This window comes from Calliphora vicina, chromosome 3, assembly GCF_958450345.1.
Source record: "Calliphora vicina chromosome 3, idCalVici1.1, whole genome shotgun sequence".
Taxonomy (NCBI): domain Eukaryota; kingdom Metazoa; phylum Arthropoda; class Insecta; order Diptera; family Calliphoridae; genus Calliphora; species Calliphora vicina.
Genome location: NC_088782.1, coordinates 100,728,973 through 100,801,061, shown reverse-complemented (window position 1 = coordinate 100,801,061; position 72,089 = coordinate 100,728,973). Strand labels below are relative to the sequence as shown.

The 72,089-nt window shown below is 31.2% G+C and overlaps 3 protein-coding genes across 3 annotated transcripts in view; 2 read left to right on the top strand and 1 right to left on the bottom strand.

Annotated features, from left to right (window-relative positions):
- The first annotated feature begins 30,034 nt into the window (after window positions 1–30,034).
- On the top strand, window positions 30,035–40,926 carry LOC135955224 (putative odorant receptor 69a). The gene is made up of 5 exons (XM_065505552.1): window positions 30,035–30,458; window positions 34,463–34,895; window positions 35,031–35,229; window positions 40,526–40,681; window positions 40,876–40,926. The coding sequence occupies exons 1-5, from the start codon at window positions 30,035–30,037 to the stop codon at window positions 40,924–40,926; spliced, it is 1,263 nt and encodes a 420-aa protein (XP_065361624.1).
- An 11,865-nt stretch (window positions 40,927–52,791) lies between these two features.
- Window positions 52,792–53,481, bottom strand: LOC135955647 (uncharacterized). Its single transcript, XM_065506006.1, has one exon. It carries the CDS (start codon window positions 53,479–53,481, stop codon window positions 52,792–52,794), a length of 690 nt encoding a protein of 229 aa, XP_065362078.1.
- Window positions 53,482–68,419: 14,938 nt separating this feature from the next.
- The window catches only part of LOC135955646 (uncharacterized), a 14,617-nt gene continuing 10,947 nt past the window's right edge, over window positions 68,420–72,089 (top strand). The window contains exon 1 of the mRNA XM_065506005.1: window positions 68,420–70,951. Within this exon, the coding sequence (XP_065362077.1) occupies window positions 68,420–70,951 (2,532 nt within the window). The remainder of the gene's footprint in view (window positions 70,952–72,089) is intronic.

Here is a 72,089-nt window from a genome sequence, read left to right as displayed (position 1 = left end):
AATGTCAGTGACTATACGTCGTTGATAATTTCGGCTCTGTAACACTGTAACTGCCAAATCTCTCCGAAACCTAATACGCTTATTTTAAATTCAGATATTGAAAGAACAATACCCAGTTCGCTATTATTCCGGAAGATATTAATATATTTAATTAAAACAAATTAAACTTGAAAACCTAACCGGGATATGATTCCATCTATGATTAATGCGATCTTAAAACAAGGAGTTTATCCTTGTATTGTAGACCTAGTAGCTTACTTGCTTGTTTTACTAAGCTATTTGAGAAAATATTCCAAGAGAAGATCATATAATTTTTGAATGATGGAAACAATATCCCAGTTTAGCAATTTGGTTTCCGCGAACATCATGGTACTATTGAACAGGTCAATCGTTTAACTGGAGAGATTAGAAAATCTCATGAATTAAGGAACAATAGTTCAGCTGAATTTTTAGAAAAGATCTTGTATATAAAATCAAATGTTTACTGTCACCATATAGTCAATTATCACTGACGAGCCATTGTATCGATTATTCAGAGTTATGTACAACGACTATGTGTCGAGAACATTCATAATTATAACTGGCGATCCACAGGGAAGAGTAATAGCACATACATTATATTTAATTTACACCTGTGACTTGCCTACATGCGACAAATTAACAATTTCTACATTTGTAGATGATACCACCATTATTAGCTCACACGAAAACCCACTCATAGCTTCTAGTCAATTAGAAAATTACCTCATACGTGTGGAGACTTGGTTGAAAAACTGACGAATACGAGTTAAAAATGTTACGTTCGCTCTAAGAAGAGGAAATTGCCCAACTGTCACGCTCAACAATGTTAATATAAAGCAATCTGTTTACGTAACATACCTTGGAATTCATTTAGAGAAGATGGCAGCACTATGGTATATACGAAATGAAAACATCCACAGCTAATTGGATGAGCCATTGGTTAAGGAAGAGTTCAAGAAAGTCCGTGAGAAAAATATTGTAAAACTGATAAACCATCTCAAAAGTTTTTGGAAATGAATTTCTAAATGAATTTCTGGCATTTCTAAATGACTGGTCCGATATGCATAAAATTCGACGTGCGTGTAGTCAAGGAACATTCGAGTTTAAGTTATTAAAATGGGTTCAAAATGTGGACTCAAAGTAGGGTACCTTCGACATGTAAAATTTTATTTGTTGTTTTCCGTCCTTTTTCAAAGATTTTATTTTTTTGGAAATATTTTTGGAAAGCGCTCGGCTAGGTCTTTTAAAAACATGCTTGCGTGTGCTATTTATCTCTTGTAATTTCCGAGTTATAGGCATTTTAAATTTTAAAATTTTGCCATTCCTTGGTCCGTTTTTTTTAAAATATAGGGCTTACTTTTAGACCGAATGTACTCGAATATCTTTTGCAAGTTAGACAACTAAAATACCAATAATATACAAATGATTTCAGAGCAATAGCAATTATCGATTCAAAAATAAATGATTTTCAAATTAAAAATTCAAAAAATAGTAGAATTTTGCTGTTTTTTGGGCGAAAAAGTGACTTAACTCTTTTTTTATTAAAAAAAATATTTCTTTAAGAATATATAAAATTTTTTTGTTTTTATGTAAGATATCTTTAAGACCTTGTCGAGCGCTTTCCAAAAATATAAAAATCGTTGAAATCGGATGGGAAACAAAAAAATTACACGAGTTTAAAAATTGTACATATCGAAAGTACCTTACTTTGAGCTTCCATAGCTGGATAATTATTAGGGCCCATTTTAATAACTTAAACTCGAATAATCCTTGGCTACGCTCACGTCAAATTTTGTCTCGATCGAAACAGCCGTTTAAAAATGCAGGATTTATTTTCAAAAAATTTAGATTCTAAGAGGTATTTGAGGTTCGTCATAAAATTTGTGTGAATCAGGTATTTTGTTCAAAATATTTAACCTAAAATCATAATTCACAAATTTTTTATGTTCAAGGCAATAACATCAAGATAATTTTAAATTTATGGGTTATAAAACAAAAAATTTAATTAAAATTTTTATTTATTGTCAAACTTTTGTTTTGTGATTCACATTTTTAATATTTTTGTTTATTTTATGTGACAAATGAAAAAAAGTGGTTATTACTAATATAAAGTTTATTTGTTATGACTTTATTCAAATTTTAGGTAAACATTTTGTGTCTTGAACATATAACTATCATCAGATCGGGGGAAAAATATGTATGTTTCCTAAAAAATCAAATAAAATTCGAACTAGGGTGAATTCCGAAAAACGGTGATGTAGTAATTTAAAAACATAAAATTTTGGCAAGAAATTACCAAAGTTTCAATACTTTTGGACTTACACGTTTACTTTAGATATGACATTAAAACCACATTTTAAAGATCTATCACATGATATCAATATTTAATATGTTTCATAAAAACCTTAAAAAGGACATTTTTATCCTAGCGCACCAAACATTAACGACAGGACAAACATTTTTAGAAACGGTATCTTAGAACGAATTAAACTTTTATTTTAGATGGCAGCATCCAGAAAAATTATTTTGGGGCCATCCTAATGTACATAATTAAGTATGTTGTAAGTTTGTATTGTGTGAATCTACAATACAATAGTATTGTGTGGAATAGTGTAGTATTTACGAGAGAATGTGTACTAACAGGAATTGTAAAGTCACTGTGACAAACTACAGAGTGGTTAAAAGCAACTGCTTGTCCATGAAAACGCATTTAGTTAGATTGGATAAAGATCGCATCATATACATACGTATATGAATAAATCAAACAAGTCTTGGAAAATAACACAGTGCAACACGAAAAAAATAGCCATATCGGACAGCACCCAGTTTTCCCCAAAGTCTTGCTCTTTTTTTTATGGGCCCCCAAAGATTTGGGGCCTCGTTATAATTTTTGCAAAAAAGTGATAATTTTCTCAGGCTCATATCATGCAAACAGTTCTGAATTTTTAATTACTCTCTAAGGCAAAGTTACAAAATCAAGAAAACTTCATCTTCAACATCAAAATCGCAAAAAACCGTAAAAAATCGATTTTTTTAAATTTTTTCCCCTGTTCAGGTCCATCGGTAGCAAGGAAACAATCAACTACAGAAATATGCATTAAACACATTCAAGACAACAGGCTACACGACTACACGAACACAAATTCTGCTGGTTACAATTGTAGTCGTGTGGCAGCTACTGAATTATTTTAAAGACGACAGCTACAAAGTAAACAGCTGATTAATAATTCAGTGGTGCCACTTTAATAAAAAATAACCGTACAAAATTCCAAAGTAATTAAGACTGAAACAATTATTTTGAGTAAAAATATATATATGGTTATAATTAATTATGTACCTGTTATTAATTTATTTCAATATGGTTATCAGAAACTTCTCTTAATTAAGTAAAAAAAATATTTTTTTTTAAACACTAATTTGATTTACATTTTTATACCCTCCACCACCATAAGTGGTGAATGAGGGTATATATAAGTTTGTCATTCCGTGTGTAACATTAAGAAATATTCATCTGAGACCCAACAAAGTATATATATTATTGATCCTTATGAAATTCTAAGTCGATTGAGCCATGTCCGTCTGTCTGTCTGTCTGTCTATGTAAAACACGCTCACGTCCAAAATAGGCAAACAAAATTGGTAGACTTGCAAAAAAAATGTTTACTGTTCTCCTAAGCAGTTTGGTATTGAAAATCAGCAAAATCGGTTCAGTGGAACCAGAGTTATGAACCAAAATGTGAGACAACATAAAAAAAACTTGATAATTTTAACATAGTTTTCCTTATTTGTGCAAACATATTGCAGATAATACCATAAAATTGCACACACGTTATTTTTATGTTAAACGGACTAACTCTGGCGAAAATTATAAGAATCGGTCCATGATTTCTCCTAGCCCCCATACAAATTTCTTCCCGAAATATGGTTATTAGGTCTGTAAATGCCTACAAAATTGCAGTATCCACACAAAATTCAGGAGAATTAAGTTTCGTGCTTAAAAAAATTACAACCCCAAATTTTTTGTGGATCGGCCCATATTTGACCGTAGCCCCCATATAAAGTTCATTTCCGAAAATCACTTAAATATGCATAAATGTCTTATAGATATCGCTATTAAGATGAAATTCGTCATAAATAGTCCCCATATATACCAAAACCGCTGTACCTAATTCTATGAAGATCGGCTTATAATTGGTTATAGCTCCCATATAAGGACCACTTCCGAAAAACACAATAATCTACATAAATATCTAAAAAATAAAAATATCAAAACAAAATTTTACATAGATCCATAATTTATACTTAGAAATCATACTACAGGATTTTGTGAATATCGGTCCATATTTGACCATAGCTCCCATTTAAGGTCCACTTCCGAAAATCAGTTAAGTACTCATAAATCTCTTATAAATATCTTTATCATGCTAAAATTCGACAAAAATAATACTCATATACATAGAAATCACTTTACTAAATTGTATGCAGATTGGCCGATAATTGGTCATAGCTCCCCTATAAGGCCCATTTCCGAAAAAGATATTAAACTTAAAAAATATTTAAAACATATCGATATCAAAATGAAATAACGCACAGGTCAGTAATTTGTATCCAGTAATCATACTTCTGAATTTTTTGAATATCGGTCCATATTTAGCCATAGCTCCCATATAAGGTCCACTCCCGAAAATCTCTAAAATCCTCATAAATTTGTTACAAATATAGTTATCAGGTTGAAATTCAAAACAAATTTATTCAATATATACAAAAATCAATGTACCAAATTTTATGATGGTAAGCCCATTATTGGTCATAGCCTCCATATAAGAACTACTTCAGGAAAACACATTAACCTTCACAAATATAAAAAAAAATCTGTACTGAACCAAAACTTTACACCGATCAGTAATTTGTATCCAAGAATCGAGCTACAAGATTTTTTAAATATTGGTCCATAATTCGGCATAGCTCTCATATGAGGTCCACTTTTGTTAATAGCGTTGTTTATATGAAATTCTACAAAAATTGCCCTCAACTACTTAGGACCATAATAGGTTATAGCTTCCATATATTAAACCAAATTAGTACACAGAACAGTATTTGTATTCAAAAAACATAATACTGAATTTTGTGAATATCGGTACATAATTGGCCACAGCACCCATATAAGTCCATAAAAATCACGTTAAAATATTTTATGACAATCAAATCATAATAGGTCATAGCTCCTATATAAGTCCCACAACCAAATATTTTGAAATTTGTCTAAATATATTTGTATACCCTTTTTTATACTCTGTTTCTTCACTTGATGTTAAAAGGGAAAAATGTTGATCCAAACGTATTAACTGATTATTAAATATATAAATTATTAAATTTCATACGTTCTAATAGGAATTTCAGTTACAAATTGCTGAGTTAGATACATTTTTTTATACATTTGAAATAAAATATCTTCTGCGTAAACTAGTCTTTCTAACAATTGTTATATTATTTCAGTTTTTATTGTTATACCATCATATTTAGGTGGAGGGTATTTAAGATTCGGCATGGCCGAATATAGTACTTTTACTTGTTTTTATTATATTAGCAACACTATTTCTGTTTTGTAGTTGACAAAAATAGAAATTAGCCTAATTCGGCTACATCGGCATGAGTAGTCGTGTGGCCGTGTAGCTGTGCTGTCGTTAAAATAATCGTCTCCATATAAACGTGTGCATTTTATTTTTGACAGATTGAAGTTGGTAGTCTGCTGTCTTGAATGTGTTTAATGCAATATACCTAAGATCTCAATAAACAATTTTCTACAACATATGAACTTACTACACAGAGAAAACAGATTCGTGATAGCAACCGAATTTGTTGCCAATCGAATGATTCTATCTTAGTGACCGAATTTTACAGTTGTGGCTACAATATTTTGGAAGGGTTAACTAAAGTTTGGTTGCCTCAACTGAAATTCTTCTTTATCAACTGACTTTCTGTTGTTAGAACTGAAAAATTCTATGTGTGCAACCGAATCATTCGATTGGCAACAAATTCGGTTGCTATCACGAATCTGTTTTCTCTGTGTAGGAATGATTCTTAACACCGTTTAGGTAGGTCAATATAAGTTAGAAAAAACTAAAGGAAATATGTGTTTTGGGCCATAAAATATTAAATTACACTCTGCTACAAAATGACACTTTTTGTCTGCTACAAAATGACACTTTTTGTGAAAAGCCACCTAGTGAAGGTTGTAGGCCTATGTGAGGACATACTAAAACCGTTTTCATAGATTTTGAAACACCCTCAAAATTTTAAGATATTTTTAGGTCGTAGTACCTCTAATCACACATTTTTCGAACGATTTAAAATTTTTATCAATTATAGTTAGGTAAAGAATTAAGCTTTCATAAAATGTATGTATTAGATCTATATTCCTAGAAATTGTGTAAGTTTTTATAAATAGTTTGGAATTCTTTAATATTTTTTTCCTAATTTTACAAATTCAACAATAGTTATTTTAATTTTTGTCTATGAAACCCTATTTTTTTGTTTTTTTTTTATTCATATGGGCTGGGGGAGAAAATACTAAAAAAGGTGTTAATGAAAAGATGAATAACTTTTACACTTTTCATCCGATTTGAATAATTAAAACGATGGTTTGTTAACAACTAAATTTAATACATTGATATAAATTTTTATAAGCTTCCATATCAAAATAAGCAATGAAAAGCGATTAAAATCAAAAAAAGTTGATAAATTTTGGTTTTCTTTTAGATATTCTGAACAAAAACAACACTTATAACAGATGTATCAAAAAAAATGCACGCCATTTTAAAGCGTGATCAGTTTTCTTTTTAACTCCGTTTAAAATTTTAAAGTCGGACAGAGACTGACTGAGTTATAGATCGATAAGTTCGCGGACATAACTGAAAACGGTTTTTTCAGAATAACTTCTGAATTTCTAATGTACTCAGCAAGCCCTATAACCTACGCTAGGTCCTTTTCCAAGTTTCTTTTTCGATCGTAGCACCGTGTTATTATACACTAAAGCATACTTTTAGGCAGCTTTAAAACAATTTATTTCGATTTTTTGTAAAGAGCTACAACTTTGCCTCAGAGAGTAAATTAAAATTCCGAACTGTTTCCGAAAGTCTGAGAAAATTATACATTTTGAATAATTTTGGGCAAAACTGGGAGACACGGTTCTTTTGTTTTGGTCTTTTATCTCGTATATGTTTATATTTCCATGACTCAAAAAATTACACACAGTGTAATCAAATAATCTGCATCTTCACATTACAAAATGTCTATCTGACTTCACGTCTATCTGAAAGTTACACCGAAAACTTGTTTTTTTTTTAACATTTATTTATCGAATCTGCCTTATTTTGGCCTAACGATAAGTATTAAAATCGTATAACTAAAATTAAAACTAAATGCTCTATGATGGGAGCCTTGAATAATTTAACAAATCGCGTCTAAATGTTGGATCACATTATTAGACCAGAGACTGTTCGATCCATGTAACTACATATTATAATTTACATGTTTGTTTGGTTGTGTTTTGTGCGAGATAATAAATAAAACACAAACATAAAGAAGCTTACAACTTGTGATATTCTATTGTGTTGTGAACAGCAATAACAACATTTCTAACAACAACGATAACAACAAACATGAAAACAAAACAACAACACATACACAACACACACCATTTCAAACATGAACAAATAATTCATGATTTTATTACTTTGTATTTAAGAGCCATGTTAAAGTCAAATTAATTGGTTTTGATTTCAAAATTTAATAAGAAAAATTGTTTTCAAATTCTTCAAATTAATAATTCTTCCCCAAGCTAACTTATAGTAAGTACAACCATAGACAATTAGTATCAAATTATAAAGGGTCATCGATCTCATAACGATTTTAGATTATATATTTACATCTATGGGTAAATGAAATACAAAAAAAAATTTTAATTTATTTTTCAACATTAAATTTTCTTATTTCTTTTTTTTATTATTGCAATTTTGACCCAAAACTTGAAATTTCAAAGCTTTTGGATGACGCAGATGACGAAGCATCGCAAATAAGGCCTCAATCATCACTTTGGTGGTGGAGGGTAAAAAATGGAGTTTCTACACTGAAAAACTAAATTCGTAAAGTCAAGTGAATATTTTTATTGAAATGGGACCTATCACAAAATCAAACACTACAATTTGTAAAATTTTATTGAAAAAAAAATGTTTTTTCTTATTAAAATATTATAAGGTACTCATTTAAATGCTTAAGTTTCCCATTTGTGTAAATATGGAAATTTTGCGCGACGTGTTTCATGAACCCACCTTTTCAATTTTGTGCAAGTTTGGGCGTGTATGAAACAGTAGCAAAGTATGAGGGAAAGTAAATTTTTGATAGATATGAGGTGTATAAAATTTCATTAGATATTAATGATATTAGATATTAAAGAAATATTTGAAAAACATAAAATAAATAAAATATAAAAAACTAAAAAATATTTTTCTAATTTCATTTGTATTTAATTTTTAAATGTTCAATAAAGTGAAAATATATTAAAAAAGAGTGAAAAACAATTAATTTTTTCTTAAGCATTTTGAATTTTCTAGACAATTGTCAAAATTTATTTGAGTCAAAATATATTCCATTTGGCACAGCAAAATTATAAAATTTTTCCACCATAGGAAAATTGTAATTTACCATAGAACTTTGCTATCATTTCACACACGCCCTTTATAAAGAAAATTAATATTTGATAAAAATGTCAAATAAAAATAAATTCAACAAAAGCTTTTAAAAAAATTTGTTCAAATTGTATAAATTTTAATTTGAAAAAAGGTTGAATGAAAAATCAAAAACAGGGGTGAAAATAAATAAATACGTGAAATTTACTTTCAATAAGTACTCCATTCACTTTTATATTACCAATTATTCACTTTTCTACTATTTTATATTTTTTATTAAAAGAAACAAAAACGTTAATTTAAATTAATAAAGAAATGTAAACAAACTTTGACAGCTAGAAGTGAAAAAAACAAATCGAACAAAAAATAGTCAGCTGGCTTTTCGGCGTCACCTTATTAGATATACAAAGTTACACAATTTTCACATGCACAAAATTTTTATATTTTATTTCGTTTTTATTTCGATCGATTTTTTATATGAAAACTCAAAATATCTTAATTCGCAAATAACTTGGCCAATAAGCGTTTAATCAAGAAAAGGAGCTCGATCAGTGATCACTCATATTTCTGACCAAAATTCGATTTTTTATATAAAAACTCAACATATCTAAATTCGCTAATAACTTTGCCAATAAGCGTTTAATCAAGAAAAATATCTTGATCTGTAATCACTCATGTTTCTAACCAAAAATCGATTTTTAATATAAAAACTCAAAATATCTAAATTCTCTAATACCTTGGCCAATAAGCGTTTAATCAAGAAAAGCAGCTCGATCTGTGATCGCACATATTTCTGATCATAAATCGCTTTTTTATATAAAAACTCAAAATATCTAAATTCGCTAATAACTTGGCCAATAAGCGTTTAATCCAGATAAGGAGCTCGATCTGTGATCACTCATGTTTCTAACCAAAAATCGATTTTTTATATAAAAACTCAAAATATCTAAATTCTCTAATAACTTGGCCAATAAGCGTTTAATCAAGAAAAGCAGCTCGATCTGTGATCGCACATATTTCTGACCATAAATCGATTTTTTATATAAAAACTCAAAATATCTAAATTCGCTAATAACTTGACAAATAACCGTTTAATCAAGAAAAGCAGCTCGATCTGTTATCACTCATATTTCTATAGAAAATACTGATGTTATACACAATATTTTCTATAGAAAATACTGTTGTTAGAAAATACTGTTGTTAGAAAATACTGTTGTTATACACAATATTTTCTATAGAAAATACTGTTGTTATACACAATATTTTCTATAGAAAATACTGTTGTTATACACAATATTTTCTATAGAAAACAATGTTGTTATACACAATATTTTCTATAGAAAACAATGTTGTTATACACAATATTTTCTATAGAAAACAATGTTGTTATACACAATATTTTTTACAGAAAACACTGTTGTTATACTCAATATTTTCTATAGAAAAAACTGCTGTTATACACAATATTTTCTATAGAAAACACTGCTGTTATACACAATATTTTCTATAGAAAATACTGCTGTTATACACAATATTTGCTATAGAAAATACTGCTGTTATACACAATATTTTCTATAGAAAATACTGCTGTTATACACAATATTTTCTATAGAAAATACTGCTGTTATACACAATATTTTCTATAGAAAATACTGCTGTTATACACAATATTTTCTATAGAAAATACTGTTGTTATACACAATATTTTCTATAGAAAATACTGTTGTTATACACAATATTTTCTATAGAAAATACTGTTGTTATACACAATATTTTCTATAGAAAATACTGTTGTTATACACAATATTTTCTATAGAAAATACTGTTGTTATACACAATATTTTCTATAGAAAATACTGTTGTTATACACAATATTTTCTATAGAAAATACTGTTGTTATACACAATATTTTCTATAGAAAATACTGTTGTTATACACAATATTTTCTATAGAAAATACTGTTGTTATACACAATATTTTCTATAGAAAATACTGTTGTTATACACAATATTTTCTATAGAAAATACTGTTATACACAATACTGTTATACACAATACTGTTATATACAATATTTTCAATTGAAAATACTGTTGTAGACAATATTCCTGTAAAGTTTTACATTTTTGATAGCAAAGTTATATGTTGCGTATACTTATTATTTAATTACTTGGCTTGATATCATATTAAGTATACGCTTGAAGTCCTAACGTCTATTAGTTGAATATTTGTTTTTGAAATATTAAAGACAATTTTAAAAGAGATTTGTAACGTTATTGCTTTTGTCGTTTAGCAATGTATACTTATATCAATCAATAAAAATATAGTTAACATTATATAAAAACTATCTGATTGTAATCCTGTATAAGTATTTCATCAAATGTGAACATTTTATGTGCTCTTAAATTCCTTTAATTTATGCAATTTTATGTAAAACTCAGAACCCTAGAAAAAGTCTCAATGTAAGAACACGTCAAGGATTTTAACTTGAACTAATGCTTTCTTAGTAAAGAAGCAAAACTTGAAAAATATATAAAATTCCTTATACTTTACAACTTTATCATAGCATAGTCGTATTTATGCAGTAACATATAACTAATATATGTATTTATAGTGCAACATACATACATCAGCATATTATAACGTTAAGATGTTTTTTTTATGAACAAAATAAAAGACATGTCCTTGTTTACATAAAATGATTTTAGTGCAACATATACGTATGCGTGTACTCGACAGCATGGAAAAGATAAACTTAAGTTTGTATCTGAAAATTTTGTTATTCTTTGTAGTTACATATATAAGCGTGTAATACATATATGCGTCTATGCAAGCAGTGAGTGACAATACAATGGGATCTGTTTTGAAAACTATATTCTCACTACAATTTCAGTTTACAAAAAACGTTTACGAAATATATGTATTAGGGATATAACTATTGACAATTTTTGCAAATTGGCATAGCAACGAATAGAGCATTAAAAAATATAAAAAAACACGGTATTATTTTTTCGCGGTTGTTAAAAAAGTTTTTCATAAAATATTTTAAATTATTTTGAAATACAATGTATTTTATTTTAATAATAACTGCGGGCATACTTCAAAAGATAATTTTTAAATAAGGGAAGTATCCCTCACACTTGGAAAAAAAAATGATGAAATTATTTATATAATTTTTCAGAGAAAAAAATATTTGGTTTATTTTAGAAATTGGTGTTGGTCCGTGATGTTTTTGATTCCAAATGACCTAAAAAAATGATTTTCATTACTTATACAACATTGGCCATCACGTGGTGGTGTGCCAAAAAGTTCGCCAAAATTAGTTATATGCCTAATAAAAACACTACTTTGTTGGAATTTGAGAAGTTTTTATATTAAGATAAAACATAAATCTGCGTGCTAACTGACAAATCATTAATGTGAACATTATAATTGAGGCTATCAGCACAAAAGTGATGTAAACTACAATTTTTTTTGGTTGCTGTCCTTACATTACCAACTATCAATACAAAATCTTTTGGTATTGGAACTGAAAAAATCGTTTTTGCACAGACCATAATATAACAAAGTAATGTAGAAAAAGTGGTGTAAGTTCAATATACTATTTGATCGGCTTATTAAAAACTTTTCTATTATTTTTATGATTTCCGATGGAAAATAATTTAAATTAATCATTTTGTAAACCATCATGCCATACAGAGTCAAAAGCAGACTTGATATCCAACAGACTGACTGACAGACAGACATTGCTAAATCGTCTTAGGGCGGGTTTTTGACTTGAGATTGGAGATTAAATTAAGCTTAATCTATATACAAATGTTGTTAACGGGTCTAAGCGGCCAATATTGGCGTGCTAATCTTTGCAAAACATCTGAAAGTAGAAACGAGAATTTTTTTAATAACTTATATGTCAATTTGAAGTCTACATGTCTGTAATTTATTCTCACTTAGTTATTGAACATTATAGTGTAAGCAACAAGGTTTTTTTTGGCTTCAAAAATTTTGAATTTTGTACCACCAATGCGGGAAGTTTAGCTTTACTTCTGTTCAAATTATTGAACATGGTATATAAAAATATTTTATATTTGTTTATATATAATATTAATAATATGTTCTGAGTGTTAAAAGTATCACTTGTGTGTAGATGATAAATAAGACCCTTTTCATTTCACACATTTGATTTAGTTAAATATTCTTATCAATCGTGTGTGTATATTTACCACACGCATTGATAAGGATAATAAATAAACGTACGCATGTATACTAGTTTAGTTATTAGATTTTATTGTTTAGCTCTTAAGGTTTTAATTTTAATAAATAAATCAATGTCTTACAGACATTCAACCAGTAAAGACTTCTTTTACTCTGCCAGTTTTTACAACTTCTTTAATTTGAAAAAAAGTGCTGCTGAAGCATACCGGTTACTCATCAAAGCTTATGGTGAATGTGTTCCATCGGTTTCAACGTGTGAGAGCTGTTTTGTGTGGTTCAGAAGTTTTGATTTTAACACGGAAGACAAATGTCGCCCAGGCCAGCCAAAAAAGTTTGGAGACCAAGAATTGGAGGCATTACTCCATGAAGATTGTTGTAAAATTCAACAAAAGCTTGCAAAATTATTGGGAGCTTCTCAAGCAGCAATTTAAAAATGTTTGCAAGCATCAGGATTCATCCAGAAGCTGGGAAATTGGGTACCATACGAATTGAAGCCGAGAGACTTTGAAAGACGATTTTGCATGTACGAAATGATGCTTGAATGCTATAAAAGAAAATAAGATTTGCTCCGAATCACTACCTGCAATGCAAAGTGGATCATTTTCAATAACCCGAAGAGTAAGAAATCGTATGTGAATCTCGAATCGACACCAAAGCCAAATATGCGTAGCGCTAAGATAATTCTCTATATTTGGTGGGAGCAAAAGTTTCCTATATATTATGAGCTGTGGATATCTGTCCAGACCATTACAGGGAACCTGTACCGAATGCAACTGATTCGTTTGAAGCGAGCATTGGCCAAAAAAAGCTCACAATATGCGGCCAGACATGAAATCGTAATATTCCACCATGTCAACGTTCGGCCACATGTTACAATACCTGATAAAGATTATTTAGAATAAAGTGGTTTTTGAAGTTTAACCTCATCCGATTTATAGTCCATACTGTGAACTGTCCGACCAATATTTGCTTCGATAGATGCATAACTCTCCCTCTCTCTGGTGTATGCTTCACTTCAGAACAGAGTACCAGAAATTGGTTTGTGTGTTTTGAGCCTCAAACGATGAGTTCATATTCTGAGGAAAATATGCCTCAAGTTTGCAGATTTGAGCACGACAAACACTCTAAACACACCTTTAGGGTTGTAGCCGAGTGGCGAAGTTCCATTTGGACAGCACCATAATAATTCATTTATATTTTCAGAATTTAATTAATTATACAGTGATAAAATAGTAAACTATTAGCTGGGGTTGGAAAATAAGCCCCTAAGAATATCAATTGTTTACTGCATTTACTAATAAAAAACGTACTAAACGAAGTAATCGAGAATAACCGTTTATAATCCCATAATATAAATATAAATTCCTTAAGATTTTTTTGGATTGTTTAGTCAGCCACTGTATATGTAAGTAAAAATACGAAGTACATGTGATCATGTTTCTGATACAAACTAACAACAATGTTGTACTAAAACACCATGTTATAAGAAAGTTTTGTCAAGGTGCCCACAAAGGTGTTTACCACTTGTTGCCAATTGTAGATAAAATAAAGTATATTACAAGTTTTACTACAAATGCTGAAACATGTTTAGGTTTAATCTTAAAAAAATTTATCCAACGTACATATATGTAGGGATATAAAGAGAGCAAATTCTTTTGTCTTTTTATCGTTTGTATGAGGAAAATTATAATTCTGGAGAATCGTTGAAATTGAATTCACACGGCTTATATTTCCTTTGTGTTTTGAAATGAAAAAAATTAGACATATCAGTAGGTCAAACCAAGAAACAAGTGATTGCGATATTTTAGGTTATTAATCTTTCATCTCTTAAAATTATGATTATTTAAAAGTTAAAAAATTAAAAATATGCAAAATTTTATTCATTAATTTCGTCGATATGGATGAATTAAAAATGCGATATTTTTCAAATTGTTAGCTTTTATTTTAAAACAATTGTACATATGGATTCATAATCAAAAGAAATAGAGTAGCCAATTTCGAATACTCTATTCTGAAGAAAATCGTATCCCAAAGAGAGCGTTCTGCATCGATCGAAACAAATAGAATTCGGCCGGGGCAAGGTCTATAGGGAGAGTGGGGTAAAACTTCCCAACCACTTCATTCTAAATAGATTTTAACTGGTATTGAATAATGTGACCGAGCGTTATAATGATGGAGTATTACGGTTTCATGTCTGTTTGCATGTTCTGGGCGTTTTTTTTGCAAATGATCGCTTCAAACGAATCAGTTGCATTCGATACAGATTCCATAGAGTGCCCCGATAGACCAGTCGATAGTGTGCTGGACTATTAACCTGAGGGTTGCGGGTTCGATTCCCGTCAGAGACTCTGGGTGTATCTGCAGATAAGCAAAACGCTTCGCAGTTTGTGTTTGTTTTTTTTAAAAAAAAAACAAGTAAGAGTACTATATTCGGCCGTGCCGAATCTTAAATACCCTCCACCTAAATATGATGGTATAACAACTGAAATAAAATAACAATTGTTAGAAAGACTAGTTTACGCAGAAGATATTTTATTTCAAATGTACAAAAAATTCTATCTACTTCAGCAATTTATAACTGAAATTCCTATTAGAACGTATGAAATTTAACAATTTATATACTTAAAAATTAGTTAATACGTTTGGATCAATATTTTTCCTTTTTAACCTCAAGTGAAGAAACAGAGTATAGAAAAGGGTATACAAATATATTTAGACAAATTTCAAAATATTTGGTTGTGGGACTTATGTGGGAGCTATGACCTATTATGATTCGATTGTCATAAAATATTTTTACGTGATTTTTATGTATTTATATGAGAGCTGTGGCCAATTATGGACCAATATTCACAAAATTCAGTATTATGATTTTTGAATACAAATTACAGATCTGTGTACTATTTTGGTTAAATATATGGATGCTATGACCTATTATGTTCCTAAGTATTTAAGGGCTATTTTTGTAGAATTTTATATAAACAATGCTATTAACAAGAGTGGACCTTATATGGGAGCTATGCCAAATTATGGACCAATATTTAAAAAATCTTGTAGTACGATTCTTGGATACAAATTACTGATCGGTGTAAAATTTTGGTTCAGTATAGATTTTTATGGATATTTGTGCAGATTAATGTGTTTTTCTGAAGTGGTTCTTATATGGAGGTTATGACCAATTATGGGCCTATCATCATAAAATTTGGTACATCGATTTTTGTATATATTGAATAAATTTGTTTTGAATTTCAACCTGATAACTATATTTGTAAGAAATTTATGAGGATTTTAGTAATTTTTGGGAGTGGCACTTATATGGGAGCTATGGTTAAATATGGACCGATATTCACAAAATCCAGAAGTATGATTACTGGATTCAAATTACTGGATCTGTGCGTAATTTCATTTTGATATCGATATGTTTTTAATACTTTTTAAGGTTAATATCTTTTTTCGGAAATGGGTCTTATAGGGGAGCTATGACCAATTATCGGCCAATCTGCATAAAATTTGGTACAGTGATATCTATATATATCAGCATAATTTTTTTCGAATTTTAGCATGATAAATGTATTTATAAGAGTTTTATGAGTACTTAACTGATTTTTGGAAGTGAACCTTATATGGGAGCTATGGTCAAATATGGACCGATATTCACAAAATCCAGTAGTATGATTTCTAAATATAAACTACGGATGTGTGTGAAATTTTGTTTTAATATTGATATGTTTTAGATATTTATGTAGGTTATTGTGTTTTTCGGAAGTGGTACTTATATGGGAGCTATAACCAATTATCGGCCGATCTTCATAGAATTAGGTATAGCGATTTTGGTATATATGGGGATTATTCATGTCAACTTGATAGCGATATTTATAAGACATTTATGCTTATTTAAGAGATTTTCGGAAGTGTACTTTATATGGGGGCTATGGTCAAATATGGGCCGATCCGCGAAAAATTTTGTAATATAATTTCTTTAACCACGAAACTTATTTTTGCTGAATTTCATGTGGATATTCCTATTCTGCAGGCATTTATAGACCATAGAACCATATTTCGGGAAGAAATTTGTATGGGGGCTAGGAGAAACCATGGACCGATTCTTATAATTTTCACCAGAGTTACTCCTTTTATCATAAAAGTAACGAGTGCAAAATTTTATGATATTAGCTGCAATATATTTACAAAAAATGTCCAAAAATATGTGAAAATTATCAATTTTTTTTTGAGGTTGTCCCACATTTTAATTCATAACCTTTTTTGCACTGTACCGATTTCGCTGATTTTCAATACCAAACTGCTTAGGACAATAGTAAACATTTTTCTTGCAACTCTACTAAGTTTGTTTGCGTATTTTGGACGTGAGCGTGTTTTACAGAGACGGGCAGACGGACAGACAGACGGACATGGCTCAATCGACTTAGAATTTCATAAGGATCAATAATATATATACTTTGTTGGGTCTCAGATGAATATTTCTCAATGTTACACACGGAATGACAAACTTATATATACCCTCATTCACCACTTATGGTGGTGGAGGGTATAAAAAATCACACATATCAGTAGGTCAAACCAAGAAACAAGTGATTGCGATATTTTAGGTTATTAATCTTTCATCTCTTAAAATTATGATTATTTAAAAGTTAAAAAATTAAAAATATGCAAAATTTTATTCATTAATTTCGTCGATATGGATGAATTAAAAATGCGGTATTTTTCAAATTGTTAGCTTTTATTTTAAAACAATTGTACATATGGATTCATAATCAAAAGAACTGCTCATCTTTTGAGACCAAGAACGAATCGTATTCCAAAGAGAGCGTTCTGCATCGATCTAAGCAAAAAGTATTCGGAAGGGGCAAGGTCTGACCTATAAGGAGAGTGGGGCAAAACTTCCCAAGCACTTCATTCTAGTTTTTTACAGGTATTGCATAATGTGACCGAGCCTTATCATGATGGAGTATTACGGTTTCATGTCTGGCTGCATGTTCTGGGCGTGTTTCTGCAAATGCTCTCTTCAAACGATCCAGTTGCATTCGATACAGATTTCATGTGATGGTCTGGCCTGATGTCATTAACTCATAATAGCGGCATGAGTAGCTCCCAATGATTATGCAAGCTCTTGTTGAGTTTGACAACAATCATCATTGAGTAATGCCTCCAATTATTGGTCTTCAAACTTTGATTGTGTCTAAATCACTACTTCTGAACTGCACTAACCCTCGCACGTTGAAATCGATGGAAAAACATCCTCCATAAGCTTTGGTGAGGAAGACTTTCACAATAATAGTAGTACTCCCAGATTTGTCTAATAGGCTATTTCCGCCGAGACATTTCTTCAGGTTTGGAAGCAAGAAATAATCATTCGGAGCTAAATTAGGAGGATAGGGCAAAAGAGGGAGCATTTCAAATCCTAATTCATGGATTTTTGCCATAGAAACTGCACATGTGTGTACCAGCACGTGACATCATTCGTGCTTGTACGACCGTTTGTTTACCATTGAATTTTATAATACAGAGTTCCCATAGTATTTATCAAGCTTATCCTTTATTTGAATGATGCATTATTTTTTCGCAAAATATAATGCCTAATGAGCAGACGAAATTCGTTTTTTTTCTCCTCAAGTCACAAGGTAGTTTGCTATCAATGGCTGTCAAACCCAAACTAAATGACGAAGCTTGTTCAAATTTCGACAGGAGTCAACTGACAGATGTCGATTGTGAGAAAACGCGGCAGCCATATTTCGGAAAGCTTTCTCATACCCAAGTGATCATTGAAACCCAGAGAGAAGCCTATGGCTTCCACAATCTCTCGCACTTTCAATCTCCGATCGGCCAAAACCATATCGAGATTTTTTCAATTGTTTCGGGTGTAGAGACCTCAACTGGGCGTCCAGAACGTACGAAATTCGTTTTTTTCCAATTTCTCCTCAAGTCGCAAGGTAGTTTGCTATCAATGGCTCTCAAACCCAAACTAAATGACGAAGTTTGTTCAAAATTTTAACAGGAGTCAACTGACTGAATCATGTTGACAACAGCAGTGTTGCCCTTTCAGTTAAGAGCCGGGAAATTAAAAAAATCGCGGACATATGAATAAATAAATGTTATTTATTGGATTCGTTAACCATCGGTCATTATTGGTCATCTATCTCAGGGCATTTAGCACTATTTGTGGTTTATTTTAATAAAATGCTGCTGGCATTTTTCTCCAGTTAAGCTTATTTCCTTCGAAAAATTTGTGTGATTCCTGTTCTAATTAAATTTATATAAGCCAAAGAACATTTTCATCCAATTTAAACAATTTTGGTGAGCTTTTTGTGTATTTTCAACAACAAGAAGAAAATTAATTATATTTGTTGTCTTTATCTTGTTATTTTTCGCTTTTAGTTAATTTTTGTTTGTTATGACGCTATTTAAGTGAGTTTTTAATTTAGTTTTTTTACTATTGCGTAAAACTCTGTTATATATTTTGCACTAGGTAGATACCCTACTCTAAAAATATATATTATAAGTAAAATTATGATTTTAATACAATATTCAATAAGGAGAGTAAATTTTCATGTTGTGAAGAATTTTATAAATTGTTGGTTTTTGTACGAACTCTTTTAAGACAGTTATTGGATTTTATTTTTTGGTAAAGTAATTTAAAACCAATTGAAAGCATGTTATTTAAAAATTAATAGTTTTAGCCGATTCATATGTTTCAAAGGATTCAGTAATGTCGTATATTACTTATTTCTACATTACTCATAAATAAAGAATATATCTATTCTCTAGGAACTACTTTGGCTCTGATGAAAAAATTGGGCCAACATAAATACCACCAGTAGCAACTACAAACAAAATTTCATAAATTATTTTTTTCCCGCCTCAAACACCAAAAATAATGAAACACGAAAACAAACAACAGTTTGATACGGAAGTAGAAAAAAAAAACGAAATAAATTCACTGAAAAACGCTATAAAAACTGAAATTATGGAAAGTGTGTCATTTAACAAAAAAATAGGGTTAATGGAAAGAACAACAATTGTTTGAAAAAGTTTCTATGGTTGCTTCAATACAAGTTTACTTTTGATAAAAAATAAAAGAAATTCTGTAAAATTAATAAATGAAGTTATTCTTTGTAAAATTACTTTTTATTTCTGATTTATATAGATAATTAATTCCTGTTAAATGACAAAGTGGTTTACTTTACTTTATAAGAAAACAGAAATAAAATGAATTACACACTAACCCCCAGTAACACGAAGCCTGGTTATGTCTTAACTAATAGTTATACTGTCGGTTAAAAATATTTTTGTATGAAAAATGTCAGTTTAACTATTAGTTAATACATAACCAGACTTCGTGTTACTGGGGGTAAGAAAAAAAACTAAAATGTAAGTAATTTCACATAAAAATGTGAAACGTACCATTAGAAGTAATAAAATGTTCGATAAAGTCTCCCACTAAAAGTCTCCCACATGTTAATAAAAACAAATTTTTTTAAAAACCGGTTTCTCGGTCAACCGAAAATTGGTTCTTTTTAGAAATCCGGTTTTTCGGTTAACAATGTTCGATAAAACCGGTTAACCAACATTGAAAGGAATTATTTTACATTTTTGTATGTAGAAAATTTAAAAAAAACTGAAAACGTAAGTTACGTTGCTATATAATTCGTTTTTAGGATTGAACATATTTAATAAATATTAATTATACTGTCCAACAAATTGAGACTTTTTGATTGGAACAGAATAGCGACCCTATAATTCTGAAAGGGCATATAATTTTTGTAGAATAAACTTATAACAGCTGAACTGTAAGTTTATTCTACAAAAATGATCTGCATTTTTTGTACAGTGCATTATGTGCCCATTTCCAATTTTTGCGGCAAAAATTCAAATGTTCAACATTCGCTTTTTGAAAAAAAAAATTTACGGTTCAATTCCTAACACTTCGACGATATAAATGCCGAAAACTTATGCCAATTGCCCACTCAGTTTATATATAAACAGCTGTGAAAGTTTAAATTTTTTAAATAAAGTTTTCAAGCTGAAAAAAGTTAAAACTATTGCATTAAGGAAAAAGTATTTGTTTTTAAAAAAATTAGTTATAACTAAGATTATACCAAAATGGATTAAAATTCCGGAGTTGTGTACTTAAAAAAAACATAAAATATTTTACTAACTGTTTATATAATTTGTAAAATTTCGTGTTTTTGTTAGTAATGTTTTTTGTGAAGTTACGAAAAAGTTTTTTGTTTGCCCAAGGAATGATACATATGTGGTTATTTGTGGGAAGGTCAGAGTTCATGTCATACTAAAATTTTTTGCAACTACTTGCACCGAAGCAAATAATTTTCTTTTTTCTAGAAACATACTAAAATTTGTTGTAACTACTTTTACCGAGGAATGAGTGCTTAATGTATTAAGTTTTATAACCTTAGCGAATGTCAAAGACATACACAATTGCTTACCCAAAATTTACATATAGCGGAGCCCCAAGAAAACGCCAAACAAACGAAGAAATGATATTTTTAGAAAGTTCTATTAGAATATCCTCTCTTTAGGGGTCATTTTGACCCTTTTTTCGAGAAAATCAAAAAAGTGCTTTCACAAAGGACATTAAAGGATTAAAATATTCTAAGAAAATTTTTACCGGAAAATGTTAGTGGGGATCACCAAAAATACATAAGTTGTAAATGGAGCGCTTTACGCTTAATTAGCAAAATTACACGCAGCCTTTTTTTAAAAAAATCACCAAAAATCTATTTATGATCTGAATGAACTGATATTTAAAATAAAAATATTCCGAGAGATCTACAAAACATATTCATAAACAACTAGGTTATCACTTTTAGGTCAAGAGTTATTTAGGTTTATTTAATTATTTTTTTTTTAATTTTGCTCGATTTTTTTTTTAACGGGTGGTTCGAAATTTTTCTTTTAAATATCATCTATATTTGCGATACAATTTCACTATAAAAAGTTACACCCATCCAAAGTTGGAACATGTAAAAATGGCCGTATTTTTTACGTTTTTTTCAAAACACATTTTCCATGGAATATATAAAAAAACGTTAACATTTCTCAAAAGGGAACATGGTTTGTATAGCTCCTGATGAATAACTATGAGCTTATTGTATAAGTAGTTGGTATTGATGAAAACCTTAGGACTCATAGATTAACAATTTAGTGAAATTAAATAATTTTATGTATTTTTCGGACGTCATTTACCTTAGAAAAAAAATTTAATATAGGGATTTTCCATGAACAGAAATATAAAATTTGAATTAATGTACATTTTTAACGGTTAAAGATATTACAACAAAATTTGGAAATAATATAGATCCAAATGCTCTTAAATCAGTGACATAATAATTTTTGACAGTTTTTATTTTCAAATACCAAAATTCCTAAAAGGGGAAAATGTGTTCCAAAAACTGTGTTAAAGTGCATACTGTGACGTTATTTACCATGGAAAAGTAAAAAAACTCTTTGCGTATTTAAATAAGATATAGGGCTATACAAACGTGAAGCTTTTTCGTGGATCGGAGTTTTTCCTTTTTATAATTTTTTACTCAAACCCTTTTTTTTTTTTTTTTTTAATTGCCGAAGTTTGGATAGTTCTGGGGGCGACTGGGTCCACTTAATAAAGCCAAGTTTTACTTTATCATATACAAATTGTATATAGTCCCGAAGAAAATTTTTTTATAAACAAGAACAAATATGGGGACGTTTTGGGAAAAAACATAAAAAATACGGCCATTTTTATATGTTCCAATTTTGGATGCGTGTAACTTTTTATAGTGAAGAGACAGCTGCCAGCAAGTTGTTTTTACAGTATTCGAAATTTTATGGCAAATATAGATGATATTTAAAAAAAATAATTCAAAAACCTCTTGACCTAAAAGTGATAACCTACATGTTTATAAATGTTTTTTCAAGATCTTCTCTAGGACTATTTACTTAGCTCATACGGATCATAAATTGATTTTTTTAAAAAAATTGAGACCCAATGTGGCGTTTACAACTTTGGTATCTTTGGTGACCCCACTGGAATTTTCCGGCAAACATTTTCGTAAAATATTTTAATCCTTAAATATCCTTTTTTAAAGGACTTTTTTTGATTTTCTCAAAAAAGAGTAAAAATTACCCCTAAAGAGAGGAGCTAGAGGTTAAGATCTTCCACGGAAATGACCCCCATAAAATTCCACAATGTAACTTTGATAATAAGAATTCTCTTACACATTAATTTACAACATTTTTTTAGTTAGTATAAAGCTGTCTTCCATCAAAAAATTAAAACTTTGACACACTGTAAAATAAAATTCAGACCAGGTGGACTATAAGTTCATTCTACAAAAATGATCTATTTAACATACCCTTTCAGAATTATAGGTTTGCTATTCTGTTCCAAAAATGCTGTTTTACAGTGTTATTATAAACGATTAATGATTAATCAAATAAAATTTAAAGAACACAGTTTTGAATAAATCATTATTAAGATTTAGACCAAAATGTTTGAATTATACGGAATTCATCAGAGCCCGAATAGTTATTGATAGTACCATTATGTAATTGCTTCTGGAAAAGTTTGTAAACAAATTCGTCGTCCTCAGTTATTGTAATGGTTAAAAATGTAACGAAAAACCTCTTAATATCAGCCGCATTAGATGTTAAATCAGATTAAATGTTTGATATAGGCCGTGAATATAAAAAACATTGATTTTAAGTCAAAATGAGAGTATTTGGTGAAAATGATCTTACATCATGATTGGCGCGCAAATGCGTAGTCGCTATGGTGAAAATCCATAACTTGAACTATGAATTGTTACGCCATCCAGCATTGTAGTTATCTAAAATGAAACTATGTATGTTGAAAAATAGAACTCTTTTTGGCCGAAACAAGTTACTTCCATCTTCAGAAAGTTGATTTAAAAAGATTTACGAATGAACAGACATCGTTAAATCAGCTAAACTAATTTTTGAATATAGGAATAAGGTGTTGATGTTCTCAACTAAATGCTTATTTTATTTGAGGAGACCATTTCTCAAAATGTTTATCCTGGCGTCAGTATTTGGTGAGCTGAATCAAATGATAAATCGGTTATTTTTAAAGGTTTTTATGATTTTTTTCATATTTATCGCAAAGGAAACATATGGAATATGTAATGCCGTATTTGAATTCTCCTAAAACTCCAAATCCATTCGAAGTCTTGTAATTTTTGATAAATGTTATAAACAAGCCTCATATAACTTCACCGAAATGTTTTTTTCCGTTTTTATTTGAATGTTTCTAAACTTATTATTTCTTCGAACTGTTGTTAGTTACATGTTTCAGACAATTACAATATGGATATTTAAATAATCCTATGTTGGGCTTGACCTAATTGCACTGCAGGTTTAAAGTATTACTACACGAATTACGAGGAAGTTGTTTAGGAATCTATATAATATTGCACAAACGAAAGAAATGCAAACAATTTTATATATCTAACTCCAATTTAATATCTAATAGAAAAATCTTGTCATGAAATTTATTTAATTTGACTTAAATTACCTTAATTTAATTGTATTTAATTTTTTTTTAATATTTTTTCCGTAAATTTTTCCTTGTTAAATATTCTCTTTTACATTCAGTTTTTTTTTTTTAAAGAATTTTCTGTTTGAAAATAAAATAAAGTAATCATCATAAATGATTAAGTGGCAACAAATGTCTGCAAGCAGGAGCAGCCATAGGTACCACATAACAGCCAGCCATACCTTTATGCCATAACCATTATTATTAAATAACTTTATTACTGAGCTGTACAAACTAATGTTGGACACAGATTGTTGTCACATTATGAATAAGGATTTTATTATATGAAGAATTTGTTTAAAGAGTCTTTAAGAAATTTGAATCAGAATCACTTTCTGGACCGTTTTAATAATATCCATGCTTCTGAGCGCAAAGTACAGTTCGAAATGTTTGTGGATTATTTAACACAATTTTAGATATGAATTTATTTTGAGGCAATGGCAAAACTAATTGAAATTTTTTAAAACCTGACCAATACCTAGATCATGTAGATCGTTTAAAGTATCTACATTATTAATAGAAATTACACTACCAAATGCAGAAAAGATCGGTAGGACTAGCTCGACTATATCTAGAAGGTTGTCATAATTTTAAGATATTTTTTGATTTTTTTGCTTGATTTTTAATAGAAATATAAAATAGTTATTCATTAGGTTAATGCTTCTCTATGTCCGCGGGCCAAATTTTAACATACATGATGTAAATGTTGTGTCAAACTTGCATATACCATAGCATATCATACCTGCTTGTAAATACAGGGTATTCTATAAAATGTTCACAACACCAAAAGTTTCCGTGATCATCATAGAACTACTGATCAAATTTAACTTACAAGAGATAAGAAAGTGATAGAGTATGATAATCCAGAGGTCGCCAATATCAATGTCATTCAAAGCGACCAACTTCAGTGAACGTTGCCCAAATTACCATTCACCACTCAAAAAAGGTCTTGAGGTGATTTATATAAGATTCATACCTTCATTAAAACAACACCTAAACTACTACTGGAGTACTTTATCTCCTAGCGTATTGTTGGAACATTGAAATCTTTATCAGTATCATGATAGTATACGTTCGATTCTACTACCAAAGGGTAGTCAAATCCAATACTCAGTTTGTTCATTTTGGTGACCAATTTTTTTTTATGGGCCCCCAAAGATTCTGAAAATCAGTGGGCCTTCAAAAAATGGTGTCATCAGTTTTTGGCTAACAGCTAATTCAGATTTGGTGATACCGCTTAACTTTATATGGCAACTAGCTGAACCCGGTCCGCGTTGCTGGCCTTTAGAAAACATCTGTTTTATATTGCATATCGATCTCGATTTTAATATACAGTGTCGGTGAATCAACCTTCAATGTTAATACATGTAGTCGCATTTCGGCTGGTTCTAATGAATTCAAAAATTCAGTATGGAAATATCTTATTCATGACCCTATAAGCAAACCAAATTGTTTATTACACAGAAAATTAAAATCTGACTTTACACTGTTACCTAATAGGCTTTTCTGAAGACACCGTGAAAATATCATCAAAATAGGTCCAGCCATTTTTGAGTCCATACGGAACATATATACACACATCCATTTTTATATATATAAGTAGATAGGGCATTAGCGGTATAATGTAAAAATTAGATTTTTACACACCCCTCCGCCCACAGACCGAATATCAAAAATCTGACTATACAGTGTTACCCGCTGGGATATTCTGAAGATTCCCTGAAAATTTCATCAAAATCGGTGGAGCCGTTTTTTATATATATAGATGGCATTAGCGGTATAATGTAAAAATTTGATAATGCCACGCCCCTCCGCCCACAGACCGAAAATCAAAAATCTGACCTTACAGTGTTACCCGCTAGACTATTCTGAAGATTCCCTGAAAATTTCATCAAAATCGGTCCAGCCGTTTTTGAGTTCATTCGGAACATACATACATACATACACACATACAAACATCCATTTTTATATATATAGATAATATAGATAATAGTCTGCCAAACAATTTTTGTTAACAAATTTTTCCAAAAAAAAAACTTTGTCGTGCAGTTTTTTTTTAAAAAATATTGTAAGAAAAAATTTTTTTTCCCATTTTTTATAATAACTTCCAGGCACTCCTAATTTTCCACTAACAATATTAAACAAAGTTGTAGCTACGGTAAAGTTGATCAACTCTTGTAAATATATCAATGCAATCTGAACATATCTAGACACTCTAAATAGCTCACAAAAATCACTTTGTAGCTTAAAAATTTTAGTTTTTTACTATTTTTTTGACGTTACCCAACATTGATCACGCAAGACCGACTTGATGCAAGATATGAAAAAACGGGAACATTTTTGAAAGTGGGCAAGGTTTGTGGAGCTTCTGAAGAGTATATATAAGGTTTTTATATAAGTTTTTGATATCGGTGGAAACCTTATGACTTGAAGATTGACATTTTAGTGAAATGAATTAAGTTTGTGTTTTTTTTGGACGTTATTTAGCTTATTTATAAATTAAATATTTATGACAGATAAAGTCCAATTTCGGAAGGACATTTGTATGGGGGCTAGGTGAAATAATGGACCGATTTCAGCCAGTTTCAATAGGCTTGGTCCTTGGGCCGAAAAAATAATATGTACCAAATTTGATCGAAATATCTTCAAAATTGCGACGTGTACTCTGCGCACAAGGTTTACATGGACAACCAGTCAGCCAACCAGAGGGACGGACGGACATTGTTTAATCGACTCAGAAAGTGATTCTAAGTAGATCGGTATACTTTAAGGTGGGTGTTAGACTAATATTTTTGGGCGTTACAAACATCTGCACAAACGCATAATACCCTCCCCACTATGGCGGTGTAAGGTATAAAAATTAAACCTAAATATCTCTTGAACTAAAAGAGAGAACATACACATATAAGCGTATTTTTTGTAGATCTTCTCAAGGACTATATACATTTTAAATTTCAGCTCATTCGGATTCTAAATGTCTTTTTGGCGATTTTTTTTTTTAAATATGTGACTTAAATGTGTCCACCCACCGATCCCCATTCCGAACACCTGAGCCGATTAAATAATGCCGATTAATAATTAGTGTGACTAGACACATTTAGAATGCATTGATATGTTCACAAGAGTTATTTAACTTTACCGTAGATACAAATTTGGAGTCCCTGGAGTTATTCTAAAAAAAGTAAAAACAAAATTTTTCTTCCTCTTGGATGGATTGTATAGAGGGGGTTAATTTTTAAAAACTCGAAAACCATGAAGACAATTTTTCGTCCTCTGCCAGAGATCGAACCTGGGGTGCTAGGTTTTGTAGGCTAGCACTTTAACCTCTACACCATGCCGCCACCATGACGGACTGTGTAAATGCGACCTAATTCGTCGGTGGGAAAAAATGGGGGAAAACTGGAACTGGATTTCCTTGTTACCGCCTTTGAAATTTCCTTGACGATTAATTGCAAATATCATGGCACTTCGGAGTATAGCAACGCTCGGGCAAAGTCATCTTTCCGACACATTTCAAAAAATCTGATCAATGTTGTAGATGGCGGTCGATCAACTCGTTGTAATACATTCTCCACAGTAAAGTATACTCTTTGACCATTCTCCTGATGTACGGCTAAATGAACAACAGTTGGATGTCTTTCATAAATGACCCATTTGAAATTGAGTGACTTCATCGTTGGAATTCTCCACACTAACTCATCCATATCACTGCCTTCCCAGCAGTTAAGCAAGTAGTCAATGTATCCCTTAAAGACAGTAATTGTCATTAATGTCTTATCAGTTAGCTGACTCCAATTTATATATTTTTTGGTCATTTGACACGTGTGTGCACTTTGTAGTGCAGAGAGTAGACAATTGGTTACTTTATACATCCCAAGTAATTTAGCGTGAAGACAATTGACACTTAAGTGTCTCTAAGTAATCTGGAGTGTAGTCACTTTAAACATTTTGTGAGTAATTCGTACAAACTAGTTTTATACAAATTGTGTTGATATAATTCTCATACAGTTTATTTTTATTTTTGCTTAAGTATACGATATCCCATGTAACAGCATGAAGTCAATACTCACTTTAGTGTCTCTTAGTAACCTATGGTGAAGTCACTTCAAACTTTTTTTGTACTGCACTTTATTTTACCCACCAGAAGTTTTGACTCTTTCGTTCAGCTATCAGATAGTCACATTGTAATCAAAAGGATTAATTGACCCCCTGCTTAGGATATGCCAGTGTTAAAATGATTAGTCACGTGGCTATTGAAGTAACTAGCCCCCACCCTAAATGATCGGTAAAATCACTAGTTCGGTACTGTCTCCTAGAACTGTTGGGTTTGGTTACATATTTGGAGATGTATTTGATAAGTGGGTGTATATTTTCTTTCTATAAAAAACATTTGTGGACTATTGCGAACATTTGAAAAAAAAATACCCGAAATGGTCCAGGTGTTATGCGATTTAAGAATATCGAAAAAAGTGGCCGTGGTCAATTTTACTTTCAATAAGAATTTAAATTGGATTACATACTACGAACAATAAAAAAAATATTAGCCATATCGGCGCAGCCGTTTTCCGATTTTAGATAAATCGAAAAAAGTGGGCGTAAAAACATAAGTTGTACTATCCATCCGACATTTGATTTTTATTTATATAGATTTTTTTGGTGAATTTTTCTACATGCCCAATTTTTTCTTGAGTAGTTCTATTCTTCCTTTATGTATCCATGAAAACGGAGAATTTTGGGGTATTTTTCTACCCACTTGCTGTTAATGAGTTAAAGTTTAAAATCACAAAAACATACACGGAATGAGTGTGTGAATGGGCAAAGGTATGCTAAGTGATATATTATTACCGATTTATACACTCTCTGCGAGAACACTCTGTTCTCCTACAAACTAATGTCTATACATTTACAAACATGTACATTGTCTCTGTCATATATACTCGTATAACACTACATATACTTAATATATAGCGGTAACGACGTAAAAATAAGAATGAGAAAAAAGTGACAAACGCCATTTAAGTTTCTTTTGGCAGCTTGCAGACACTCACGGTAATTGAGTAGTATGCTGGTTGGGGAAAATATATGGAAATTCTGACACAGCATGTGAATGCTCAGTTATTTTTTTGTTTGCGTTCTTTGTTGTTAGTAAGAGTATTTTTCGTTTTGTGAATTTGAAATCAAAGGAATCGTACACACCGTATGACAAACGACTAAAAGACTTAAAAATTAAAAAAAGTGTATCGAGAAAACACCAGGCATGGTGGCAAACAACAAACAACCAAACAAGCAAACACACAGAAAACTTGGTAAGCAATCAACCATCAAAAGATGGTTGAGAAAATCAACCCATTTTTAAACACACAAAACCTTAATTGACTTTCAACGACTATGGCGCTGCTGAATAAAGAAAACTGGATAAAAGAGCAATGTTTATTTAAGCCCATGTTTAAAGTCATTTAAGTAGTTAACGAGTAGACTTAAAAATAAAATAAATAAAATTTGTTAACTTGAAAGGTAAAAGCAAACCAAAAAAAAAAATAAAAGTTTTCCTCATGGCTAAGACTTATCAGCTTTATGACTTTATGTATTATCCAAATATTGCCTTTAAAATGTCTGCAATACAACCGTTCACCTGGAGCGGAGCATTGACAAAACAACATCATTCACCATGGTGTACAGCCAAATGGTTTATTACCAAATTCTGGTTTATATTTGGCGCAACGAACTTGATTTATCAGACTATCGGCATGTTTATCTATTTGCTTGCGCCCCAGTCGGCGCACTTGTATACCGCTGCTAACATGGAGCCAGAATATCAAATTGCCCTGGTTGCTCAAATATCCGAGACTGGTGGCATAATGGGTTTAACATTGGTGGCTGCCTGCAAAATGTTCATCATGTTCTGGCATGGCAAACGTATAGCTAAATTGTTGGAAGAATTACAGGAAATATTTCCACATGAACATGTGCAACATGGTAAGAACACTGTTTAACATATATGAATACGTACATATATTTTGTTATTGTCTGAATGTAAGTCGGTATGCAGGCAGAGTGTATAAAATGAAGCATACCATGCGTCAGGATTTTATGTTGATGACAAAGTATTGTACGTATTTAAGGACTGAGATCGTAAAATTATTAATACACGTTTTTCATTAAAACTTTTAACCCAAGTATTATTTGATTTTTTTTGATCAAGTTACCTTTGTAAAAGTGCGTAGGTACTAAAATTATTAAATATTTTCAATAAAAACTAATTTGGTCCTACAAAAAGTTGGCGAATCTGCTATCAAACTGTTTCCAATGTTATTAAACAGTAGCGGGAGAACTTGTCCGTTGATATAAAATGGAATGGTGATGTTTTTAAAGTCAAAAAAATAGAAAGCATTTTCAAAAGAGCTCTCAACACCTCCGAACCGAACACGAAACTCTAGTATAGCCACATACGGAAAATATAATGCACAGTGGTTGAACTGAAAAATGTGGAAATAAATATGTAAAATGCTAAACGAATAGTTCGCTTTTATTAACATTTTCCATAGCTATAGTGGAGGTGTAGTTGAGTTTATGTTTTGATTTTGGATTTTAAAAATCAAGGGGTAAACAAGTAAAAGTGTTATATTCGGCTGAGCCGAATTCGGTATATCCACTATGGATATGTGACCAATCCTCACAAAAGTTTGTAGAGGATTTAAGTTCGAATAAAACTTGTTTCTGTCCAATTTCATCACGATATTAATTGTTATAAGAGAATTATGAATGTCCAAGTCATTTTCAAAGGGGGCCTCGTATGTGGAATAGGGACATATATTGCCCGATTTTCGTCATACTTAACAGTATAAGTTCATAGTACTTAGAACTAATTTGTGTAACATTTTATCAGGATTGCCGCATAATCCATATATTGATGACTGCTGAAATAGTATTCCGGGATGGGGGACATTTGAAAGGGGGCTAGGTAAAATCATGGATCGATATTACCCATTTTCAATATCAAACAAACTATATCAACAGACTCAGAGATGGACTCTATAATTTAATATAAACCGGTTAACCAGTTTAGAGTGTCCAAAAAACCGGCAAATTTAAAAAACCGGTTTCCGGTTTAACCGACAAAATGTGTTTTTGAAAAAACCGGTTTTGATTATTGTCTTTAAAAAAAACGGTTAAACGGTTACAGTTTTTGTCTTCAAAAAAACTGGTTAACCGGTTTATATTAAATTATTTTTAATATGAAAAAGGTCTCCTTAAATTTAGTTTTATTTGTGGACGATAATATGAAATGTGTTAAGAATTGTGTACTAAATCTTCGGAAATTTAGCATTTTTGAATTCTTCTTTTGCTATTATTTTTTATATTTTACGAAATATTTTCATATGCTATAATTTTCTATAAAATAAATCAATATTTTTAAAAATGTTATCAAAGTTTTCCATAAATATGTTTCAATGAGCTTTAGAAAATATATTTCATTAAAACTGGTTAACCATAACATACTACTCTAACCACAATTAATTCGTACGGCAGGATTACATTGTTATTTATAAATTTTAAGAGCCCACATTCCCTTCAAAAGTAAACGGATTAAAACCAAAATTAATTTATTATTTTTAAAAAATTTTAAAATTTTTATTAAAAGCAACGTAACATTTATTATTATATTATTATTATTTATTAGAATATACAAATGTGGTTTGCGACAAATACACCGATATAGACAGATATACGCAAAGTCCAGCGGTTAGATACGAAAAACAATAAAAAAAGAATTCCTTTTCACATTTTTTGGTGAAAAAATTTGCGTTCCAAAAAACCTGGAAAATGAGTAGTGAAAAATTGGTAAATTTCCTGAGAAATTGAGTTAGTTCACGAAATTTGTTTAAAATTAATTGATACAATTTTTTTACCAGATTTGTTGCAAATTACAGATATATTGTCAATTATTGACATAATGGGATTAGTAAAGTGAAATTTTTTCTTTTCACATGTCAGAGGTTAAGTCAAATCATATTAACCTTATAAGAATAAATAGCGCACAGCGGGGCAAAATCTAAATATTTTGGTAATAAATCGTTCCTAACTGGCTGATCCGATTGGCGTGCAACTTAGTTGTAGTAGAGGAGTATTCGAGTTTATTTTTTGAAGACAGACCCAATAGACTCCTCAAAGCAATGCAACTCAGACATACAACATATTTAAATGATTGAGAATATTTTGTGATTTGCAAAGATCAACGATTTTAACATGATTTGGCGTATAAATAAAAGAATAGTAGCATGTACTACACATCTTTTGTAGTTGTGGAGTTATACGCATTTGAATATTCAAATTTCAAAATTTCTCAATACCCTGGCCCAGTTTTATTCATAATATCGAGCACAATGTATGACCGATTTCATTAAAATGTATCATGTTAGTTAAACAATAAATAACAAATAATATTAAAAACTTTAAAACCAATACCTTTTACGAGTACAAAACTAATAGATTTTGAAAATTGAGAAAATCTTGAATTTTTGTTTTTTTTCCGAAAAACTGCTACTATTCTTTGTTTCCTAGAAAGAAAGTTTTTTAGGGCATTTATAAAGAATTTATATTTTTTTGAAACGTATCTAAGCAGGTTTTGCTCTAAAATAGAAAACTACTAAAATATGCTAATAGGGATTTCCATAGGCCCTTCCGAATTTATTATATTTTGTATCGACATTTTGTTGTCAAATCCCAAAGCTGGGTTTCCGAAATGTGTTTACCCATTTTTAGATATGTAATTTAATATATAATAATGTGACATTACAAAATATAGAAATATCATGCTCTGGAAGTATTTAGGTCTGTCCGAAAAATGTCCTAAAATGGTTTTTTTTGTTGTAGAAACTTTACATAAGCATTCCAAACAGTTAATTATTGATAAATACTAAAATATATTGTAGAAAAATAGTACCAAAAGAAAACCAAAAATCCCAAAAGCATTTTTTTGCCCCCTTTGGACCACCTTTGGACCGATGCTGTTAAATGGGTTATATGGCTGACTAAGAACATACTAGGGTATGTGGAACTACATTCCATTGGGGATTTCCGGCTTTAGATTTTGGAACAAATAGGCTAAATACTAAATTTCGACATAAAATGGCTTGAATTTGAAGGATCGGTTAAGGACACCTATTGAAAATTGGACATATATTTATACCCTACATAACCATAGTGGGGAGGGTATTTTGGATTAGTGCTCATGTTTGTAATGTGCAAAAATATTGGCCCAACACCCACCTTAAAGTATACCAATCTGCTAAGGATCACTTTCTGAGTCATTTAAGCGATGGCCGTCCGTCCGTCCATGTAACCCTAGTTATCAAACTACAGGTCGCAAATTCAAATATAATTTGACAAAATTTGGTACAAGCTCTTCTATTGTCCCAAGGACATTATTTCTCCTAGCCCCCATACGATTGTCCTATCTGCAAATAGTTAAGCTCTCATAAGCATCTTAGTTATATAGATATCCAAACCAAATTCGGCTAAAATAAGTTTTTTAAAAGCCGCACCCGCCTCACCAAATTGTGTGATGATCGGTCCATAATTAGTCATAGCTCCCATATAATGCCCACTTACGAAAATGATTTTAATGGGTATAGATTTCATAAAAATGTTGGTATTCAAATAAAATTCAACACAAATAGGTTTCACATATACAGATGTCATGCCACCTAATTTTATGGCGCTTGGTCCATAATTAGTTTGGACTTGTTTATTTTGTTATAATAAGAGATAAAATAGATAGATAACAAAACAGAGATTGTATATTTGTAAACATTACTTTGCATGTCTGAGGTGTACTTCAAGGGGAAATCCGTGGGGTGTCCACAGCGTCGCTCCAAACATTTAGAAATTGCAGATTTATTTGCCAAAAAAATTGTTTGATTCTGCCTCACTGTGCATCACCAACATACTAAGAACACCTACGCTTTTTTCTCCCTTAGATTCCAATGCTTTATATCGCGTTCAATATTTTGCAAAAATTTCGGGGAATTTAATGAAACGCACAATGATATTTTTCATATTCGCCTTTTGTTTCTACAACTCTCTGCCCTTTTTGGAAATTATCTATGAACATTTTGCCGCCGACCAACACATTATGTATCTGTATCAATCGAACACCTGGTATCCATGGCAAACAAAAGAAAACTCAAAAACTTGGTGGAATTTTACGGCTGCATACTTGTGTCAATTGCAATCGTCGCTGACAGGAGTGTCCTTCATAATGGCGGGTGAATTTATGTTGTGTTTCTTCATCACACAAATGCAAATGCATTTCGATTATTTGCGAAATGCCTTGAGGAGTTTGAATGCCGCATCTGCCAAGGCAAATGAGGAGCTAAAGATATTAATAATCTATCATATAAAACTGTTGAGGTAAGTAAGTACTTAATTGAAAAGAGTAGCTAGCTGCTTTGTTGTCAAGCAATGGATGTTACAATTTCCATCAAATAAATTATAATAGTTAAGTATGTACAAGAAATAACACAGTTTTTAATTTCTTCTTTCTAGATTTTCTAAAGAAATAAATATTATTTTTAATATATCATTTCTGGTGAATTTTATTACATCATCTGTAGCAATTTGTTTAATGGCTTTCTCCATGGTGATGATAAGTATGTCTCACACTTTTAAGTATTCCGTGGGTTTGTTGTCCTTTTTGGTATTTAATTTCTTTATTTGTTATAATGGCAGCGAATTTACCACATCGGTAGGTATACAGAATAAACAATTTAGTATTATACGAGTATTTATATTTAGATTGATAGTAAACGACTTATTTTCAGGCTTTAGGGTAATATAAAAATTATTCTCAAACATTATTATTTCACTTTTCTGATGTTGTTTGCTTTTAAAATTTCACAGAAAATAGTTCTTGGATGTATTTATGTATTTGAGCTAATTGGGATAACTTTTAGAGGTTGCACATTTTATTTAAAGTTTCGATATTGTGTCAAAGTAGCAAAAAATAAATTGTTAATAAATAAAATTAATAAATTGTAAAAAAATGCTGAATGTGAATTAAAAGTAAATTTTTAATGGTTGTACCTTTTTTGGTTTAAGTTGTGGGCCAATTTAGAGGAAATTCGGTTTTTGGTCACATATTTGTTTAATTATTTCTTAAAAATATATTTCGTAGCCTATTTTCTAATATTTATTTTCAGATTACTTCATTAGTCGCGATTTTGAAAATTTTAATTTTCTAGGAAGTTACTAAATTATGAAATGAAATTAGTTTTTTTTAATTAGTTTTTGTTTTGTCTCCATTACCCCTCTTGGGAGCAAATGGCTTCCACAAAGCATCTTCATCTTAGTCGATTTGTTGCAGTTGTTTCCGCACAGTGAGGTAGAATCAAATTTATTTGGAAATAAATCTGGCATTTCATCCCATCGCAATAAAATTTGAGTAGCCAAGGAGTATTTGAGTTTAAGTTATGAAAATGGGACCTACAAATGATCCAGGGGCGGCGCTATGGGTGCTCAAAGTAGGGTACCTTCGACATGTACAATTTTTTGTTTCCCATCCGATTTCAAAGTTTTTTATATTTTTGAAAAGCGCTAGGTCTTGAAAAATGCTTGGGTGTGCTATTTATCTCTTATATTTTCCGAGTTATAGGCATTTCAAAATTGAAATTTTTAAATATTGCCATACCTTGGTCCCCTTTTTTAAAAATATATGTCGGACTTTTGGACCAAATGGACTCTATTTTCTTTTGTTGGTTAGATAACTAAATTACGAATAACCTACAAAAGATTTCAGAGCAATATCAGTTATGGATCCAAAAATAAACGATTTTCAATTTAGATATTGAAACAAATAGTTGATTTTTGCTGTTTTTTGGGCGAAAAGGTGACTTAACTCTTTTATTATTAAAAATAAACTTTATTTAAGAACATATAAGGATTTTATATTTTTCTATAAGGTATCTTTACGAGGAACGCTTCTGTGTAAAAAGATGTCCAATTTTTTGAGTATGTCGCCCCTACGCCCTTCGTAATTTGACCTATTTTTTGTTTATCAAAATTTCAAATTTGGGCCACATGTTCAAAAATTCCAAAGCTGTGATCAAAAAACAGGAAGCAGTTTTAGAAACCCTGATGTGTTTCTTATTTATTCCCAAAGTATTTTCCCAGCCCAGAAGGAAATGTGAACACCATTGTCGAAATTGTAAAAAGTACCATTTTTATGATTTTAGCTCCAATTATTAAATATTACATATTGAGTTTCTAAAACTAAAATTTGTATCAAAATTTTAATAGGATTGCAAATATTAGGACCAATTTGATTCACATTTATTCCGAACAAATTTTTTGTTTAGATAAGTTAATTTTTGGTCTTACAAAAAGTCAATATCGCAATTAGATTCAAAAATACGCCACTTTAAAATTCCATCCATCAAAAATATTGCACTTTTTCATACTAAACAAGTAAGAAAGTATAGTCAGTCAAGCCCGACACTAAGTAAATGAGCAAAATCATTTTTCTTTTCAAATTTCAATAATTTATATTTTTGAGTGATTTTCGGAAGTGGGCCTTATATGGGAGCTATGACCAATTATGGACCGATCACTATGAAATTACGTAGTGTCATTTATGTCTATATGAAAGTTATTTATGTTGAATTTTGTGTATATACCAAAATTTTTAAGAGATTTATGCATGTTAAAGCGATTTTCAGAAGCGTGTCTATATGGGAGCTATGACTAATTATGGGCCGATCGTAACAAAATTTGGTGCCATGAATTTTGTGTATATAAAACTTATTTGGAGCGGAATTTGTGGAGATACATATATAAATTAAACATTTATGACCGACAAAGCCCAATTTCGGAAGGACATTTGTATGGGGGCTAGGTGAAATAATGGACCAATTTCAGCCAGTTTCAATAGGTTTGGTCCTTGGCCCGAAAAAATAATATGTACCAAATTTGATCGAAATATATTAAAAATTGCGACCTGTACTCTGCGCACAAGGTTTACATACACAGCCAGCCAGCCGACCAGCCAGACGGACATCGTTTAATCGACTCAGAAAGTGATTCTAAGTCGATCGGTATACTTTAATATTTTTTGGCGTTACAAACATCTGCACAAACGCATTATACCCTCCCCACTATGGTGGGGTAGGGTTTAAAAATTTGTATAAATTTTCTTAATAAAATAATAAGAAAATTTATACAAATACAGAATTAGACATTTTATTTTCATTTTTCTTCACATTTATGTCGGTTAACCGGATTTTTCGAAGTCGATTGACCGAAAAACCGGTTTTCCAAAAAGGCCAACTTTCGGTTAACCGACAAACCGGTTTTTTTTAAAAAGTCTGTTTTTATAAACACTAATCGTGCGTCTCCGTGAAGTATTTGGCCGACCACGGCTTCTTGAACCTTGAGGGTTCCACTCTGGAGCCATCCTTGTTATACAGTCAGGATTCTTTCTGATAGTATAGCCGATCCACCTCCATTTCCTGTGTTAGTTTGGGTTCCTCGTTAGTGAGGTTCCAGAGATCCGTATTGCTGAGGTTGGTAGGCCAGAATATTCTGCATATGATTCTGAGGCACTTGTTAATGAATACCTGTAGTTTTTGCGTGATGGTGTTCGATACTAACTTTGTTTTACTTCCGTACAACACATAAGACTTTACACATGCGTTGAATATTCTAAGCTTGGTTCATCTAGATATTGGTTGTAGTCTTCCTTATGCCGCTCTCGCTTTATTGAGTCTGTTATTTACGCATGTTTCAGCGCCGCCATTTGTTGATACTGTACTGAATAGATATTCAACTGGTTGGCCTTGTAGCATGATGTTATTGGTGCTAACGTTTTTGATCCTCATAGCTTTCGGTTTCTGGATATTTATCTCAAGGCCAACATTGCGTGCTAATCTTTTCAAATCATCTATCTTTGCTTGCATGTTAGAGATCTTATGCGAGAGTAGACAAATATCTTCACCGCATAATCCTCCTCCAAATCCTCGAGTTGGCGTGAGAGGCTTCATGTTATTCCTCTTCTCTCTGAACAGACTTCGCTCATGATGTCATCCAGCACTATAATGAATAGCAGAGGTGATAGGGGACATCCTTGTTTTACTCCAGCGTTCGTGTGAAATTGTAGTTTTGAAGAACTGATAGTTCTGCATCCTCGTACATAGCTCTGATGATTTGGGTTATTTTCTGGGGTACTCCATTTCTTCTCAATGCTTTCTATATGGCAGTCCATCTGATGGTATCAAAGGATTTCTTGAAATCTACAAACAGTATGTATAGAGGAGTATGCCATTCTGGAGATTGTTATATTATAATGCTTAGAGTGTTGGCCTGGTCTACGCAGCTTCTGTTTGGCTGGAAACCTACCTGCCTGTTCATCGCTTAGAATGTTCTCCATTTTAATTTGAAGCTTTTTCGTAACTTAACGATGATGCCATTCTTCCAAGATGGAGGTAGCCTTTCCTCCTCCCATACTGGTGATGTGTGTGTTCGTAGAAGTTCAGCTGACAACCCGAAGAATTTCAGCTGGTATTCCGTCTTCGTCAAGTTATTTCTTAACTTCCCGATGGCCTCCTTTATCTCACTTATACTAGGGGGGGGGGTCTGCTTGATATTCATGGAATATTTTCTGCAGGGCAGTTGTTTTCAATTTCGTTGTCATTAGAAGTTGAATCGGAGGTGACCCATCATTGTTTGTTAATAGCGCACCACTGCGATCAGCGACTGGTTGGTTCCTGTTACACTTTCGATTGGTGAGACAGTTTATCGCCTGGTGTAGTTTTCTCATATGATTGATTTCGCCTGTGATGAATGTTAGTACCTCTTCTGTTTCTGACATCCATTAAGGAGCTTCTACATCTTCTACTCAGGCATATATGATCAATCTGATTGCATGTGTTGCCATTAGGTGATGTCCACGTATAAAATTTCCCGTCTGACTTCAGTACTGATTGCGCAACGGTGTTCGGTTTCTGTGGCTTCATTTCCAGTGAAATAAATTTGAAGGAACTTCGCATCATCACTGAGAAACGGGAGCAACGATCCAATTCTGTGGAACATTTATCCTTAAACTTTAAAGGTGGGCATGATACCGACGTTGCTTTCTATATTAGTTGCCTCGAAGGACGTCATTTAAAAGCATGAGTTGTACTTTCGGATATTTCGGAGTGGTGTAGGAAATGTAACTTACAATCGGCTCAGGTCTCTCAATAATTGGAGACAGAACAACTTTACAGTTCGAACATCACATTCCCGGGGATTCCTTGTTCATTGCACCAATCAGTACCTCCTTGTGATTCCTGTAGTCATCATCCTTATTGTAATGAAATGCCACCAATTTTAAATCGTTTCTTTCTCTTAATAGAGCCATTCGGGAGCGATTGGCTTGTAGTCATCCAATATCCTGTTGGGGTGTCTCTGCAGTTTTCGATGAAGTTGCACTGCGTTATCTTTCCGATTCTGCGGCTCTAGATGTAGATGCCCTTTTGTTATTTTCCTGAAGACGTGATTCGCGTTCTTCAGCGGTTTCAGCTGCTCTTCTTTCCCTGATATTCCATGATTTGGTTGTGTTTTTATCAAAGCCTGTTTTTTTTTGTAAATTTTCACTTAAACTAATTTTTAAACCTACTAGGGAACATTTTTACCTAAAACTTCAAATAGATCTGCAACTCCTAAATGCTATACGATTTGCACAAATTTTAAGCATTTGGTATTCCTAAGTATCGAAAATTCAAAATATATCTTAACTTGTCTACTGCTTTGAGTACTTTTTTTGCATTTGCTTTAATCGCACTGAGTTACATTTTAAATAATAAACTCAGCATATCTATTTTGTTCGTTTCGCATTTCATAGAGTGACTGAGGAAAACAATTTGTATTTATTATTAGATGTGAAACCATAAAATATCATTAATTTTAAGCCATACATTTTTTTCAATATCATATTTCGACTTCTCTTATTCCCTTTTTTATTTTATTTCTACTACATTTTTTATTCCTTTGTTTTGCCTTCATCACAGAGTGATGAGTTGATGCCCTCTGCCTTTTACAATAATTGGTATGACGGTGATATCTCCTATCGTCGCATGATACTCTTCTTCATGATGCGCTCTTGTGAGTCAAATGTATTGCGTGCCTATAAGTTTGCCACGGTTTCTATGCCAACATTTATGGCGGTAAGTATGCTATGGTTTTTTTCCTGTTTAAATATGCTTGTATAGCTATTTCCATGTCAGTTATATTTTTGCTGATTTTCTTATTTTGAAGAGGTTTAAAATTTCTCCATTAATCAAGATATTTTTTATGCTATTTTTTTTTGTTGTTTTCCATTCAATTCAATTTAATTTTGTTTTTCTTTTCTTTTTCACAGATTTTAAAACTTTCATATCAATTGTTTACGTTTGTAAGCGCCGTGGGCTAAAAAATGTGTATATTCTTTGAATTTGTCAATATTTATTTAAGATTTCAATGTTTACGTATCATTATTTATTAATATATATGTACAAATAATTTGTTTATTTATATATTGAATCTGATTAAGTTAATAAATAATGATATTATTTGCTGTTTTGTGTTTCTGGTAATAAATTAGGATGTGTGTTTTACTAATTAAGTTCAGCAGCAGAAAAAGTGGCAACTGGAATGGCAAAGATGGTACAATGGTACTTTTGTTTGAAACATTTCGGTCCAGAAATGTACAATGGTACACCAATGACTGTTTTTGGTAAATTTTTTAAATTATATTTCAACTTATGAATAATAAATACTGTTTACTGCTGATAAATTATTATGAATTTGTTACCCATTACTAAAATTGTTTTCACTTTAAATTAGACTGGTTTTTGCTTAAAGAAGATTCCAAAAATATTATTTTTGTTCCCACACCCACAGAAAAAACATGATTCGGCATTGTTATGACAACTTTACTGATATTTTGTTGTCGAACACATATAATGGTTATTTTAATATAAGTTTAAAAATATTTTAGTTACTGCACTTGATCAACAAGAGAGTATTAATTCAAGAATTTAAAAATTGTCAGTAGAGGTGGAAAACAGTTTGTAGTTACATTTTAATAGTAAGCAAATTCCATTTGAAAATATATAGTTAATAATCACCTTCGTGAGAAGGGTATATAAGTTTGTAATTCCGTTTGTAATTTCTACATTTTTCATTTCCGACCCTATAAAGTATATATATTCTGGATCCTTATAGATAGCGGAGTCGATTAAGCCATGCCTGTCTGTTGAAATCAACTTTCCGAAGCCCCCAAATAACTTACATACACGATTCATACATCAATATCTCAAGAATTCTTCAGTTGCTGTTTAAAATCTAGAAAATCGGTCCACAAATGGCTGAGATATAAGGAAAAAACCAGGACAACCTCGGTTTTTGACTTATTTTTTTACCTATATCTGGATCAATAATATAGACAATATGGATATTTGATGATAGATATTTCAAAGACCTTTGCAATGACGTGTATAAGACCATAGTAAGTTGGACCTACAATGGGTCAGAATCGGAAGAAATATGCTTTAACCCGAATTTTTTTTTTCACCAAAAGTTTTTTTTCGCTAAATATTAAAAAAATGAAAAAACAAAAAAAAATAAATTTAAAAAACAATCCAAACAATTTTTTTTTTCCAAAGTAGTGAAAAAACATCTTTGGCAAAAAAATAAATTTTGTTTACTTAAAAATATTTAAAATTTTTATTTTGATTTGGCCCTTGCGCCAAATTATCGTAAGCGACAAAACACAAATTTTACAGGAGAAGGTTTTTTCGATTATTTTGAAATTTATACATAGAATTAAAAATGTTATGATGCGATATAATATAATTTCGTTCAAGATATTTGTCTATTTTTCTAAAATATTTATAACTTTTGACAATTAAAAATTCATGGAATTTAATTTTTTCATAGATACAAATTTTTTGAATTGAAATAAAATTGTTATTTTATTAATTGAAATTTATTATCAGCAATCTCGCAATTCGCAAAAAAGTGTTGAAAAATCCCAAAAATGGAAATTTTTAGTTTTTTGGCTATAATATCCATACTAGGGTCGGGGTTATCGGAACCCTTTACAAAATAATTAAAAGCATATTGGGCCATCTAAAATCGGTTACTATATTTTGATATCGAATATGCGATTTGAGAATTTTTGCCTAAAGTTTAATTTTACATAAAAAAATTGGTGTTTTTTGAATAGACCTGGTCCCTTCGGTAACTACAACTTTTTAAATTTTTTTCATTTAAAATATTTTATGAAAACTTAGCTTTCAGAAAGTATAAATTCCTTATACATCCTCTTAGAAATTTTTTGTGATAACTTAAAAAGAAAAACAGTTTTTTTTTCCCAAAAAATTAGCGAAAAATAGGCTTTTTAAAATTTTTTTAAATCAAATGCATATAACTTTGGACTTAGTCATTATTTTGAAACAGTTCTTTTTCAGTTTGACACATACGTATGTTGTAAGTCCAATGAAGGAAAACTGGAGAAAATCGGAAAATATTTGGAAACGCTGTTATCAAAAAACTGGAGTAGGTTGGGTAAAAATATTGAAAAATTAATTTTCAAATGCGAATATCTCCTAAGCTATAAGGAGATGAAAAGATTTTATATTTGTAATTGTTTACTGTAAAAGGTAAACATTGACTTACGATAAAATCTTATATAATTTTGAAGTTATTAACAATTTTGATATTCTGAGAACGCTAAAACATCAGTCGGTCCATAAAATTTTAATTATTGCAATAAATAAAAAAAAATTTAGAAAATGTCGCTTACGATAATTTGGCGCTAAGGGCTCGATATGGTAAAGGGTATATACGATTCGGCACAGCCGAATATAGCTCTCTTGTTTTTGTATTATTTTATCAACAAACCAGTCAACTCAAATCAAGTAACAGAATTCATCGATTTGTACGTCATCAATTCGACAATAATTTCACTTTAATTCTTAAAATTCAATTCGTAGACATCAATATTTTTCACATAAACGTTCGCTCAACCTATTTTGTGCAATGTTTGCAAAAACATCTTGCGGATGAGTTCGGATTTTGATTCGGTAAACTGGCAAAGACCAATGCTCAGCAATTGTTAGGAAAATACTTCTCCAGATCTTAAAATTCAATTCGTCGACATCAGTGTTTTACAGATCAACCTTTTATAATTTTGAGAAATGTTTGGAAACACCTTTCGGATGAGTTCGGATTTAGATTCGGTGAACTAACAGAAAGCGACGGGAAATTGAATGTAGTCGGATAAATGCCAGCCTGGATTTCGGCGTTGACCATGACATTGTTTGCCGAAAATCACCTGCCAACAGAATCATCGCCACACCAAACCGGTGTGGCAACGTTTTGTCTAATGATGCCTCCAAAGACTTTTTATGCATCATTGTACACTCATCCGCACTGTTCTTGAAAATGTAGCATGTTGGATTTTCACTGAATTGCATATTCAATGGCAACTTGAGTGCTGAATGAACAGTTGGACCGCTTTCCAACAACATAGCTGCAATTCCTGATAAAGTAAGTGCAATATCATTCTGAGAGCGTATCGTTGCCTAAATCAACGCGATCAAAAAAGTTTTTCCATTTCAAGCCCGACCATATAATATTTAGCCTAAACTAAGTAAAATTTCAATAATTTATTTTCGTGAATGATTTTCGGATGGGATCTATGATTAATTATGGACCGATCGCCATGAAATTAGATCATGTTATTTATGTCTATATGAAATTTATTTGTGTTGAATTTTATATGTATACCAACATTTTTAAGAGATTTATGCTCGTTAAAGTGATTTTCGGAAATGAGCCTTATATGGGAGCTATGACTAATTTTGGACCGATCGCCATGAAATTTGGTTGTGTTATTTATGTGTATATGAAAGTTATTTATGTTGAATTTAATCGACTTAGAAAGTGATTCTAATGGTATGGTCACACATGACAAATATTTGACGAAAAAGACGTAACCACTAAATAAAATACATTTGAATTCATTTATTTATTTCAAAAACTTATTTTACTTAGGATGATTCAAAACAAAAAATTTAGTTTTATTTTATTTGATGCTGTTTCATCTTTCAAAACACCTGTAAGAATATTTGTCTATTTTTCTAAAATATTTATAACTTTTGACAATTAAAAATTCATGGAATTTAATTTTTTCATAGATACAAATTTTTTGAATTGAAATAAAATTGTTATTTTATTAATTGAAATTTATTATCAGCAATCTCGCAATTCGCAAAAAAGTGTTGAAAAATCCCAAAAATGGAAATTTTTAGTTTTTTGGCTATAATATCCATACTAGGGTCGGGGTTATCGGAACCCTTTACAAAATAATTAAAAGCATATTGGGCCATCTAAAATCGGTTACTATATTTTGATATCGAATATGCGATTTGAGAATTTTTGCCTAAAGTTTAATTTTACATAAAAAAATTGGTGTTTTTTGAATAGACCTGGTCCCTTCGGTAACTACAACTTTTTAAATTTTTTTCATTTAAAATATTTTATGAAAACTTAGCTTTCAGAAAGTATAAATTCCTTATACATCCTCTTAGAAATTTTTTGTGATAACTTAAAAAGAAAAACAGTTTTTTTTTCCCAAAAAATTAGCGAAAAATAGGCTTTTTAAAATTTTTTTAAATCAAATGCATATAACTTTGGACTTAGTCATTATTTTGAAACAGTTCTTTTTCAGTTTGACACATACGTATGTTGTAAGTCCAATGAAGGAAAACTGGAGAAAATCGGAAAATATTTGGAAACGCTGTTATCAAAAAACTGGAGTAGGTTGGGTAAAAATATTGAAAAATTAATTTTCAAATGCGAATATCTCCTAAGCTATAAGGAGATGAAAAGATTTTATATTTGTAATTGTTTACTGTAAAAGGTAAACATTGACTTACGATAAAATCTTATATAATTTTGAAGTTATTAACAATTTTGATATTCTGAGAACGCTAAAACATCAGTCGGTCCATAAAATTTTAATTATTGCAATAAATAAAAAAAAATTTAGAAAATGTCGCTTACGATAATTTGGCGCTAAGGGCTCGATATGGTAAAGGGTATATACGATTCGGCACAGCCGAATATAGCTCTCTTGTTTTTGTATTATTTTATCAACAAACCAGTCAACTCAAATCAAGTAACAGAATTCATCGATTTGTACGTCATCAATTCGACAATAATTTCACTTTAATTCTTAAAATTCAATTCGTAGACATCAATATTTTTCACATAAACGTTCGCTCAACCTATTTTGTGCAATGTTTGCAAAAACATCTTGCGGATGAGTTCGGATTTTGATTCGGTAAACTGGCAAAGACCAATGCTCAGCAATTGTTAGGAAAATACTTCTCCAGATCTTAAAATTCAATTCGTCGACATCAGTGTTTTACAGATCAACCTTTTATAATTTTGAGAAATGTTTGGAAACACCTTTCGGATGAGTTCGGATTTAGATTCGGTGAACTAACAGAAAGCGACGGGAAATTGAATGTAGTCGGATAAATGCCAGCCTGGATTTCGGCGTTGACCATGACATTGTTTGCCGAAAATCACCTGCCAACAGAATCATCGCCACACCAAACCGGTGTGGCAACGTTTTGTCTAATGATGCCTCCAAAGACTTTTTATGCATCATTGTACACTCATCCGCACTGTTCTTGAAAATGTAGCATGTTGGATTTTCACTGAATTGCATATTCAATGGCAACTTGAGTGCTGAATGAACAGTTGGACCGCTTTCCAACAACATAGCTGCAATTCCTGATAAAGTAAGTGCAATATCATTCTGAGAGCGTATCGTTGCCTAAATCAACGCGATCAAAAAAGTTTTTCCATTTCAAGCCCGACCATATAATATTTAGCCTAAACTAAGTAAAATTTCAATAATTTATTTTCGTGAATGATTTTCGGATGGGATCTATGATTAATTATGGACCGATCGCCATGAAATTAGATCATGTTATTTATGTCTATATGAAATTTATTTGTGTTGAATTTTATATGTATACCAACATTTTTAAGAGATTTATGCTCGTTAAAGTGATTTTCGGAAATGAGCCTTATATGGGAGCTATGACTAATTTTGGACCGATCGCCATGAAATTTGGTTGTGTTATTTATGTGTATATGAAAGTTATTTATGTTGAATTTAATCGACTTAGAAAGTGATTCTAATGGTATGGTCACACATGACAAATATTTGACGAAAAAGACGTAACCACTAAATAAAATACATTTGAATTCATTTATTTATTTCAAAAACTTATTTTACTTAGGATGATTCAAAACAAAAAATTTAGTTTTATTTTATTTGATGCTGTTTCATCTTTCAAAACACCTGTAAGAATAAACACGTCAAACAAATTTGTGCTAAAAAAAATGGCTACGCTTTTTTGAGCAAATATTTGCCGTGTGTGACCCTACCTTAAGTCGATCGGATATTTTAAGGTTTCTAGTGCGCAAAAAAATTAGTCAACACCCTCCTGTATACTGATCGACTCAGAAGCTCTTTCTGAGCACATTTTTCCCTAGCCCCCATACAAATGCCGTCCAGAAATAGGAATTTTTTTATCAGCGAACATGCCCTGTTAATAACATGATATGGCGTACACAAGTGGAACTAAAAATATGAAATTTGGTTCGAATATTTTCTAGTAATAAAAATAAAATTATATAAAAGTTAGGAAATATGTTTATTTATAAAAATGTTTGTCAAGTTGTAGAAAAACCGTATATGTTCGTGGTGAATATGTAAGAATTGATATAGCTGAATCAAACACACTTTCGCATATATATTTGTGGAAATATTTGAAAAATTAATTGAGAATCATATAGCACGGAGATTGGTCCATAAATGGTCACCGCTTTCTTAAAAATATTGGAAATCAAATATAGACATAAATCACACGAATTCATTTAATGACGATCGGTATTTAATAGATCATAACTTCCATTTAACCCTGCGTTACTCGCAACTGATCTGGTTGATACAGGCAAACATATTTTTTTGTAAATTTTTTTAGTCACCCTAAATGTTAAGCAATTTTTTGATAAAATAATATTTTTACTGCAATTTTTTTTGTATTACTCTTTTAAATAAATTGCATTTAATATTGTTTTTATGTTTTCGAAATAAAAAGTGAAGAGATTATTTTTGAAACGCGCCTTTTTTTATTGATATTAATTTGATACATTCGACTAGTCTCGATTGAAAATTATTGCGACTAAGGGAGGGTTAAGGTCCGAAAATCACTTTAATGAACATAAATCTCATACAAATTTTGGAATCCAAATAAAACTTAACAAAAATAAGTTTCATATATTGTACATGTTTAATTTTTAAAATAATCAGCCTAACCACAGAAGCTTTAAAGTCGAATCCATAAAGTTGACTATTATTTTAAATTTCGTACCATAAAACAAATTTCAAATATAATTTAAAATATTGTTTTATTATTTAAAAATAAACTTCTTGTTTTGAACTTTTATGTACATTTTGTTCTTTTAAGTTTTTGAAATTTCTTTTATTTATTCAATTAAAAAAAATATTTTCATTTGTTTGTATGTATGAGTTGGAGAAAGTTTTAAAATAATTTTTAAAATGTTTTAAAATAAAATCGACTTTAACAAAAATTAACTTTAAAATGTCTTTTATGGTTAGGCTGATTACCTTTATTTCTCAGTATTTGCCCAAAATTTAAGATTTATTTATAAATTTTGATAATAACTTTTTATTTGTAAACAAACCAGTAGTTAGACACTCTTAATATTACTGTGAAATATCACAGCAGTCCAAAAATACCTGATTTATTAGTCTTTAAAATACATTTTTTTTTACTATTAAATCTTTTCACAATAAAAATTCTTTTATGCTAAACATTAGCATTTTTAGCAGACATTGGCATAAATTTCCATTTAAAAGATTCGGAATACTGAAAATCATTCAGGTGCACATAAATTATACAACAATAACATAACTATCCACTGTTGCTGTGTTAATTTCAATCAATATCAAGGAAACAAAAACTTGCCCAAAAAGAAATCAAGTATCTTAATTAATAATGGCAACAAGATTAAACAGGGCCAGTTCATGTCTACAAGTTTATATTTGTTTTATGTCTACCTTCATTCAGCCAGTCATGCAGTTTACTGACATGCAATCAACAAACAAGCTCTGACACTTAGAAAGAAACGAATTCAAAATGGTTGGAAACATGGTAGGCAGGAAAAATGTAGGCGACCATGTGTATCAAGTATTTAGAAATAAAACAAGAAAAAAAAATTGGAAAAATAGCAAAAGGAAATTAAGAACTACTAGAACAATATGAAAACTTTTCGTTAGTTTCCAAAGAGTTGTGATTGCAAAATATTCTTGTAGACATTTTGCATGCACGAAAGAACGAAATGAAAAAAAAAAATAAAAAAATACTTAACCTGAAAGGACACCTTTGATGTAGGAATAACTATGACATTTGAAAATCTACAGAGACTTGAAAACTAAAGACAGAAGTTACAGTTGGCCAACGTGATTAAGACTGCAAGTTTGTAGTGATATATATTATAGAATAATCGAATGTTTCTTTATATAAGTGGGAGGAATACTAAAATCACACCTACCTAATTAATCTTAAAACAGGCTCATTCATTGCAAGTATTTTGCTTAGTTTGTTAATAAAGATTATGTATAATCTGAAACATTATGGAGATATTTGCTGGCAAAATCAAACTACTCTATACTTTTACATCACTGTTCAACAAACAGAATAGAAGACACACCACAAATGGGAAAAAAAATAAAAAATAATTCAGCAACTATGAAAGCAAAAGAAAACTTATAAAATTATGACTTGTAAAAGATTTGGGCGAATAGAAATTGCTTTGTCAGAGGATTTATACAAGATTAAATGAAGCTCTAATGGGACACATTTTGAATTTAAACCAGCATGATGGCGCTCATACAATGAACAGAATTTATGAATACAAAAGGACAATTTACGCACAAAAACTAACTAGAGAGTAATACAGAAAATATTTGTTATATTACTTACAATAGCTGTAATAATGGACGAATTGCTTTTTGTACTTAAAACATGAAATAAAGTGCATTAAGGGATCTATGCTGTAGAAGGACATGAAGTTGTAAAAATATGCAAAAATATTTCAAACGTCTTATGATTATGTTCATTTGCTAATTTATGTTGGACGTTATTTTGTACTTTATTTGATAAAGTATTGTTTAATAAAATTATATATTTTTAAGTTAAAGTAGAGAAAAGGAAAAAAATTAAATTATTTACAGGCTAGAAGCTTCTTGTTTTATATTTTCTACTATGGAGGCCCTTAGGACACTTCCGTGTGCTACTCCAACAGTAATCTGCCATCATATCGAGCCCTTAGCGCCAAATTATCTTAAGCGACAAAATACAAATTTTACAGAAGTTTTTTTCGATTGTTTTGAAATTTATACATAGAATTAAAAATGTTATGATGCGATATAATATAATTTATATTTATAAATATTTATAACTTTTGACAATTAAAAATTCTTAAAACCCTTTATTGAAAAATATGACAAAAAAATTTTGTTATTTAGTTATTTAGTGAATAGTTTTTAATGAAATTTCACAGTTATATAAAATTTTCTATTTAAAATGGAAAAATAAAAACGAATTTTGAAATTTATTATCAGCAATCTCGCAATTCCCAAAAAAGTGTTGGAAAATCCCAAAAATGGAAATTTTTATTTTTTTGGCTATAATATCCATACCAGGGTCGGAGTTATCGAAATTCTTTACTAAATTATTGAAAGAATATTGGCCCATCTAAAATCGGTTACTATATTTTGATACCGAATATGCGATTTGAGAATTTTTGCCCTAAATTTTAATTTTACACAAAAAATAGGTAGTTTTTGAATAGACCTGGTCCCCTCGGTAACAAACATTTTTAATTTTTTTTTCATTTCATTTAAAATATGTGATGAAAAGTTGGCTTTTCAAAAAGTATAAATTCCTTATACATCGTCTTAGAAGTTGTTTGCGATAACATAAAAAGAAAAAAAGTACTTTTTTCCCATAATATTAGCGAAAATCGCATTTTTAAAATTTTTTGAATTCAAATTAATATACATTTGGACTTAGTCATTATTTTTGAACAATTTTATTTTTCTATTTGACACATACATCTGTTGTTAGTCCAATAAAGGAAAATTGAAGAAAATCGGGAAATACTTGAATCCGCTGTTATCAAAAACTCGAGTAGGGTGGGTAAACATTTTTAACATTTAATTTTAAAATACGAATATCTCCTAAGGTTTAACAGATAATTTATACCTACGACAAGGCTTTTTGTAGTGTTCGATGAGGAGATTCCATATATATAATTTTCTTGAAATGGGAACACAAAGAAAGAAATAGGATCGTTTTAAAAATGTAACATACCCGAGGTGTCCTACTTTGAGGACCCTTGGTCGCTCCCCTGGTAGGCCCATGAGGTCCACGTTCAGAACTTAAACTCAACAACACTTTTTCTTTGCGCATGTGAAATTTCATTCAAACCAATTTAACCATTTAGAAGTTACAGATTTATTTACCTCTTTTTTTCTATGCCACTATGTGTCGCTTACTATAAAATTCGTTTACTGTAAAATGTAAACATTGACTTACAATAAAATCTTACCCCCTATAATTTTGAAGTTATTAACAATTTTGATATTCTATGAACGCTAAAACATCAGTCGGTCTATAAAATTTTAATTTTTGTAATAAAAAAAAATTTAGAAAATGTCGCTTACGATAATTTGGCGCTAAGGGCTCGATATGTTCATCCCAGCGACCTTGGTATCTATCTTCTATCACTTTTAAATCATGATGGAAACATACATTACGATGTAAATGCCACTACATCAGACGATTGGTGTGGTCTTGTCAGAAAGGGGCCTTTCAACTCTACTTGACTGTTGCGCAGGGAACTACCACCTTAACCGACCAAATTAAGTAATTTTGTAAACAAAAAATGAAGGCGACAAAAATACAAGGAGTTGTCGTAGTTGTTTTGAAATTTGGTATGCTAATATATAAAATACCTCCCATATTTGCCAAAAATATAAGTTTTAATATTGGCTACATAATTAATCTAAAAATCATGAATATCAGCATTTAACCTTTTTAAAACGTTGGTTTATTTCCTTTAAATAAACCGGATACTTTTGGTTGCACTTAGTTTAAATTTTGTAGCTACTCTTTATTTATTCAAATGTACAACAACAATTCAAATAGTCACTCAGTGTTTTTATACACGTTTATAAATTCGCAGAAATACACACACTCATACTTAAATTACACTTTATAATGTATAAGACAGTTGATGCTAAATCTAACAGCGCTTATAATAAACTCATTCATGACTGCAACCTCTGCCACTATTTATACACACGGCATCTTTCGTGAATCTTCTACAATGATCTTAACGGACAACTACTATATTCGAATTCTAAAGCTTTCGAAGTTAATGTTCGCAGCTTAAACAATCAGTGTTGCGATACTTTCAAACAATGCCAACAATCGCATGCTATCAATATTGTTGATAAGTAGAAGCTTCTACTGATGGAAATGTTTATAAATACGATGAATGTTACTGGCAGTTGCTACAGACCATTAAATTCAAATCGCTAGTGAAAATTCGTAACAATTTATTGATCGATTGCTAACAACACTTGTACGAGAATTTCAGCAATGAAACGATTTGATTTTCTATTAATTTTAAAATAATAATTTATTTTAATAAAAGTTACAAATTTAAATCTTAAAATGCACCGGGGAGGAGAACTCGTATTTTTTCGCTTTATTACGTTGAACGATCAGGTTTTTTAATACATGAAGATTAATAAAATTGAAAAGCTACAAACTACAAAGTACATAAAAGAAATGCGAGAAGACAAAAATAACCAAATAATTTTACGTTAAATGTTACGTTCAAACAGGGTTCGGAATCAGTACAAAATAACAATAATAGACAAACAAATATAAAACGGGTTGAACAAATCCCATACATTTCTCCCCCACTAAGAACAATTGTTCTTAAATCGTACTAAAATTTCCATTTGAACCAGCCGGATTGTTTATGATGTCATCATTACTGGGAAGAAAACATATTTTGGATATGGGACGCTTTATGTATTTTTTGTTGCAATACAGAGTGACCACACGAATATGTCCATCTGAACCTGGGTGTACTTTCTCCACTCTTGCTAGTGGCCACGAACCTGGGGAAAGTGCTCATGCAACAGTAAAACCATATCACCAACCTGTGCCTCTCGTTTAACAGTATTCCATTTAGGTCTCGATTGTAATCGACAAAGGTACTCCTTTGACCAACGCTGCCAAAAATGTTGCTTTAATTTTTCGACTTGTTTCCATCTTGTCAAGCGGTCAATATTTGTGTCAAGCAAATCTTCATCCGGTATACAAGTTGTAGGTTCACCAACCAAAAAATGGGCAGGTGTTAGCACGTTTAAATCAGATGGATCATTTGAAAGCGGGCATAGTGGCCTCGAATTTAGGCAGCTCTCAATTTGGCACAGAAGTGTTGATAGTTCTTCGAAGGAAAGCACACGGTCGCGCATTATACGACGTAGATGATGTTTTGTTGCTTTTACACCTGCCTCCCATAAACCTCCAAAATGAGGTGAAGCAGGTGGTATAAAATGCCAATTTGTTCCATCATTATGCAACGTTTCAGCAAGGTCATCAGACAAAGAGGTTTCTGAACGGTGATGAAGAGCTTGTAGTTCTTTAGAAGCTCCTATGAACGTAGTCCCGCAATCCGAGTATAAATCGGTACAGGGTCCTCTGCGTGAGATGAAACGTCTAAAAGCAGCCAAGAAGGCATTTGTAGTGAGACTTGAAACAATTTCAAGATGTAAAGCTTTTGTGCACATGCACACAAAAAGTCATTATAACCTTTACTTGTAGAACTTCTTCGCAAATTTGATTGTTTTATAGAAATAGGGCCGGCGTAGTCTAACCCACTATGCTTAAATGGTCTTGCTGGCTGTATGCGTACTGCTGGAAGATTGCCAATTATTTGCTGAGAATCTCTAGCGGTATACTTCAAGCAGATTACACATTTCCTTTTAACTGATGTCGCAATAGTTCTGGCCGATATGATCCAATAGTGGGACATGACATACGTTTGCATTAACTGCACACCGCCATGTAAAGTTTTAAAATGTGTATCTGTAAAAATAAGAATTGAAATAGGATCCTTTTTTGATAATAAGATAGGATATTTTTTGCAGAAAGGCAAATTTGCATTTTTGATTCTGCCTCCAACGCGTAGAATACCATCATCATCAATAAAGGGCTGAAGATTAACAATTCTGCTACTACTTGGCAACGGTTTTTGATTCAAAATACAGTTAATTTCAGTATGAAATGTAATTTGTTGACACTGCTTTAGAAGTACTAATGTGGCTTTTCTTAATTCCGATGTTGTGAGATAATGGGTTCGATTAACGTTGAACGTATTTGTTTAAACGGGTTTAGGGGTAAATGTTTTTAGGAGAACAAAGTGAATAACAAGACAATTATTTATTTTTTCAACGACGTTATAAAACGTAGGTATATGAATTTATTTATTTGTAAGGATTTTTAATTATATATTTTTAATAAACTTTAGTGTTTTTAATTAGTTTTAATGTTTTTAAATAGATTTATTATTATTTATATTTGTTGGGGTGAATGCGATCGCTCACTTCTTCACTTAGAATGATGTTGTTTTTTAGTTGTTTTGTTCGCTTTCTTCTTTTCTTCCTGTGAAGTTAGCTGCAGTTGTTTGCATGCTGTGATGATGTTGGGGCGCCAGTGTTGGTGCATGTTGGTACTTTTTGTTCACGGTGTGAACAGTATTTTTGAAAGCAATAATTTCGCCATTACTTTTTCTTAACATATAGTCTTTTAAGTTGTTGTACCATCGAAATATATATGCTGTTACTCGCTGCAGCTTTGTAAATGTTGAAAACTTTGAATAAAAATCAGGATAATTGCTTTCATGAGTTGTTGTTGTTGTTTCTAAAGTTGTTGCTGTTGTTTCAGGTGCTAATGTTGTTGATCTAGTAGATACTGCATTTGCGGCAATTTCAGTAGAAGTTGATTCTATGGTATTTCTGATCTTTGTTACTGGCCATTTTTCAGGAACATCTGCAAGCCAATGAGGGCCTTTCCACCACAATGTGTAACATTTAAGCTCTTTTGGCAATAATCCCCTTGTTGCACAATCCGCAGGATTTTCCTTTGTAGAAACATATTTCCAGTCAATAACATTTGATAGTCGTTGAATTTGAGAAACTCGATTCGCTTCATAAACTGGTAGATTTGATGATTGACATCTTATCCAATTAAGAACTGTAGTGCTGTCCTACCAATAAGTAACTTTGTTAATTTTAAGGCCAATATTTTGTTTTACTTTATTTGTCAATTTGGCAGCTAAAACAGCAGCACATAATTCCAATTTTGGAATAGTTCGTACTTTCAGTGGAGCCACTTTAGTTTTTGATTGTACAAGGCTTATGTGAACAGTGCCATCTACAGCTACGGTTCTGATATATAACACAGCTGCAAATGCTAGTTTCGATGCATCTCAAAAAGCTAACAACTCAGCTGATGTTGTTGAAACACAATTGAACCATCTTGGTAGACGTATTTCTTCGATGCCTTTTAAAGCGATTCGAAATTTTGACCACTCGTCACTTAATTCCTTTGGTAAAAGATCTGTCCAATCAAGTCCCTCTCGCCAAAGACGTTGAAACATAATTTTTGCTAAAATTGTAGTGGGTGCCAGCCAACCAAGTGGGTCAAAAAGTCTGGCCGAATCTGAAAGTACACAACTTTTAGTTATTTTTTCAGAAAACTTGTAATTTATTTTAAAACAAAAATTATCAGTTTGCGGGTCCCATGATAAACCTAAAGCCTTTGCCATATCTCGATTTTGCAGTTGAAAATTGTTTGCAGTTGCCAAGAATTCACGAGGAATGTGTTTCAAAAGTTGAAGTGAATTTGAATTCTATTACGCAAGTTGAAGCCAGCGCCATCTAGTAGTAAACGAAGCTGTTGTTGTAGTTGAATTGATTCAATAAGTGTATCAGCTCCCGATATAACATCGTCTACATAGGTATCTGATTGAAGAACTTTACTTGACAAAGGATATGTTTCAGCTCCATCTGCCGCAATTTGTTTCAACACTCTAATGGCGAGAAATGGCGCACATGTAGTCCCATAAGTTACTGTTTTTAATTTGTAAATATTTATTTCGTTATTATATTCGTCCCGCCACAAAATACACTGGTAGTGCTGATGCTCGTTACAAATGCTGATCTGCCGAAACATTTTTTCTAGGTCTGCTGTGAACCCGATTTTAAATCGTCGCCAACGTGTTATTACTTCCGGCAAATCATGTTGTAGTGCTGGGCCAGGGCTTAGCTCTTCATTTAAGGATAGTTGTGAGGTGGATTTACTACTGCCATCGAAAACCACTCTAAGTTTAGTAGTGGTACTATTTTCACGGATAACACCATGATGTGGGAAAAAGAAACAATTAGTAGGTAGATCTTGTGGATATTTACCAATTTTTTCCATATGATTCAGCTTTATATATTCGCTCATGAATTGTTTATATAGTGCTGCATTAGGGTGGCCCTTAATAAACGAAAGTTGGATTTTGGCCATTCTCACCCCCCAGTTTGGTGAACATTAGTAAAAAAATCATCCTGAAAAAATTTTAGGTAAATCGGTTGGGGTTAAGACGTGCCGCAAGCCCTCTGAAGTTTTGAGATGCATTTACAAGGGGAAAAAATTCATTTTTTTTAGTTTTTGTAAAAATTTTGCCATTAAAAAATTACTTTTGTAATTCAATTTAAAAGAATCGAAATGTGTACGTAATTGTCGTTCTAATGAGACATAAAAAACAGAAATCGGTTAAAAAATTTTAAAGTTATTAAAAATTCGCCAGGCCATTAACGTGTCTCAGGCCACTAGAACAAGAAATGTTGGAACAAAATTAACATATTTTGAGAAATATTAAAATAAAAGCTCATTTTTACTTAAAATATGTCCATATTTACTTGTATATGAGTTTTTGTCTTCGTAGGATACCGTTAACCTATTCTTAGGTATGAACAAAAAAATTTTATTTTTTTAACGGCAGTTTCAAAACTCCATTTTCAAATTTTTAAAAATTTTGTTAAACAAATTTCAGAATTTTATGATCATCTCATTGGGATTTATTAAGAGTATAATAGGGAATTAAATCGTGAAAAAATTATGAAAATATCTCTTATAGTTTTTCCGTACCTGCGATTTAAATTTTGAAATTTTCGAGAAAAACCAATTATTTGGCAATTTTTAGGCCAATGAGCTCTATTTTCTTACTCTTATGAATTTTAAGCAAAACTTAATTAGAATATTATAGTCCAGATAATTCTAAATATACTCTGAAACTTTTACTAAAATCAAAAAACGTTAACCCTTAAATCGTGAAGGTCAAAGGTCAAATTTTTCAATATTTGGAATTTCTCTTGGAAAGATTTTGAAATGTTCGAAATGTTGTATATTTTTGGGCCGATTTTGATGAAATTTAACAAAAATATAACACAAAGCCTAGTATTTACAAAAGCAGCAGAAAAATTAAAATTAACCCTATATAGCACTTGGTGTTAAAATGACCCCAAACTTCTAAAACCATAAAAAATTATGATTTTAAAAGTTTGGTGTCATTTTAACCCCAAGTGCCATTAAGCGTTAATTTCCATTCTTGTGCTGTTATTATAAACCCTAGAGTTTATGTTATATTTTTGTTAAATTTCATCAAAATCGGCCCAAAAATATACAACATTTCGATCATTTCGAAATCTTTCCAAGAGAAATTCCAAATATTGAAAAATTTTACCTTTGACCTTCACGATTTAAGGGTTAACGTCTTCCGATTTTAGTAGAAGTTTCAGAGTATATTTTGAATTATCTGGACTATAATATTCTGAATAGGTTTTACTTAAATTCATAAGAGTAAGGAAATAGAGCTCATTGGCCTAAAAATTGCCAAATAATTGGTTTTTCTCGAAAATTTCAAAATTTAAATCGCAGGTACGGAAAAACTATAAGAGATATTTTCATAATTTTTTCACATTTTTATTCCCTATTATACTCTTAATAAATCCCAATGAGATGATCAAAAAATTCTGAAATTTGTTTAACAAAATTTTTAAAAATTTGAAAATGGAGTTTTGAAACTGCCGTTAAAAAAATTAAATTTTTTTGTTCATACCTAAGAATAGGTTAACGGTATCCTACGAAGACAAAAACTCATATACAAGTAAATATGGACATATTTTAAGTAAAAATTAGCTTTTATTTTAATATTTCTCAAAATATGTTAATTTTGTTCCTACATTTCATGTTCTAGTGGCCTGAGACACGTTAATGGCCTGGCGAATTTTTAATAACTTTAACATTTTTTGACCGATTTCTGTTTTTTATGTCTCATTAGAACGACAATTACGTACACATTTCGATTCTTTTAAATTAAATTACAAAAGTAATTTTTTAATGGCAAAATTTTTATAAAAACTGAAAAAAATGCATTTTTTCCCCTTGTAAATGCATCTTAACCCCAACCGATTTACCTAAAATTTTTTCAGGATGATTTTTTTGCTAATGTTCACCAAACTGGAGGGTGAGAATGGCCAAAATCCAACTTTCGTTTATTAAGGGCCACCCTAGTGCTGCATATTGCGGTCGAAACTTAAATGAGGATTCTAATTGTTTAAATCGTTTTAAAGCGCAGTAATCAGTATTGTTAAATACAAGTAACTTTTTTCCAAAAAGTAAGTACGATAAAATGTCCATTAGCATCTCTTTTGTAAGTATTTGCAAAAAAAGCCTCACATAATTCTTCTTCTTGTGACCATTTTCTTTCCTCCACCAGTTCTTCTTGCTCCCAGAAGAGGCGTAATTGATTTTCTAGGTTGCAGTTGCTTACATCCACTTTTTGTTCAATTGAACCTTTTCGAATGGGTCCAGAAACCAGCCATCCAAAATAACTTTCTTGTAAATAAACACTATTAGGAAATTTTAATGAATTAAACAGCAAAATCTCACCATACACATCACTACCAAGTAAAATATCAATTTTTGATGGCAAATAAAACGTTTTATCCGAAAGAAAATATTGTTGTAAGTTTGGCAAATCATTTTTATTTATATTTGATGGTTGGTATGATGCTAATTTTTTAATTACCAAAGCATCAACTTCCAAATTAAATTGTTTATTATATTTTGACATCAACTGCAAGTGTACACAATAATTTATCAACGTTTTGTTGTTTCCTCCTATTCCACAAACAGCTGTTTCTTTTATTTTTTGTTTATTTAACTCTAATAATTGAGACACTTCTGATCTTACAAACGTTGCTTGAGAGCCTGGATCTACAAGAGCTTTTACCAAATGTTTACCTTTTTTGTGCTTTATAAAAACATTAGCTGTAGCTAACAGAACTTGAGTGTTTCTATTAACAGCAAGAGAAGAAATGTTTGAACTGCAATGTTCGTCTGGTTGAAAGCTGCGTACTGCACTTTGATTTACATTTTCTACTGTAGTGGACAGAACATTTCTAGTTTGATGTATGTTTTGATTATCTGTTAAGTACGAAGTATGTAAAATAGTGTGATGGTTTTGTTTACATTCTTGACAGCGAGCAGATGAATTACATTGATTTGCGTTGTGGCCAGTATGTAAACAATTCGAATATATGTTATGTTGATTAATTACAGCTTTTTTGTCTGCAGGTGGCAGCGAAGAAAATTTAAAGCATTTGTAAAGAGGATGTCGACGTTGGCAGCAAGGGCAGAGATTATTGTCGACTGAGAAATTGTTTGCGTGCAGAGATCTGCGGTGTAATTTTTGGTTATGTATTTTTCTTGATGCATATGTTAACGTGTCACTTTTTGATGTTGAGAGTGTTTCTTCAATTGATTCAAGAGTTCTAAACGACATTTCTAAGAAATTGATCATACTTGCCATTGGAGGAATTGTTGTGCTAGAATTGATGGATTGCTCCCATTCTTTTTTAGTTTGTTTGTCCAATTTTTGGCTAATCAAAAAAATTAACATGGCATCTCCGACTTCTACTTTAAGTGCTTTAAGTTGTGATATTGACGAATGAGTAGTGTCCAACAACTCTTTTATAGTTTCAAAGGAACCATTTAACGGTGGAATATTTACGAACTTTTTAAGTATTTGGTCAGTTATTTTTCGGGTGTTGTAATATCTGTCTTCCAGTGCTTTCCATGCCGCTGCGTAATTATTCTCTGATGCCGAGTATTGATTAATTATTTCTAGAGGTGATCCCTTACATGAGCCTTTAAGATAAAAATATTTTTGTATACCAGTAAGCGACTGATTTTGGTGTACTAAAGACAAAAACATATCGCGATAGGGGATCCATTCAATGTATTCGCCGTTAAATGATGGGAGTTCAATTTTAGGTAGCCTTGCACTTGAGGTGAATGATGAATTTTGCATATTGGACGAAACAAAAGTACTAGTCATTTGATTATGTGATGTTGTTGGATCTGCTGACAAATCTAAAAGCTATGTTAAATGTTAAATATTTGTCGAAAAACTCGTAATAAAAGTCTTCATTTAAATAAGGCACATCTTCTTCTTGAATTGAATTGTCCATAGCCATCTCACATATTTGTTCATCATCTTGTTTGAAGTTTTTGTAAGTAAGTTAAACTTCTTCAAGAATACTTATAACATAACCTTTTGTTATTTCATGAGTTGCCTTTTTCTCAAAGGTTTCCATCAATCGTTGCAAATGGCTTAATGACTTTCGTTGCACTTCGATTAAAGTTACAATGTTCTCCATTTTGTAGAAAGCAAACAAGTGAATTATTTTTTATAGTTGTGGAATTAAATGATGAAACCAGTAAGTTCAGAAATTACCATGAATAAAACAAACTTCTTGTTGTGACGAACAAATCCGCAGGTACAACCAGGTTGGTAAAGATGTTTTAAATATATCCACGTAGGAGGAGTATATAATTTTAAAAAATCCAAGATGGTTGATATTAATTTTGTAAATTTAATTAATTTTAATTTAATTTCTATCAAGCAATGGATAGGTTCACGGGTTTCGGCACCAAAATAATGTACGAGAATTTCAGTAATGAAACGATTTGATTTTCTATTAATTTTAAAATAATAATTTATTTTAATAAAAGTTACAAATTTAAATCTTAAAATGCACCGCGGAGGAGAACTCGTATTTTTTCGCTTTATTACGTTGAACGATCAGGTTTTTTAATACATGAAGATTAATAAAATTGAAAAGCTACAAACTACAAAGTACATAAAAGAAATGCGAGAAGACAAAAATAACCAAATAATTTTACGTTAAATGTTACGTTCAAACAGGGTTCGGAATCAGTACAAAATAACAATAATAGACAAACAAATATAAAACGGGTTGAACAAATCCCATACAACACTAATCACTTTTTTTTTAGGAATTGTTTTCATTTGACTCTCCTAGACTTCACCAGAGCCGGAATTAGGAATTGGTTTCATTTGACTCTCCCAGACTTTACCAGAGGAAGTATAGGATGTATTCTTCTTAACTAAGGTATTTTATATTGGCATACCAAGTTTCAAAAGTCTACGACAACTTCTTCTATTTTTGTCCCATCGTTATATGGGGATAAAGCACTTTTTGATATTTTGTTTCTGTTTTAAATATAAAATATCACTTCACGCCGGGATTTAGAAAATATAACCCCAATTTTTTTTTTTATAAAATTCATAAGTATAAAATTTTATTGAGTTTTCGAAATAATTCCCAGAAAGAAAGTTTCAAAGTTTTCGTTAAGAATATAGGACAATCATACGTATGAGTAATATTTGAAATAAATTATATTGATATGTTTATTATACGTCAAGGAGGCTACACTATGTCATTTCTTTGCAAAAAGTTGTAAATTACAACATGGAAAACGACCTAGCGTGGGTTATAGGTTTTTCTTAGTACATTACAAATTGTGTCTAAAAATTTCAGAAACACCCTAAAATTCTGAAGTTATTCTAAAAAAAAACCCGTTTTCAGTGATGTTGGTCAACTTATCGACCTGTAACTCAGTCAGTTTTTGCCCGACACACAGTGGTATGAGAATAAAAAAAGAGGGAATTATATCTGTAACTTCTAAACCCTTACGCCGAAATTTCACATGCGCAAAGAGGAAGTGTAGTCGAGTTTAAGTTTTGAATTTGGACCTCATAAGCCCACCAGGATCGGGACCAGGGGTTCCCAAAGTAGGACACCTCGGGTATGTTCAATTTTTAAAATGATCCTATTTCTTTGTTTGTGTTCCGATTTAAAAAAAATTACATTTAGAATCTCCTCGTCGTAGCTATCAATTATCTCTTATATCTTAGGAGATATTTGCATTTGAAAATTTAATTTTCAACATTTTTACCCACCCTACTCCAGTTTTTTGGTGACCGCGGTTCCAAATATTCCCCGATTTTATCCATTTTTCTTTTATAGGATTAACAATAGATCTATATATCAAATAAAGAATGAAGTGTTTAAAAAGCTGGCTGAGTCCAAAGTTACATGCATTTGAATTTAAAAAAATTAAAAAAGGCGATTTTTCGCAATTTTTTTGGGAAAAAGTACTTTTATTAAAAATCACCTAACATAGAAATTCATAAAAAAGCATGTTGCCTACATAACAACATTTTTATGAATGTAAATAACAGTGCTAGGTAAATTCTCATCGAGTTGTTAAGTTTTCCCTAATTTATTTGACACGTAAAAAACATAAGGTAGACATGTTATATATCAATGGATAGAGGATTTTGTCTACTTTTCAAAAATTTATATAGCTTTAGACAATTAAAAAACTCATGGAATACTTTTTTGAAAAATAGATACAATTTTTTCAAATTAAAATAAAATTTTTATTTATGAATATTTTTTAATGAAATTTTACACTTATATATAGATTTTTTATTGAAAATAGAAAAATAAAAACAAATATTGAAATTTGTAATCAGGAATACAGCAATTCCCAAAAAAGTATTGAAAAATTCCAAACATGTTTTTTTTTCGTTTTTTGGCTATAATATCCATACCAAGGGCGGAGTTATCGGAACCCTTTACAAAATAATTAAGAACATATTGGGACATCTAAAATGGGTTACTATATATTTTGATATCGACTATGCGATTTGAGAATTTTTGCCATAATGTTGAATTTTACATAAAAAATATGCGTTTTTTGAATGGACTTGGTCCCCTGGGTATCAAAACTAATAATTTTTTTTTTCATTTAGAATATTTGACGTTAATTTAGCTTTCAAAAAGTATAAATTCGTTATATATCCTCTTAAAAATTTTTTAGATAACTGAAAAAGAATAAAAGTACTTTTTTCAAATGCATGTAACTTTGGACTCAGTCATGGTTTTTAAATTGATCTATTTGATATATACATCTGTTGTTAATCCTATAAAAGAAAAATGGAGAAAATCGGTAAATATTTGGAACCGCGGTCATCAAAAAACTGGAGTAGGGTGGGTAAAAATGTTGAAAATTTAATTTTCAAATGAGGATATCTCCTAAGCTATAAGAGATAATTGATAGCAATGAGAAGATTCTATATATGTAATTTTTTTGAAATCGGAACACAAACGAAGAAATAGTATCATTTTTAAAATTGACCATACCCGAGGTGTCCTACTTTGGGGACCGTTGGCCCAGCTCCTGGTCGGCTCATGAGGCCCAGATTCAAAACTTAAACTCGCCAACGCTTCCCCTTTGAGCATGTGAAATTTCATTTAAATCGAAGTAAGAGCTCAGAAGTTACAGATTTATTTCCCTCTTTTTTTTTCTCATACCACTGTGCGACATTAAATTTTTTAAAGTGACTTACATTTTTTGATACGTTTGTAAGTTATAAATATTGTTTTTGTTAAGAATATCTAAAAGAACAAGTAAGAGAGCTATATTCGGCTGTGCCGAAACTATAGCGGTTGAAAAATGGATTAGTTACGAGTTAGGATGCTCCTCAACTAAAGACAAATAATGTCAGCCATTTTTGTTTTAAGAACACGAAAGCTTTTGAATGAAAACCGAAAAATTCAAGAAGTCTCTTATGTTTGAAAGGTAAAACATATATATAATTTCAAAACAATATACTTATGAATATTAAGTGAATATAAAAGGGGGTATAAGTCAGTAAATAGTGGTCTAAATGGTAAAAGGATGATCATCTGTGATCCCTTATATTCTCAACCGAACAACGATTTCTTATATAAAAATTGAATAAAAAATTAATGGCTATAAGTCGGTAAATAGTGGTCTAAATGGAAAAAGGACGATCATCTATAAGCAAAAATATCTACAAGCAAAAACGTACATTTTATATGAAAACTAGCTGTCCCGACAAACGTTGTTCTGTCATAGCTCACACAAAGTTTGAAGACTCCCACTATAGTAGTACTCCAGATATTCAATAATAAATGTTTATTTCGTATGGGAGGTACCATGCCCATTGTACCTATATACTCGTACATAGGTCAATTGTGAATCTAAATCATCCAGGGACCCACTCAAACACACACAAAAAATTTCATCGAAATCGGCCCAGCCGTTTTATATTATATATATAAAAGATGATTAACTGAAACGTAAACGTGGCTATAAGTTGGTAAATAATGGTCCAAATGGCAAATTTGGCATTTTTTGATAAGTCAAGATGCGAGCGTCAGAGCGGTGAGAGTCAAAAAATTAAAACATATGAAGTCCTGCTGAAGCGACTACGCAATGAACGACATGAGAGCGTCATTTCTGAGCGGCTAAGAGGCGACGCTCAGGAATAAAACTTCTTCTAATTTTTAGTTGTTTTCTGAGCGGCAAAGAATAAAATTTTGCAATATGCATGCACATTTTATTAAATTAATTACAGTTTTTGGTTTTGTTTCAATATTGTTAAAATTCTAAATGCACATTCAATGCATTTTCTTGACGTTGAAAGACGCCCATTAAAAAAATCGGATTGAGTGGGTGGGTTTCATCACCAATTAAACAATTCGGTACAACATTATTTGACCCAGACAGCGGACATTGAATTAAATTGCTTCAAGCTATTTGAATAATGTAGATCCAGCAAAAGTACCACCATTACTTTGCTTTCCTCTTTCTTCCACTTCTTATAAATATGATTACGATTTTCGCATAATAACATTAAATAATCTCGGAATTTTAACAACTAACCTCCCAGAAATGACGCTCAGTAATAAGCCACTTGCCGCTCTGGCGGTGATCGCTCTGACGCTTACCGCTTAGCCGCTCATTGCGTGGCCTCGGCCTTAGATTTGTATAATGGTAGATACAGATTAATATTGTGATTTCTTATGTCACTAATGTTTATAAGTATCTAATTTAATGTTTCTAGGTTCATTAATAAAGATAAATTTAAAAAGTACCAATCGGTTGAAAAAAGTACCAGACTTTTGTGGGTTTTGATTTTTAATACAACTCTGCTGAGAAAAGTTATAATTATTTTGGTATAAACTCTATTAATAGCGGTTAATTATTTTGGTCTTGATGGTGTTTTACAAAGACAGGAGGACAGACAGACAGACTTAGCTCAATGGACTTAGAATTTCAATAATTGTTGGGTCTCTCTCAATTTTGAGTTTCTTTCAATGTTACAGACGAAATGACAAACTTATATATACTCTCATTCACCACTTTTGGTGGTGGAGGGTATTACTACCATATACTTACCATTATTTCCTCACCTCTACAATAATGGCTTTTCACAATTTAATACTTTTTTCGCAAAAATCGCATTAATTCACCATTAACAGACACAATTTTTTTCAGCAAATTCATTTACACTTTCATTTCATTTTCAGTTTATTATCATAGTATTTATTTAGGTTACGAGGTGTTGCTATTTTAGGATACACAGACAAATTATACAAGATAGTGTTATAACAAGCTCTACAACTGTATTCCAGTATAATAAATACAGTTAAAGTAAATATTTAATGAATAAATGGAATAATAATGAATAGCAAGAAAATCTACAGAATAAAAACATCATTTATATTACTTTTTATTTGCTTTCTTTAAGATTGTTTATCTAGAAAATTGGCTTATTGTATTTTATGGATTTATTCCTATGTTCTTAATACATGCGTAGGAATGTATTACAAAATGATTAATGTAGAAGAAATTTGAAGAACTTTCATAGATAAGAAAATACATATACATGTAGGACTATAACTATATATTTATACTGAAGATATATTGAATAAGGTAGAGATTTAATCCAAATATTTGTTAATATGTTGTTGGTTTCAAAACTTAATCTAAATTTCAATTACAAACTTTTTAAATATTTATATAGAAATGTTTTAAACGTGGCAACTAAATATTGAAAATACATAATTATACCATTATTTGTATCAATCTCAAATAATTTTATTTTAAAATTTGGTTTTATTCTAGGTGACTGGAAGTATATTGAGTAATACATATCTATCAAATCCAGACATTTATTGAATATAATGATGTTACAAGTAAAACATGTAAAATGTTTGTTTCTTCTGTTTGTCATAAAATACAATAAATATATATATTTTTTTCATTCGCTAAATAGTTATCAGGGCAACCGCAAATATGCAATGTAATGTGTAACTTATGTGTACTTTGCATCAATTGGTTAGAGCATAACTTCGACTACATAATATATTTTATTCTTGCCAGCATACGTTCAAGTAAAATTATTTCAGTAAAGCATATTTAAATCCTTTTAGTCCAAACTGCGCACAAAGGTTCAGAACTTTCACAATTGTAGTTCACCAGATATTCCATAATAATTGTTTACTTTGTATAATTGGTGCCACGCCCACTTTAAGTTTCAAAAAAATATAAAAATATGGGGGAATTACATAATTTCAAGACGTCTATTGGTTGAGGCTGCTCTAAGGAACAAACAAATAAATATACAATCATTTTTATTGAGTTACAAAACATACATATATTTTGATACATATTCCACTCGCATCCCATAGAGCGACTAAAAAGGTCTTTAAGGAAAAGACCAAGTAGGTCTTTAAGGAAAATATCTAGGCTTTCTTTTGAGAAAAAAGAGCTTAGATATGAAAAATGTTTGACATTTTTTTTCCGAAATCAAAAACTTTTTTGACTTTTTCTCAAAATAAATCTTATTTATTTTCCTTGAAGAACAAATAAAATCAAAAACTTTGTTGACATTTTTTTCAAAATGGAACCTTTTCTTAATTTTTGTTTTTGCTCAAAAGAAAGCTTAGACATTTAGCATGAAGACCCTTTTGGTCGCTTAGTTGGATGCGTTTGGGATATCTATCAAAATAAATATTTTATAACTCAAGACATACAATTTTTGATTTTTTTTTTCCAAAATATATTTTTTTTTCGAAATGGGCCTTATTTTAAAATTTTTTTCATCAAAAGAAGCTTAGGTTCATTTCTTTAATGGCTATTTGGTCGCTTAGTGGAATGCGAGTGGGATATCTATCAAAATAAATATTTTATAACTCAAGACATACAATTTTTGACTTTTTTTTTTGGCAAAATAGAACTTTTTTTTCCAAATTTCTTATTTTTTATTTCTTTTTGCGAAAGATTAAAGAAATAGCTATCTAACATATTTGGGACACATTTTGCTAAGAACAATAGGTAATAAGTTACATGGATGAGAAAAAACACCAGTCTGGCCAAAATGTCAAATTTTGACCCCTTCTAAGTCAGAGAGAGAGAGATTTACTATACAATAGAACTAACCTTGGTGCAAATTTCATACAGATCGGAAGACATCGATCTCAAAAGTTGGTTCACTTGACATGAAATCCCCCATATATATATTTGTTCCTTTTACTCCTGCAAAGAGCATAGGGCCGTTGATAAAGCACATTGTAAGAATTATTTATATTAACCGATTTGAAAAACAAACTAGCAAAAATTTTTGTAATGTATGGTTTTATTATTTCATAAATATTATAATGAGTTGCTGGTAATGACCTAAATAAGTGCTTATTTCTGAACTGATTGAAAATACATTTGTAAGTAAGACCTATGCATTTTTTTCAAATTACGAACAAAAATAACTAATATTTCTATCAAATAATAAGTATTCATGCCTTGGCTACAATATTACTTGCTGGCTTACTAGGTATGTAGTGTTTTTTCTGGGAACTTTTGAAACCGTGACCTCTGGTGACATTCTTGGGAAACACCTTATGACGATAACACCAATATTTATTTCAGTCCATAAAACCATTCAAAATCACTGTTTGTTATTGTTCAAATTATCATACAAATTGAACTAAGATACATTGTATCAATAAATAATCTTAAAGATTAAACTAAATCAAAACAAATTAAATTTGAACACTTTGAAAATACTACAGCTATTAAACAGAAGCTGATAAAGAAATATTTAAAGAATCCAACTGCGTAAAGAAGTACCTACGTGAGCGATTTAAAGCTTATCGAGAAATAAAATGATTCTAAATTGAATGAAAGTTATTGTAAGGAAGAAAGATAATCGCAGAACTATAAATTATTTCAGAGTGTTTGTTTTATTTTTTTAGGTTTTTTTTTTTTTAGTTTTATGTTGTAAAAATATAACGATAAGATTGAATTATTAGTTATCACGAGTATGGGCCAAAATTAAATTTTAATTTAAAATTAGCACTATTGTTAAGAATTTTGTACAGTTTAAAGTTTGCCTCTGAAGGCAAAACGTCTTGAAACCGCAAAGAAAACATTATGAAAACGTTAAAGATTCTGATACTGTTGTTAGCGGCAGTTCTAGCACAAGCTGGAGTAGTGCCTTCAAGGATAAGGGAAGGATACAGTGAAGACAATACAACAGAAGGACCTACAAATAGCACAACAGAGGGGTTCCCAAATAGCTCCTCAGTAGCTCCAACAACAGAAGGTTTCACAAATAGCACCTCAAGGCCTCCTGTAACAGAAGGGCCTGAATCGGAGTTTGAAGGAGTGGTGGTTAAAGGTGATTGTGCTTTCCGAGTAACAGGTGATTTACATGATCCTGCTCCTTTATTTACATACCATGGCACATACGAGTGGTTGGTGCCAACTCCAGAAGGTGTAGTTGAGCTTAAAAATGGCCAATATATTGACATGTATTGTACAGATTCCTTTGCTAATCCCTTCGACAATAAGTCTGCCATAACTGCACAGTGTTTGCAAGGTTTGTACTTTTTGGTCAACGGTACAATTTTTCCCTTCAGCAACTTCAGCTGCTCTGCCTGGCCAAATTACACAGCACGACGTACGGGCAGACAGTGCAGTGGTGGCACGGATTTACTGGAAGTTGGTTTTGAAGTACAAGGTGGATTTTTACAAACCATGGACATTTGTCATGATGAAATCAATGAAGTCACCCGTTATGTTCATCATGTTCTCAATCCCTCAAGTTCGATCTATCAACGTTCCGTAGCCAGACCACGTTTTATTGAGGCTGATTTCTATGCTGGCAAGAATGTGGACAACTTGTACACCAAAGTGCAACAAAATAAAACCATTAGCTCAATATTGGGAATGGATGCTTCTCCTTACTTCAATGACACCATAGATGTTTTCATGGCTCGTGGTCATATGGGAGCTAAAACAGATTTTATATTTGGTTCACCTCAAAGAGCTACTTTCTTATTTGTGAATGTGGCTCCTCAGTGGCAGTCTTTTAATGGTGGCAACTGGGAACGTGTGGAGGATGGTGTGCGTAAATATGTGTCCAATAATTCACTAACTGTTGACTGCTATACTGGTATTTGGGGCATTGCTACGTTACCTGATGTCAATGGCACCCAAAGAGAATTGTATTTATCGATCGATGAGAATAATAATGGCCTGATCCCTGTGCCTAAAATCTACTACAGAGTCGTTATAGATCGCGCTACCCGCCAGGGAATTGTTTTGATTGGTGTTAACAATCCTCATGCATCTCTGCAACAAATCAAGGAGGAATATACCGTGTGTGAAGATATTGGTGAAAAAATAGATTGGTTACAATGGAATAAGGAGGATTTACATAAAGGTTATTCATATGCTTGTTCAGTGCCGGACTTTCTTAGGGTTGTCAAAGATTTGCCAGTTGAGAATCTGGAAACCACTGGAGTTTTGGGGATAAATGAAGTTGGCTGCTCTTTCCGTGTTAGTGGTGATTTAAATGATCCTGCTCCTTTGTATGCCCGGGCAGGAGTTTATGATTGGTTAGTTCCCCAACCAAATGGTCTGATTGAACTGAAGTATGGTGAATCAATTGATATGTATTGCAGTAATTCTTTCGTCAAGCCTTTCCAAAATCACTCAAAAATTAGCGCACAATGTTTGAAGGGTTATGAGTATCTAGTAAATGGTGAAAACTATAACTTCACCAGTTTCAGCTGTTCGGCTTGGCCCACTTATACAGCCAGGCGCACAGGCAGACTTTGTAATGGAGGCACTGATTTACTGGAAGTTGGCTTCAAGGTATCGCAAGGATTTTTGCAAACCATGGATATTTGTCACGATGAAATCAATGAAGTGACCCGTTATGTTCATCATGTACTCAATCCTTCCAGTTCGATGTATCAACGTTCTGTGACCCGGCCGCGTTTCATTGAAGGTGATTTCTTTGCAGGCAAAAATGTGGATAACTTATATACCAAAGTGCAACAAAACAACACCATAAGTTCGATATTGGGCATGGATGCTTCGGGTTATTTCAACGACTCCAAAAATATTTATATGGCTCGTGGCCATATGGCCGCCAAAGTGGATTTTATATTTGGTTCACCACAACGCTCCACATTCTTCTTTGTAAATGTGGCTCCTCAATGGCAGGCTTTCAATGCTGGTAACTGGGAACGTGTGGAGGATGGTGTACGTAAATATGTCTCCAACAATGGCTTAACTGTAGATTGTTATACTGGTGTCTGGGGCGTTTCCACTCTGCCCGATGTTAATGGCACTCATCGAGAACTGTATCTGGCTTTTGATGAAAACAACAATGGTTTGATACCAGTACCCAAGATATATTTCCGTGTGGTAATCGATCGTGAGAGTCGCAAAGGCATTGTTTTGATCGGTGTCAACAATCCTCATGCTTCCTTGCAACAAATCCAAAATGAATATATCGTTTGTAATGATATTGGCCATCAAATAGACTGGATAAATTGGTCCAAAGAGGACATAATTAAGGGCTATTCATATGCCTGCTCTGTGCCCGACTTTTTGCAAACGGTGCAAGATTTACCCTTAGATAAGCTGCAAACTACAGGCGTTTTGGGTCTTGTCCAGTTACCTGAAGAAGACCTTTAAAACCACATCAAATACATATTCTTAATCTCGATTAAATTGGAATTACCTTTCATTTTATTATCATCTATTTATAAACTCAACAATTGTAATAAATTTTTATTTAAATTATTAGTTCTATCCATGTGTTATTTTCTTATCTTTGGAACAGAAAATCGAAAATCCATTTATATTTAAAAATGTTTTACAGTGTCCGGTATAAATTGTTTTATATTACCACCTGTTATCTAGTTGATTTATTTTCAATTAAGTACTTTTGATTAAATTGGCTTCTGATTAGTTGTTGTGATTGTCATTATAAATTTCGGTGAGGGGTTTGGTGTACAGTAGAATGTACATCGCGTGCTGTTCTTTATTAATAGTCATTTTATGGTTAATTTTTGTTTAATGAAAATCACGTGTTGAATTTCTTTTTATAAATATGTATGAGTATCTGTTGTTTCCTTATCAAATGCTAGTTATGAACTTTGTAGTAGTTTTTTTTTTATTATTTTGTAGTTAGTAAATGAAATGAAAAATTTTTTGATATTTTTTATGATATTGATATATTGCCTCTAGACAAGAAATATTATATGGATTTCAGAAAAAACTTTGTTTTCTAAAAATAAAACCCCAAAAAATCACATTTAAATACCCAACAAAGTAACCATTTGTACTCGTACCGCAAGGGTTAACATCGTGATCTTTAGAGTCTTACATTCGTATTCACCAAATTGTTCTGTGGCCATTCTAAGTTTTTATTGACATGTTGTATATAAACAGAAGATATGACACTTAATTTTATGACAATCGGTCCATAACACTATACAACAAATGAAGACTTTTGGAAAAACACAAGATCATGACAGTATAGGTTCGACTCTACTACCAAAGGGTAGTAAAACCCTATACTCAGTTTTTCCATTTTGGTGACCGAGTTTTTGGTTAACAGCTAATTCAGACTTTGTGATATGGCTTAACTTTATATGGCAATAATATAGCTAAGAGTGCGCCAAAAGAATTTTGTTAAATTTTTTTTCCAAAAAATACCTTTTTCGTGCACTTTTGTTGAAAAAATATAGGAAGAAAAATTTTTTTTTACTTTTTGTACAATAACTTCCAGGGACTCCTAATT

Coding starts and splice junctions, on each gene's coding strand:
- LOC135955224 (XM_065505552.1), top strand. CDS start 30,035: ATGGCTAAGACTTATCAGCTTTATGACTTTATGTATTATCCAAATATT. Junction 30,459..34,462: donor ACATGAACATGTGCAACATG/GTAAGAACACTG, acceptor TTTCTCCCTTAG/ATTCCAATGCTTTATATCGC. Junction 34,896..35,030: donor TATCATATAAAACTGTTGAG/GTAAGTAAGTAC, acceptor TCTTCTTTCTAG/ATTTTCTAAAGAAATAAATA.
- LOC135955647 (XM_065506006.1), bottom strand. CDS start 53,481: ATGTGCACAAAAGCTTTACATCTTGAAATTGTTTCAAGTCTCACTACA.